The 72,089-nt window shown below is 39.3% G+C and overlaps 1 protein-coding gene across 2 annotated transcripts; it reads left to right on the forward strand.

Annotated features, from left to right (window-relative positions):
• Positions 1-19,936: 19,936 nt before the first annotated feature.
• LOC311514432 (uncharacterized protein) lies at positions 19,937-54,621 on the forward strand. 2 transcript variants are annotated; one of them, XM_084616983.1, is made up of 5 exons: positions 19,937-19,983; positions 24,130-24,240; positions 53,490-53,543; positions 53,825-53,901; positions 54,483-54,621. In XM_084616983.1, the coding sequence occupies exons 2-5, from the start codon at positions 24,154-24,156 to the stop codon at positions 54,571-54,573; spliced, it is 309 nt and encodes a 102-aa protein (XP_084473109.1). In that variant the 5' UTR covers positions 19,937-19,983; positions 24,130-24,153; the 3' UTR covers positions 54,574-54,621. The 2 variants fall into 2 exon arrangements, with proteins under 2 accessions (XP_084473109.1, XP_084473110.1); XM_084616984.1 differs by lacking the exons at positions 19,937-19,983; positions 24,130-24,240 and adding an exon at positions 37,062-37,191.
• The last annotated feature ends 17,468 nt before the right edge of the window (positions 54,622-72,089 follow it).

The raw sequence follows: 72,089 nt of genomic DNA on the forward strand, positions 1-72,089 counted from the left end.
AGCCTAAATATTCTTTTTAACTTCCTTAATGGGATTATCTTTATTGTCCCTTTTTGTAAATTAGATAAAGTAGTATTTCCACGTATCTACTTGGTACATTAATTTGCAACTGCAAACAGTACCTAATCAATCACTAAAAGTTCCACAACATTACTTTACTTTAAATGGGCCATCTACATTGCCCTAAGGGAATTCTAAGAACTAACTTATCCCCTCCAACTTTGCTATTGATGCCATATGCTTTGCAATGTGACAATTAAAATTTCATGTGTCTATACAGTGTAAAATGTACACATAATTTTCTTTTTAGTGGAATTGTTCTTTTCTCAGATATCACAAATAATCTTCTTAAGAGGTGGAGTTTGGAGCACAATACTTAGCAAACACATACGGTATGTAACATTTTAATGTAGTCTATAAAATTTGGCAAATTAGGAGTGAATGAAATGACCAAAAACAGATCCACTCTCCCAGTGCACCACCCCAAATATTTGCCTACACTTATACTAAACACAATTTGACTATATTTGAGGTTCTGAAATTTGTATTTAAGAGCAAGCTTTCACCATCCCTTCTAGAGTGTGGTGCGTAGATCCAATCATTTTCCAATGCTGGACCACTCTTCTATGATTATTAATTCTTGTGAAGGAAGCCAAGATATCTGCACTCCTTAGTTGTTTTTAGAGAGCAGCCATGAGATCCTTTCTCCCGCACTCTCTGAGAGAGAAGACTAAGGAGGTAGCAGGCCATTGGTTTTTCCTACCACAAAAAGTAGAGAAGAATCAGCAAAGATTGATGACCAGATCTCCCAGTGAGAATTAGAAGGGCCTGTTGGTTCCCGAAAATGTGATTCCCGAAAGTTATTTCATTTGTGGTACGAATAATGAAATTGTTTCTTACTAAAGGTTGCTTAAATTTCAATAGTATTACTTTCTGCCTACCTTTGTTCTTCAGAAGATTATTTTGAAGGATATACTTTCCAAAAAAATTGAACCCCTTTGAAAATAACCTCTAACTATGTTATCATATGTCAAGATAGTTCATAACATCCTAAAAAATTATATCTGAATCTTGATCATTGCATTTACAAAGGGACCAGATGGCTCTATAGATTGGACATTGGGTATGAAAGAGAGAGCTTTGCACTATTTAATCATGTTTAGAACTGGATGAATAAAATATATTTTTGGTTTGGGGTCAGTTCTGAATTAAAATAAATAATTGTTCAGTTTCAACTGAATATGATTGATTTTTTTGTGGGGGAAGGGGAATTTTCAAAAATGTGTATTTTGGGTCTGTTCTAGAGCAAGGATTTCAACCCAGACCTTCCATATCTCAGGTGAGTGCCCTAACCATTAGGATAAAGGTTACAGGGATGGAGAGAAGCAGTGGTCCCATATCACTACCACTTCCTCCTCCCTCTCCTCTAGCCATTTTTTGAATGGCCAAAACTATTCATGTCAAATTCATGAGGAGCTTTGGGTCATGCAAAATTGCATTTTTCATCAAATACACTCTTAAAAAATTCACCCAGTTCAATTCACGTGTTCAAATGTCAGGTTAGTGGTGACTGAAAGGAATTAATACTGTGTAACCTTACAGTACAGCCCTATTCATCGTTAAAGGACTTGTACAAGTGTTTACTATTAGTCTTCACCCATCTGAGTTAGAAAAGCATACAGGAAACTGAGTCTTGGGATATAAGTGATTATCAGAATTGGGATTAGCACTCAGTGTTCCTCACTCAATCTTCTGTTCAGATGTTTAGACCACACCTCTTATTATTAGACAGATGGTTCAGTGACCTACGTAAAATTAGGTAATGGATTCAATCCAATCCCTAATGGTCAGGTGCCCACATAACATAAAAAGGATCAATTGGCAGTTTCAGCAGAGAGATCAAGGAATGAATAGTTTTGAATTAGATTCTCATGTATAAGAGATCTGCCAGGCAAAGGTTTATGGACATAGTTTTTATTTAGACTGTAAGCTCTTTAGAGAAGGTGCCATCTTTTTGTTCTGTGTTAATTAGTACAAAAGGTTTTTGCTCCATGTCTGGGTCTCCTAGATGGTAGCACAATATCAATAATAACTGGTGGCATAATGTCCTTTTATGTCTGTTGACCAAGATATACCATGTCTTTGGATAACACAATTGACACATATATAGAGTTCAAGTCAATGGTGGTGTGTCGCCAGGGTTCAGTCAACTCCCTTTCTACCCTACAGTGAGTTCCCTTTTAAGGTGAGTAGTTTTAATAGACTGGCACTCTGCAAAAGAGTTCCATTCTTTGGAATAAGTAGCTCTTGAGGTTTCTTTAATATGTGCAGCAAAAGCAATAAATGTATGTCACGCTATAGGGAGTGGCTCATGACTGAGAGTGCCCAGTTCAGGGTAGTCTGTTAGAAGCTGATGGTGTGTTCTATAATTAGATTTCACCAAGCCAGTAACAAGTGTGAACTTCTGGATCACTATGCCACTCTTACCATAGCGTCACAGACAGTCCCCTTAGACTCTCCAGTCTATCTTGCCACCTAGAGAAACTGGATTTTGTGATATAGGGTCAAGTAAATCCAAAATCACCCCACGTCAGGTTGTTCCCAATCCCAAGAGACCAGTCACTTACTCCAGATCAATTGGTACTCTAGATCTTATACCAGTGACAATGCTGGTGCCCAATTCTATAGTAAACTAACTAATGATTCATTAGCTAAGAAAGGAAGTGAGAGTAAATGAGAGGTTAAAGTAGCTAAAATATATGTACAGGTGAGTCACAATCTATCATTCTGAATTGTGGCAGAAATGTAGTTATCTGTCAGTTTCCCAAAAGTCTCTCAGGACAGCCCAGAATAACTCTGGGGATCTCCCTCTTCTCATTCAGTTATTCCGCCCTGTTAGAATCCAAACAGTTCAGAAATGAAGGCTCTTTGCTGAATCCTTACTTATAGCTTCTTCTCACAGAAAACAAGCTGACAGGTCCACATCCTTTGACGATGGAGAGTGAGGAATGCATTTTGAGTCTTTGACCTCTGATCATCACACAAAATGACCACTTGCTTTGAAATTAGTACTTTTCTGTTAAAGTTCATTTGCTTTTCACAAGGCTTCTTTCTTGTTTGATGGATTATTTAGTTAAAGGGTTATACAAAATAAAAATGTTTGCTATTACAGTATAACAGGACAATGATAGGTGAAAACAATGCATGTAATATCCTATTAGTTTTCATAAAATATACTCATACATTTAATAATTAGTTTGATTTATACTTATACACAAGTGAATAGACCTGGGGCTTCAGCATGAGCTGACACCTGGTCTGCCAACATCACGATGGGATTTCATTCCTTGAATAGGGTGGTTTCGGGAATTAACCAATCCTTGATTTGCTTGCAGTACATTATGTTTAGGCTCTAAAATGTTTTAATTAAAACATATATGTAAAATATTTAAAAGTTTGTTTTCCATCTCTGGGAAATGAGCTGCAATGTAAGTCAGGTCTTTAGTTGTTTTTCTTCATTTGCACTCTAGAGTCATTCAGAGATATTTGTGGATATCTAAGTGTAACGATCACTGTGAAAATACAAATTTGAGTAAGAGTCTTTGTTACTAAAGCAAATATCTAGCATAGCTGGGTAATTTTTCAGCAAACTAATGTTGCAACTACATTCTATTTGTTCCCTTGTTCCTCAGGGCCATGTGAGTCTGAGCATGAACATCAATGGACCTGAAAAAAACCCAGGAACGTCTGTTTGAATTGTGACATACTTGTTGATAGAGCCACACTGCACAATAGCCTGTATAATTTGCCTTAAAATTATTTTAATCAGTGAGTTTTACTATGGAAGAGATTTTACTAGGAGTTAGAAATTAAATAATTTGTGTTTAGGATTATTTCCACTGTGTTTCTCTACCTTGAAAATATCTAACAACATTTTCTCATATTACAGTAGTATCCTATTTTATGTCCAAATACCATGTGTATTCTGCATGCACACGCAGCTACTTTCTTTATACCCTTCTCTTCCTTGGCATCTCCATGGTTTCCTCCATTTGTCCCCTAGATATTAACCTTCATTCCCCACCCCAGTGTGCTGCCATTTTCTTCTCATTCAAATCTTCCCTCTAAGCAACCTTCTAGCATGGGATCTATCACTGTCCATCCTCCACTCTAAACAGTGATCATAGAATATCAGGATTGGAAGGGACCTCAGGAGGTCATCTAGTTCAACCCCCTGCTCAAAGCAGGGCCAATCCCCAACTAAATCATCCCAGCCAGGGCTTTGTCAAGCCTGACTTTAAGACTCTCTCTTAATAAAATTCTAAATGCATAAGCAGTGATGGGCCTTATTCTTGCCTCACATGTACCTCACTCCTACATATGTTTAGCACCACTGACTTCACTGGAGTTAATTCCAATTTACCTCAGTGAAATGGAGATAAGTATTTGACCTCAAAGGCTTGATTTACCAATAATTTCTGATTGCTTTGTGCTGTTGAGGGGGGAAGGGGAGGAAAGCAGCCAGAGCATGCTGGGGAATCTAACCCAAATATGACTGTTCTACTTCATTGGTTGTAAGAGGAGCCTTGTCTACTCTATGCTCGGAACAGTACTAAGCCGGTTTTCATTTTTCAATAACTTAATAATAAATAAAATAATGGATTTTTCAATATGGCTTTGATCCTGCACAACTGAAATCAATGAGCCATAATTTTGCAGATGGCCAAGGATCAGACCCTAAATGAGGCAATGAATAGGTCTATTTATTATTTTAATGTAATTTAATTAAAATGGAGCCAAAGTATTTGCAGAATTACTTTTCTTTTCGTGACTAGTTTTATTTATGTTTTAAAACTCTTCCTGAACAAAACCGCTTTCTCCCACACTTGGTAGAGTGACCATGAAACACAATGGCTATACCTAATTTGCCATCGCTGTTTTTGAGGGTTGTTAGTACTAGGGCTAGAGAGTCTTAATCCAGTCTTCTCAGCAACAGTTACTCTCCATTATGAAAAGAGTGTAGTGTGGGTAGTTTAAGTGTAACAGAGGCTGGGAAACATGCCAAAGTACTTAGCTATTTTCATTATTACAATAGATGCTTCAAATCAGTGAAGGAAGCAAACATTCCAAGACTTGTAAAATCTCCTTTTTATTTGAAAAGTCCTTTCTTGTAGATAAACATATATAAATTGTTAGAAAAAGGCAAATAATGTGACACTACGGAAAGATAATGAGCCTGATTCTCCACTGCCTTGAATATCAATCTCCAGCTTCAGTTGCCATATCCTATTCCATCCTTAAGGGCTCATTTACACTCCAAATCAGGGAAAAAACTCTGTCAACCTGTATGCATCCGATGAAGTGAGCTACAGCTCACAAAAGCTTATGTTCTAATAAATTTGTTAGTCTCTAAGGTGTCACAAGTACTCCTTTTCTTTTCGTTGAACTGGAGTTCACTCTGTTGTTTGCAGCACAAAATGGATGGAGGAAACTAATGACAAATGTAATTCCTCCTCTCCGCCCACCATCCTTTTTCATCAAAATTTTGTTTCAAACTTTTGTTTCCAGTTTACTGAGCAAAGTTAATATTTTGGATGTCCAAGCAGTTTGCTGTTATGTGATATTTTGTAATGTTTCTCTGTGCTGCCATGTTTTATATTAGAAGAATTCCTCTCCTGAAAATGAATGATACAGCACAGAATTACTCAGATTATCTGAGTGGAGGTTGGTGAACACAGACTCTCTCTCTCTCTCTCTCTCTATTTCTCTCTGCAGTGTCAGGTACAGAACTAAAGGCTGTTTTCACATCCAAATGATTTCCATTATTAATTTAAGGAACTTCAAGCTCATATTTTTAGCAACTGTTCAAAGCAGCCTGTCTGACTTCATTCATTGCAAATAAGTATGCATCTTGGGATGGTAAAACATGTTCAAATGTTGATATCTGCTGTAAAGGTCAGATCTTTGAACAGCAATTTTGTCTGCAACATGCAAACAAGCTCAGATTGACATCTCAAGCAGTCTAAACTCTTTTGCTTAATTTGTGGTTTAACAAATCTCCCAGGTCTCGCCTGATTCTTATTTTTGTTTAGCGTAGGAGGGAGAAGGAAAACTTCACAGAATTTACATTGATTAGAAGGAAATGCACTTTGCTTCTCTGATTCTGTTTAATGGTAGAGTCATTAAGGAATGAAATATTTACCAGCTTCCGTCTTTCAAAATTAGTTGAAGGGGTTTATTGAAGCCCATCTTTAAAATCGGGAGGGTGGCGGCAGGTGGAAGGGGGCAGGAAAGACTGACTGAGAGCTGGGTAAGATTAGGACATGCTCTTATTTCCATGGGATTGGATTCCTTGGGATTGATGTTGAGCTGTTTGAACCCCTTTTGGGCATGATGCATGCCCTTCACTTTCACTGACTATAGTGAGAGTTGAGGCTTGTCAGCAGTTTGCAAGAGCTGCAAAGCATCATTTAACATCAGCTCCCCTTTAACAGAGAAGCTGGATGCCACTCAGTACAAGGAGAGAGAGCTGGAGTTTGGTAGGCCTGTAGGAAGCCACAATGGGGTGGGGGAGGGCTGCAATGGCTTGCTACCTGGCCATCCAATCATATTTTTGGAGACTACATGAAGAGGAAGAATGAGGTGTATCAGCAAACTGAAGAGAGATGGAAGTTTGCAGATAAATGTTTAAATTTCCAGTTTTATATGAAACTAACTTTCCAAACATTTGAGGTGTAGTTTTAATTACTTTTACAGGTGGCTGTTCATGTTAGTACTAGTATTTATTATTTGAGAACCATTAATAGCTAGTGCTGGTCAAGAAACTTTTGACAAAACAGTATTTTATCAGAAAATGATAATTCGTTAAATCCAAAATGTTGTATGGTAACATACATGGGTGGTGGGTGAACCTCTGGCTTGGGGAGGCCCCTAAGGCCCTGCCCCCTTTCATGCCCACCGGAGCCCAGTCTGCACTGTGGCCACTGGCCCCTGCCCCAGGATAGTGCCCCCAGTCATCCCCACTGGAGCGCCGGGCAGCGAGGCCCCAGTCACCGAGGCCCCAGAGAGCTGGGCAACGCGTCCGCCAGCCTCCCCGGGCCATGTTGCTGGGCCCAACCCCCGGCCATCATTCCCCAGCCTCCCTGTGCCACGCCGCAGGGCCTGATCCCCTTGACGGCTTGGCTCTCCCACCCCTGAAGGTGCCCCCAGGCCGAGCTGCCAGACCCAATTTCCAAAGGTGGCATATGCCAGGGATTGGCAACATTTGGCCCACAGCCAGCCAGGGTAATCCCCCGGTGGGCCAGGCCAGTTTGTTTACCTGCCGTGTATGCAGGTTTAGCCGATTGCAGGTCCCACTGGCCGCAGTTTGCCACTCCAGGCCAATGGGGGCTGCGGGAAGCGGCGACCAAGCCATGTGCCAAAGGTTGCAAATCCCTGGCATATGCATTCAGAAGGGCAAATTGCATGATTAGTACTTTAGAACTTAACTAAATATAGCTCTTCCCTCACCAAAATATGAAGGGCTTTAGCTGACCTTCTCAAAGCACAAAGGGGAAAAGTCAGACAGTCACAGAAAACCTACTATATGATTTGGACTGGACCATGTGCTCTTCTCCAGCAAACCCAGAAGACATTTACAAATTACACCTCTAAAGATTATCATGTCCCTAGACTGAGAAATTAATTAATTGCATTCACTCGCAGCAAAAGGAATGTGTAGATGTAAACTTTCTTAGACAAAACTTTACTGACTTGTTCTGTCCAAATCTGAAAACACACAATTTTCATGTGTTTCAGTTTTATTGTAAAACATTTTTTAGAGCTCTGTTTTCTATAGCTAGAAATGTGCCCCAAACTGAACACCACATCCAAATCCCCTAAATTTTTGTGCACTGTTAATGTGGTCTGAATTTTGCAATTTAGGCATATTGCTAAATTTGACTACTCTATATTTGTCACATGTTTCAAGATTTTTATGCTTTCCTGGAATTTTAAAATGCTAATACTGGTAATTTGAATGGACTAATTCCTGTCAGCCAACTCACCCAGTCAGATTACTTCCCTACCCCTACACACACGCACATTCTAAGTGGCAGGCAAAATATACAATATTGCATATGTATGTATTATGTCTCTATGTACACATGAAATATGGAAAGACAGAGTACATACACACACAGTCGGATAATAAAGTGTTGTATGTTGCACCTGTCATTGCTGTAAAACATTACTGTGGTTTATTTAAAAAAAGCGCGCACACACAGTTGCCTGTTGTAATTAGAACTTGACTTTTGAAATATTGTATGGAAGCTAATTTTAAATTCTAATTTTTAAATCTGTGTGTGAGAAAATGCCACATCCACATTACAGGGTAGATAGATACCAAAGGTCAAATTTACAGTTCATATACTATCACAGTGAGTTTAATTAAAAGATAATAAAAACTATAGTTTATTGATGGTTTTAGCACACATTAATGGCTTTGATCTTAGGCTAGCCTGAGGCATATCACCTGCTTCTATGTTTAATAGAATATGAATATACATAATCAGTTTAATATTGTATGTGGCACATATCAGTAGAATTACCACAATACTGAAAATTTCAATGAACAGATATTTTTGTACGCTCATAGAATCATAGAATATCAGGGTTGGAAGGGACCCCAGAAGGTCATCTAGTCCAACCCCCTGCTCAAAGCAGGACCAATCCCCATCTAAATCATCCCAGCCAGGGCTTTGTCAAGCCTGACCTTAAAAACTTCTAAGGAAGGAGATTCTACCACCTCCCTAGGTAACGCATTCCAGTGTTTCACCACCCTCTTAGTGAAAAAGTTTTTCCTAATATCCAACCTAAACCTCCCCCACTGCAACTTGAGACGATTACTCCTCGTTCTGTAATCTGCTACCATTGAGAACAGTCTAGAGCCATCCTCTTTGGAACCCCCTTTCAGGTAGTTGAAAGCAGCTATCAAATCCCCCCTCATTCTTCTCTTCTGCAGGCTAAACAATCCCAGCTCCCTCAGCCTCTCCTCATAACTCATGTGTTCCAGACCCCTAATCATTTTTGTTGCCCTTCGCTGGACTCTCCCCAATTTATCCACATCCTTCTTGAAGTGTGGGGCCCAAAACTGGACACAGTACTCCAGATGAGGCCTCACCAATGTCGAATAGAGGGGAACGATCACGTCCCTCGATCTGCTCGCTATGCCCCTACTTATACATCCCAAAATGCCATTGGCCTTCTTGGCAACAAGGGCACACTGCTGACTCGTATCCAGCTTCTCATCCACTGTCACCCCTAGGTCCTTTTCTGCAGAACTGCTGCCTAGCCATTCGGTCCCTAGTCTGTAGATGTGCATTGGGTTCTTCCGTCCTAAGTGCAGGACCCTGCACTTATCCTTATTGAACCTCATCAGATTTCTTTTGGCCCAATCCTCCAATTTGTCTAGGTCCTTCTGTATCCTATCCCTCCCCTCCAGCGTATCTACCACTCCTCCCAGTTTAGTATCATCCGCAAATTTGCTGAGAGTGCAATCCACACCATCCTCCAGATCATTTATGAAGATATTGAACAAAACCGGCCCCAGGACTGACCCTTGGGGCACTCCACTTGATACCGGCTGCCAACTAGATATGGAGCCATTGATCACTACCCGTTGAGCCCGACAATCTAGCCAGCTTTCTACCCACCTTGTAGTGCATTCATCCAGCCCATACTTCCTTAACTTGCTGACAAGAATACTGTGGGAGACCGTGTCAAAAGCTTTGCTAAAGTCAAGAAACAATACATCCACTGCTTTCCCTTCATCCACAGAACCAGTAATCTCATCATAAAAGGCGATTAGATTAGTCAGGCATGACCTTCCCTTGGTGAATCCATGCTGGCTGTTCCTGATCACTTTCCTCTCATGCAAGTGCTTCAGGATTGATTCTTTGAGGACCTGCTCCATGATTTTTCCGTGGACTGAAGTGAGGCTGACTGGCCTGTAGTTCCCAGGATCCTCCTTCTTCCCTTTTTTAAAGATTGGCACTACATTAGCCTTTTTCCAGTCATCCGGGACTTCCCCGGTTCGCCACGAGTTTTCAAAGATAATGGCCAATGGCTCTGCAATCACAGCCGCCAATTCCTTCAGCACTCTCGGATGCAACTCGTCCGGCCCCATGGACTTGTGCACATCCAGCTTTTCTAAATAGTCCCTAACCACCTCTATCTCCACAGAGGGCTGGCCATCTCTTCCCCATTTTGTGATGCCCAGCGCAGCAGTCTGGGAGCTGACCTTGTTAGTGAAAACAGAGGCAAAAAAAGCATTGAGTACATTAGCTTTTTCTACATCCTCTGTCACTAGGTTGCCTCCCTCATTCAGTAAGGGGCCCACAAAAGAGCCCCGCTGATCAAGTTTAGCACTTATGACAATGGTGTAAAAAAGAGACAGTTTTCCTATGATACCTATAGTACTTTAGTGCATGTAGTGGTTTTGAATGGATATCTGTGATTGATGTTTTATCAACAATCTGTGTTGTGCAAAACAAGAATAGAAAATACAAGATATTTGCAATGTAGATACTGTTATTCAGAGAACCTTTACTTTTCATTTCCTGGCTCTTGAGCATTTCAGTTCATAACCTTAATATTGCATTTAGAAGTGGGGGAATACAATAAAAATGTATATATTTATAAATGTTCTTAGGAGTGAAATCGTATTTGTTTGTCTGGGTCAGTGGTTTGAGCATTGGCCTGCTAAACCCAGGGTTGTGAGTTCAATCCTTGAGGGGGCCATTTAGGGATCTGGGGCAAAAATTGGGGATTGGTCCTGCTTTGAGCAGGGGGTTGGACTAGATGATCTCCTGAGGTCCCTTCCAAGACTGATATTCTATTGCTACCCCTTTTACTTATTCACAAATATTTTAGCAAGTCATGTTTTTATTCACACAAATGTTTGCAGAAAGCAAAAACACCACAAATACTAGCACAAATAAATTGTGGTGCAAATTTGAACCAGAAATATTCCTGCTCATGTTTTAAAAGCACTTTGTGTATAGGGAGGGGTAGGCGTGATATTTTTGCTTAGAAACATGGAATTGCTTCTTTAGGTCAGTGTGACAGTTCGCAGGACACTTAAGACTCTGAGTCAACCCAGGGGGAGAATTTTTGTAGTTGTTGGGTGTCAGCTCCCTAATACCACCAGCCTTTCCACCACTCAAGCACTCTGTTCGGAGCTAGGCAAACCCTAACTTCACCTTGTGGGTTAACGACAGGTGCACTCCCAACCCCGAGCACCCTTGATTCCTTCCCCTGTGACATTGGGTCCTATTTCCTATAGTTGCCTATACCAGATGTTCCAGAAGAAGGTGCAAGATATTTACAGACAATTACAAAATATCCTGCTTCCAAGCAATTTTCCCCCATCCCCCAACTCCTTTTAGTTAGTGATTGGCTTGTGTTGTAAACCATGAGGATATCTCTCTCTTCCCTCTTGCTGTGTTCAGTGTAAATGATAATTATATTCTCTCTAGATAAAAATGTCAGATTGTTTTTAATCTTGCCAAACTTTGGACCTTAATAATACCCTTTGTGACAAAGAGTTCCACAAGTTAGTTGTGTGGTGTTTCATTTCATCAGTGTTGAATATGTTGCCTTTCAGTGTGTGTGGCCCCTTCTTCACCAATTATGAAAAGGAAAATAGGAGTTCCCACTTATTTTTGTATATCATTCACTATTTTGTAGTGTCATGTTAACTCTTATGTTTCCTCTCTGAACTAAACAATCCTTAGGTGAAACATAGAAATGTAGGGTTGGAAGGGATCTCAAGAAGTCATCTAGTCCAGTGGTTCTCAAAGCCAGTCTGCCGCTTGTTCAGGGAAAGCCCCTGGCACGCCGGACCGGTTTGTTTACCTGCCGCGTCCGCAGGTTTGGTCGATTGCGGCTCCCACTGGCCATGGTTCGCTGCTCCAGACCAATGGGGGCTGCAGGAAGGGCAGCCAGCACATCCCTCGGCCCACACCACTTCCGGCGGCCCCCATTTGCCTGGAGCGGCGAACTGTGGCCTGTGGGAGCTGCGATCGGCTGAACCTCTGGATGCAGCAGGTAAACAAACCGGTCCGGTGTGCCAGGGGCTTTACCTGAACAAGCAGCGGACCGGCTTTGAGAACCACTGATCTAGTCCATCCCTCCTCAACCCACCTCACCCCACCCCACCCCACCCCACTGCTTTGGCAGGATTAAATATATCTGTACCATCATTGACAGATGTTTGTCAGAACCATTCTTAAAACTCCTCTAAGGATGGGGATTCGACAACATCCCTAGGTAACTTGTCCCAGTACTTACTTATCCCTACAGTTTGTTTTGTCCTGATATCTAACCTGAATCTCCCTTCCTGCAAACTTAGCTGTTTACTTTTTGTCCTACCCTTAGTGGACATGGAGAACAATTGATCACCATCCTCTTCATATTAACCATTTACATATACAAAGACCATTATCATGGACTACTCCTGCCTTCTCTTCTCTAGAATGAACAAGCTCACATCTTTTAATATTTCCTTATAGGTCGTTACCCGAGGTGCCTAAAGAAGCCCACACTAAAAATGCCAAGATCAGAGCAGGCTTCAAAAAGGAGAACAAATTCTCCCCAAACTAGTGGTTAACACTGTAGTTTTAACTACTGTAGTGGTTAACACTAGTCACAAACTATGCTCCTGATCCCTCACACTGATTATGAAGAAGCTTAAAAATATAGTCACAGAGCCCCTTTATTGCTTTCCAGTCTCTGGCTCCCAATCAGCAAATAGGTCCAGTAAAGTGAGCAGTTACTTAAAATTCTATTCACTATACAGAATGTTCTTCTGATCCCCAAAGGGCCAGTCACATTACCAGATCTATACTAGCTTGGATCTTGCACAAAATACCACATTGCCATCAATCTTTTAGTATCTAAAACTAAAGGTTTATAATAAAAGGGGAAAAAATTAGAAGAGAGTTGTTAAATGGTCAAAGCAATCAGATACATACATATGATAGAGTCTGTATATCAGGTTTTTAGCAGCACTGGTGAGTTTTCTGGCGGCCAGCACATCCCTGCAGCCACGCCGCTTCCTGCAGCTCCTGTTGGCCGGGAATGGCGAACCACGGCCACTGGGAGCTGCAGGCAGCCATGCCTGCAGACAGTCAATGTAAAAAAGTTATCTCACGGCCTGCCAGCGGATTACCCTGATGGGCTGTGTGTGGTCTGCGGGCCGCAGGTTGCCCACCACTGGTTTCTTTCAAAGGATTCATTGTAACAGCTGATTGTCCTTGATGGGCCATCAAGCAAGCTGCAGGGTGCTGATACCAATTGGTGTGGGGTATCACAGCACAAGTTTGATATACAAATATACAACACATTTATAACTTCACAATACAAAGATGATACATACATATACATGATTATTATATTTAGCAAATCGTAACTTTTCCACTGATACCTTAGATGACATATCTCATATCAGATTGATTGCAATTTTGTAATATTGGTATCAATAATATAAGTCACCACCTTCTTCTATACACTATCACATAGGTCATATTTTGTAAACCTCTTATCTTTTTTTTTCCTGTCCTATGGATTCTCTTAAAGTTTGACACCCAAAACTGGATACAATACTCAAGTGAGGCCTTATCAAAGCCAAGTGAAGCAGAACAATTTACGTCCTGTATCTTACATACAACACTCCTGTCAATACATCCCAGAATTATATTTGCCTTTTTCTCAACAGCATCACACTGTTTACTCATATTTAATTTGTGATCCACTTTAACCCCAGATCATTTTCTGCAGTATTGCTGCGTCACCAGTTACTTTCCATTTTGTATGTGAGCACTTGATTTTTTCTTTCCCAAGTGTAGAATTTTGCTTTTGTCTTCACTGAATTTCATCTTGTTGATTTCAGATTAATTCTCCAAATTTATCAGGATCATTCTGAATTATAATCCTACCCTCCACATTGCTGGAAATCTGGGCCGTACAGAAGTTAGTGGTAATTTTCTGTTAGACTTTGATGGGGTCAGGATTTCACCACGTATCTTTTTTTCTCTGTCCTCCTATGGAAGCATTTCTGTGTCTTCAATCATTTGCATCTGTCTCTGGATCCCTTCAATTGCTGCTAAATGTTATCTGAGATAAGTGTACCACAAATTAACTCTGTTCCATGTAAGGGCATACCATTGACTTATATGATGGCATGATAACATTTTCACTAATATTTTCTGTCTTATTCTTCTGATTTCTTTTTGGATGAGCAGTTCACATGGTGCATATATTTCAAATGAGCTGTTCACAATGAAATTCATCTTTTCCCTCAGTGGTTACAGACAATTTAGAACCCAGCCATGTATATGTATAGTTCAAATTATTCCTTCCAGTGTGCATTCTAATGCCTTTCACTTGTCAACAGTGTATTTAGAGCTGCTTGAAAAAATATATATTTTAAATGTTTTCAACAAGAAAAAGGGACATGTCTTTAATGAAAAAAATTGATATTTTTTTAAACTTTTCTAACGGTCTTTCATGTGCCTTCATGGTGAAATGTAAAGCAAAATTATCCAGGGAGGTAATTTTTTTCCCGTGCTTTCACTGGGGCACTGCAGCTTCTATTCCACTTCCAGTGTGGGCTATTGTGGATGTAAATATATCTTGATCTCCTCCTTTGTAATTAACTTTTCTTTCTTCAATACTAATATTTACCTAGATTTCATTACTGTAACATCTATACCAAAGGTTCTCAAACTGTGGTCTGCAGACCACCAGTGGTCCATGAGCTCCATTCAGGTGATCAGCAGATAGTTCCCTGGGCAGCCACACACGAGAAAATGAAGGGCCACCCACCTAATTAGTGGAGCCGCGCAGGCATGGCTCCACTAATTAGGTGCCTGGACCCTGAAGAAGACTCTCATGTCAGGTGAGGTGGTGGCCTTGCAGGGAACAGAGGATAGGGAGGGAGCAGTGGGTGAGAAGAGGGGATGGGGGAATTTGGGAGGTGTAGGGCTGCGGCGGCCAGAGAAAGAGGTGACTTTCGCCAGCTCAAGGGTTGTGGCTGGCAGGGAGAGACCCCTCCCTCCTTCCCCGCCCCAGCTCGGGGGCTGCTCTGGCAGGGGAGAGAGGGCACATCCATCACATTAGAATGGTAAGACTACAGATATTAAAATATGAGTTGTGTGCTTTTATTTGTAGAACAAAAAAAATTAATTATTATGGGTTTTTTTTTTTATATTTAGTGTTTTTGGAAAGATTTGGAAAGATCATTAAGTGGTCCACTGAGACCCTCAGCAATTTTCAAGTAGTCTATGAAAAAAGAAAGTTTGAGAAGCACTGTTCTATACAAATCCACCACACACTGGCTTTTGGCTGCTAGTCCCAGCCAGGCTGTGGAAGGCTGGCACTTCCTCTTCTGCAGGGGCTGCTCCTGGGCCTAGGTCAGACCCGCCTCTGGGAACCTCCCCCAGCTGAAAGAAGCTCTGCGGCTGCTCCCTGTACAGTGACCCCTCCCACCACAGCTGGGAAGTGATGGGGGCAGGAAGTGGGGCAGGTGAGTGGAGTTTCCTGATGCTGGGGGAAGTTCCTGGAGGTGGTTCTGACCCAACTCTGGGAACAGCCCCTGCAGGAGAATAGGAAATCCTGTCCCTCCACAACCCTGCCAAGACTAGCAGCTGGAGCCTGGCATGTGGTAGGAGCCCCGGCTATGGCACCCCCAGCCTTCCCCTGCCCAGCACATTTCACGTGAGAGACCATATATCCTGGTCCATGACATATTTTTCATGGCTGTGAAGTTGGTAGGGCCCTACCTATAATCCTTCTGGATTGCACTTTCTTTAAAGGAATTCACTCTTAATATGCTTGTAGAAGGTGAATTACAAAACAATGTTTCCACTTCAGGAAGATATGTTAGTTCTGATTAGCTGGGGCAAAAAAGAGAATTATTATTATCATAGTGAATTAATTTTAACTCTTAAATTAAAAAACAAAACAAAAACCCTTTAAAAACACTCAGGAGACATTTGCTCCTCCGTAATGTGACCTTCTCTTACCATTACATATTTCTGGCTGTGTCCTGTTGGGCAAGTGCTGACCAGACATGGGATTGAAATCTGTGACAGGGAGCAATATTTTTCCTTTCTCTCCATTTCTTCCTTCCCCTCCAAAACTCCCCCATCTCCCCCATTTCAGTCCCATGTCTGGTCAGAACTACTTGCCCAACAGGACAATAGAGAATGGTATTAAAAGATCCAAATGTTTCTTGAGTATTTTTAAAGGGTTTCTTGTTTTGTATCCTATTCTCAGGATATTCTTGTTTTGCATTTCACCTTCAGGGCATATGCAATACAGTTACAAAAGTACAAGAAGAAACATTTTTCTCAGAAAGTTGAATTTTAAAAGTGCTCCTTTTCCTTGCTGAAAAATTTCAAAATACAATTTTATTTCAATCAGCTCTAAACATATTGTTGACAAATCATTAGAGACAATTGATGAATTACTAGAGAGAACTCCAGAGGAAAAGAAATAGATACATTAATGTGATATTTTTGTTCGGGTCTCACAGTTCTTTTCTTTCCTTGACAGATACTGTGGTGGGAATGGATTGAATATTTAAACATTGGCATAGTTAAGCCTTGCATTTTATTTTAAGATTAACAGGTAAATGTAATTAATCTTTCAGGGTTTTTCAAAGGAGCCTAAAGGGAATGGTCCACCTGAATTTGAACTCCTGGCAAACAAATTCGTGAAGCTCTGGTAACAATGTTTTAGTTGAATGAATAAGTCTGAGTTTTTTAAATTGAGATGAGTGATTGCCTGAATACGATATGTGCTGGAAGCCAGTCTAAAACATTGGATTCTTATGTTGACGATAATCTGGGAGTTGTTGAACAAATGTTAACTTCACAAATATGTGTGAAACTAGCATTTTAGTAGCACAATGAATATATGCTGTGGGCATACAAAAAGATCCCTGTTGTCATTAGCACAACTTGAATGCATATTCCGGTGCTACCTTATTAATGCCACCAAAACCATAACGTTAAATGTTCTGTCAGTTCAACACTATGTGCCCCATTTCTCAGGAGATTATGGGTATGTCAACACTGCAATTAAACACCCATGGCCGGTCCATTGTCAGATGACTCAGGCTATTGGGCTGTAAAATTGCAGAGTATGTGTTTGTGGGGTTTCAGAGCCCAGGCTCCAGCCCAAATCTAAACCTCTACACTGCAATTTTAAACTCCAAACCCTGTGAGCCTGAGTCAGCTGATACAGGACTGCTATGGATGTTTAATTGCAGTGTAGACAAACCCTGTGTGTGAATTGGCTACAAATATTTGCTGCCACTGAAAAGTGAGCAAAAAAGGAACCTTTATAACAAAATCACAACAGTATTTGAAGAGAAAAAGACATAATTCCATTTCTTGCATTATGGAATATGTCAAATTCCGTATTCATTCACAAAATATAGAATATTCTGTTCTGCTAGCAAAATAAATACTCCAATCTATAAATACATTTCTCATAAAATCATGGAATTGGAGATACAAAGGACCTATTACATCATTTGACGCACCCCTCCCCCCCCCCCCATTGAAGGATTGTTCCCTGTAGTATATTCCCTAGTGTGCTCTTCAGGCTAGGTTTAAATGTTTATATATAACAGTATTTTAAGTTTTGCTCTATTTCAAACTTTTCCAGTATGACATCCATAATGTTGAGTATTTATAGATAGAAACTGTCTGTTACTAACCACTTGGATCTGACCCAATAGTTAGTCTGAAATCTGGATACAGATCAGTGGTGCTGGAACAATGTTTATTGTGGGTGTGCTGATTGGAACCCATATATTTTGTTTTTTTATTACTACTTCAAGTCAGAGGCTGCAGCCGCACTGATCCAGATCTGAACTTTGTATCTTGGACCCTTCCCTAGCTTTGCTATTTATAAAGACACAAACACATAGACCTGAAACTTTGCCATTTGTTTTTCTTTGTGAACATTCATGCTTGATCCAGTAACTAGAAGAATAACATTCACTTATGAAGTGAGCTATATGCTTGAAAATATGAGACAGCTATGTATTCTTAAAATAACTTTTGTCAGATAGTCCCCTCAAAACCCTACACTTGTTGCACTGAGCATACAATTTTAGTGCGAGTTGTTCAGCACCTTCCTGTCCTGGAAGGTGGAAGAGCTCTGTCTGCTACCAATAACGAAACTGTAGCTTCTTCAGTGCTGCTAGTTTTTCAGATGCCTCACTAAAAGGACAGTTCTGTATAACTTTACTTTAATCCTCCTTATCTGTGGCTGGATTTTGAGAGTTGAATGTGACCCATCGGAAAGTGCCAAGAAATGACTATTTAAAATTCTGACATGAATAATGATCTTATGATAGAGGTTGCTCCTGCATGCAGGCCATTAATTCCACTTCTTATATGAAGTTTCTTATTGCATCAGCTGCTCAGAGATTCAAGGTTGTATTATCCTTTTAGGCACATCATGAGTTATTTTTGAAAGCTTTGTGGGAGGGACAGAGAAAGATTTGTTAATTTGTGATTGGAGCTGATGCACAGCAATATATGTCATTTTGTAGAACGTCCACTAATTAGTTGCTTCAAAGGTGAATGAGTTCACTAATTAGGTTAGTTGTTTCAGTTCAGTAATAGAGTAAAAGAAATATAGCAACATATATGCTAAGTAAAGCACTTTGTTTAGGCATATGCTTCAAAAACAAGTCCATGTGTAACAGTGCATGGGAACTCTGCCAAACATTACTCCCTTATGCAGTAATTACCGTAAATAGGATTCTGCTTTCACATTATCAGTCAGTCAGCATTAAACGCTAACACAGCACCTCCCTCTTCCTTTCTTATGTCTTTCTCTGTTCAAGTATAACTCTTCTGGTAGGTTCTAATGACAGAAATAAGGGCTGAGTTCAGTCTATAATCGGGCCCTTTTCAAAATAAATAAAATTATGGCTCCCGTCCCTACCCAGAACCATATTCTTACTTTGACTCTGGAAAATTAAAATACATTTCCCTTTTCACCTTTCTAGCTGTTATTCCCATCCACAGGTATTCAGCAGTCCTTAGGAATGAGGATCCACAAATACTTTTTATTTGTGGGAATAGTGAAAAGAACAAATAAAAGAAACACAATAATTATAAAGAGATATGGATATATAACACCACCCAATTAATGTGTCATGGCACAGTTCCAGGTATTAATTGTCTGGCTTGTTGGGTTCCAGAACTCACACAACAACCTCCACCCCATAAAATCCACTCAGTGGTCCACTTGGACTCACTGGTATTCAGGAGGGTGTTGTGGGTGGCTTGTCACCTGTCTGCTCCAATTCAGAGAAATCTGTACCACGAGCTCTTGCTGCAATGTGCACCTACCTCGCCCAGTTCTGTGACATCAGCTCTGCCACTGCTAGTCTGGTTGGGCCTTGCTGTGAACTCAGCTCTACAGCACTACTGCTGGTCTGGTCAGGCCCTGCTCCAAAACCAGCTTGGCATTGCTCCTGACAGTTCAGCTTATGCCAATACTGCAGAATTACTATGCACAGGGTTCAGAATCTCTAGGTTGGAACCCAGAGAAAAACTGGACTGAGTTACATATAATAACACAAAATGAATCCTGGGATGGAGTCCCTGCTTCCTGCGCAAGAGCTCTTGATCTCAAGGACAGAGCCTTTAGCCTCATTTTGAACTTGAATCCTGTCATAAATATAAAGGGAAGGGTAAACCCCTTTGAAATCCCTCCTGGCCAGGGGAAAGCTCCTCTCACCTGTAAAGGGTTAAGAAGCTAAAGGTAACCTCGCTGGCACCTGACCAAAATGACCAATGAGGAGACAAGATACTTTCAAAAGCTGGGAGGAGGGAGAGAAACAAAGGGTCTGTGGGTCAGTCTATATTCTGTCTTGGCCGGGGATAGACCAGGAATGGAGTCTTAGAACTTTTAGTAAGTAATCTAGCTAGGTACGTATTAGATTATGATTTCTTTAAATGGCTGAGAAAAGAACTGTGCTGAATAGAATAACTATTTCTGTCTGTGTATCTTTTTTGTAACTTAAGGTTTTGGCTAGAGGGGTTCTCTGTTTTTTTAATCTAATTACCCTGTAAGGTATCTACCATCCTGATTTTACAGGAGGGATTTCTTTATTTCTATTTACTTCTATTTTTATTAAAAGTCTTCTTGTAAGAAAACTGAATGCTTTTTCATTGTTCTCAGATCCAGGGGTTTGGGTCTGTGGTCACCTATGCAAATTGGTGAGGCTTTTTATCCAACATTTCCCAGGAAAGGGGGGGTGCAAGTGTTGGGAGGATTGTTCATTGTTCTTAAGATCCAAGGGTCTGGGTCTGTAGTCACCTAGGCAAATTGGTGAGGCTTTTTACCAAACCTTGTCCAGGAAGTGGGGTGCAAGGTTTTGGGAAGTATTTTGGGGGGAAAGACGCGTCCAAACAGCTCTTCCCCAGTAACCAGTATTAGTTTGGTGGTGGTAGCGGCCAATCCAAGGACAAAGGGTGGAATATTTTGTACCTTGGGGAAGTTTTGACCTAAGCTGGTAAAGATAAGCTTAGGAGGTTTTTCATGCAGGTCCCCACATCTGTACCCTAGAATTCAGAGTGGGGGAGGAACCTTGACGAATCCTATTTCCAAATCAGAGTCCACAACCTGTACATTCAGGGTAACCCACTAATTCCAGAAAACAGCTCAAACCCTTTCTATGTTTTTTTTTTCATACCTACAGTTAAACAGTCTAGTATTCATACAATTAGAACATACATAAATTCCATCTAAAACAAAAAAAATTGTATGTGGAATTATGGGTAAGCAGCATATTCATGTCAATGAAGCTGCCCAGAACTTTTCCTCTTTTCTCCGTAGAGGGAGCAGAGTTCTATCTCTCTAAGCCCTATAACTCTTACACAAGGATGCATTTCCCTTCCCTATCTACATGCAAAGGAGGCTAATGGGGATTCTGGTCCAGGGAGGCAGAAATCCCGAAGTGTTTGGACACTGGGATGCCCTTAATCTTTCAAGGCTTATGAGAGATGGTGACTGGAAGGACTAGGGTCACCAGGTAGCTATTGGTTAATTTTGAATTACGGTTTTGTGACTGAACATTTTGAAGTTACAGTCAGAGATCTTTAAACCAAAATGTGGTCATGAGAGTTTTACTGATGGTGCTTGCATGAAAATAATGGATATCTTAGTAGAAATTTGAGAATGATTTGAGAACAGAAAAACAAGATTAAATTTTTTGGGTAACTTAATGCATTAAATAGTTTCAAGAGCTCTAGAGTTAGAGGTTTAGGCTTTGGCTCCATCTTTCACTGTAGCAATGATGTTACAAAGAACATGAATTTATTACTGGGGCTGTGGTAAAAACCTCTGACATTTTTATTTGCAAGCATAATTTAATATGGAAAGGGATGTGCTGTTGTTGTAATAACCTGTAGTCTAGAAGAAACCACCCAAAGCAGAAGGAATTCTGTTTCTGTGTAGTTAAATGCTCATTTTCATTTATGATACAGTAACAAACCTCATGTTATTAAACTACAATCTAAGATGGAGAAGTTGATCAGCTTTAACATGTCTTCTACCCTTAGAAAAATGTTAAATGATATAATTAGTTAGACAATCATTGCTCACTTTATTCATCCAGGTGATCTCATTGACTTCAGGGGGACTACTTTCTTGATTAAATGAGCAGCATTTGATAAACTGAATGGATTTCTAAAAGCTTCAGTTTGGTTTAACCATAGCTCTAGTAGTAAAAGGGGAACTATCTCTTATCAGAAGTGGGAAAAAAATATTATTTTCCCATGTATGGCTCAAGCTTAAGTTGGTGCTTTTCTTGGAATCTCTCAATAGCTTAAGTTAGTTTAGAATGCTACCACTTGTTCGCTTAGAGGCACTTTTTGTTGGGAGCAATTAACTCAGTTGCTCTGGGAACTGAACTGGGTAACACAAACAAGCTTTCAGGTGGAGTTGGTGTTCATGGCTTGATTTTTCAAGCCCTAAATGGATTGAGTCGGTTTTACTTGAGGTACCACCTTGCTGCTCCCTCCAGATTACTAGAACTGGTCAAAAAATGTTGCAATGGAGTGTTTTCAAACTGGAAAACAACCATTTTGTCCAAACTACAATTTTATTTTTTTTTTCAGGAACATGAAATAGATTAAATTTCATTCTGAAAAAGTCAAAATAGAAAGTTTTGACATTATCAAAATTCTTCATTTTGAATTTGTTTAATTTCAGCAGGGCTTTTTGTTTGAAATATAGATTATAGCTTATAATATAATGTAAAGTAAAAAGTAAAACTCTAAGCTAAACATTTCTATTTTATCAAAAGAGATCATTTAGCTTGACCCAAAATACTTCAAAAAAATGGTTTCACAGGAAATTCAAATTCTGAATGAAAACAAATGTCCTGTGATGTGGAAATTCCAGGAACCGTACAGTTCTTTATATTAATGTTGCTGTGATCAGCAGAGGTGGTGAACCTGTGCTCCCTAGATGTAGAGGGAGCTGTGGCAAGGCACTCCTAATAAGGATCTCTCCACTTTTGAATGTGCTGAATCAGTCATCTTGCCTCTGGGAACTCCTGTTTTTTCCGCAGCTCCTCACACATACTTTGCATTTTATAGCCCCCTTTAATTAAGGATCTCAAAGCAACCTACAAAGACTTTCACATATATTTTATGAATGGGTATGTTGTTAGTACTGCAGATTGTTGCTAGTGCTGTTGTTCTTGGAACACTGGTATTAGCTGCACTAGCAGAGATGCAGCTCGAAGACTCAGCAGACCTCAAGGTTGTTCATTAAGAGAGACCACGGACTTGGTTCGGTGGCAAAGGCTCTCAGCCAGGTTAATTGTTGACAAAGTATGGTATTAGTACCCCATAGGAGCTACAAGGATACTAACATATGTATGGCTGCAACAAGGTACCAGTTCAATCGACTTATCAGGATGCTGTCCCCTAGACCAGTTCAAACATGCCCCTCCTGTGGCTTCTCCTTTTATACATTGATAAAAATAAGTTATGTATTGCATTTCAGATGTTGTTAGTTACTACCCTTATCCCTTGTACTTACTAGTTCAAACAAAACATCCTCGTCCATTATCCTGTCAACCCATCCTTATCTTATAATGTGTCTGTGTGTCCCTGTACCATCTCTTAGGAATTTGTTTACATAGATTCTGGAAAAAGAAAAGGAGCACTTGTGGCACCTTAGAGACTAACAAATTTATTTGAGCATAAGCTTTCATGAGCTACAGCTCACTTCATCGGTGAAGTGAGCTGTATCTCATGAAAACTTATGCTCAAATAAATTTGCTAGTCTCTAAGGTGCCACAAGTACTCCTTTTCTTTTTGCGAATACAGACTAACATGGCTGCTACTCTGAAACCTGTCATAGATTCTGGAGAGGTTGGTGTGTTCTTGTACCATCCTCTCCAGTCAGGAATGTGCTTACTTGATTAACCAATATCTGGTGTGTTACTATTCTGCCAAGGCCAGGCCTACTTTTGTTCACAGACTTTGGTTCATAATGTTAATTATGCCTCGGGCTCCTGCAAGGCCTTCAGGGTAAATTGAGGTCCAGGGAGTTCAGGTGATATGCTCAAACTCACATCGTGATCTGGTGGCAGATCTTATATTTCCTAACTCCCAGTTGCATGTTCTAACTTCTAAACATCTGTCTTCTTTTGTGACAGAAGACCATATGTACTCCAACATCTTGATGCACAGGGACTGAGCTAAAATTATTTCTTTTTGGATTTACCCACGAAGTTCCCATAAAATTATTAGGAGTTAAGACCTATCCTCATGTGCTGTAATGAATGTTTACTTTATCGTTTCCACCATTTTTTCCTAAGATAAGAGTGTCTACAATAGGTTGAATTTTATGGCGAAGCCATCAATCCACCATTGCCCCAAGGATGTAAGGGAAGGAGATCATAATGCATTTCTTTACATTTTAAATTATTTACGTAATGCCCCTGAATGAAGAAGAATATTTTTATATATACATATATTATGTATACAACAAAAATAAACTGATGTCATTCATAAACTTCCACATTTTGCATCTTTATAGGTAGGAGACCTGCTGTTCATCAAGATGGTGAAGAAAAAAATAATGGAGCAGCAACAAGACGGAGGAGAACTCCAGAGTGATACTCTGATCAAAATTAGCAGTGAGGCAAAGGTAGTAAAAGAAGGGAAAAGGCATCTTTTGTAAATGTGATGGCTTTTATTCAGGGCCTGTATGATATATTAGTCATTTGTGTGTGTGTTTGTGTTTCTCTCTCTCTTTCGCTCTTTACCTTTGTCAGCATTTTTAGCTTCCAATTACTGAAGCCTTTTAGAATAATCTCATTACACAATGGAAAGTAATATAATAATTAATTAAATTTTGGTTAAATGAAGTGTTGGTACTTTATTTAAATTAATCCAACAGGATGTGACACAGTCTCCTCTAAGATCTTGTTTAATATCAGCTCCATCTGCAAAAATACATTTATTTTTAATGGAGTTGCTTATATCGTTTTATTTCTTCTGACGTAGTGAAAACAATACTAAATACGAACATACTTGACAAGAAAGGTTTCAGATTCATATTAAGTAGGGAAACAGGTTTCAGTGCCTTTTTGTTTCAGTCTGCTGAGGAAGTTGATAATATGTAGCAAAAATGCAGTAAGGAACTTAAATCATAACATCTATATGAAATTAAAATGAATAATAATAATGAAAAATAATAATATTTTCATAAAAGGTTAAGGCCTTTGGAGAGTCCATCTTATCTGGGGGAAAGGGAGAAGTTGATATAAGTGGCCAGTTAGTTAGGAAATTAGTTGTGATATTTGTTCTAAGATGAGGGAGTCATCTTTTTGCAGTTAAAACAAAACAAAACAACCAATTTCTTATGAGTGGCAGACAACTCTAGCCACAGTGTCTTGTTCTGTGTGTACCATTGCTTCCTAGTACATGGAAGCTGTGGGAAAGCCCGCACCACTTCCCGCAGCTCCCATTGGCTGGGAACAGCAAATCGCGGCTACTGGGAGCTGTGGGCGGCCATGTCTGTGGCCAGTCAATGTAAACACTGTCTCACTGCCTGCCAGTGATTACCCTGACGGGCACGTGCAGCCCCACAGGCCGCAGGTTGCCCACCACTGCACTAGCTCCTCCTTTCTCCCAAGAGAAACTAGGAAGTGTTTCTTTAAAAAACAATTTTCTATGTCAAACTTCTCTATCTCTTCAAATTTGCACTTCCTTAACACAGAATAGGACACTAGGAAAGATCAAAGGTCATAAGAAGGGTTGGGGGTCAATGAAATCAAGTAATAAAAGTTTAATATTGTTCTACAGAGCGTAACTAGAGTTCATGTTGTATAGTGCTGAGCACCTTAAAACAGCATGTACTGAAAATATACTGGTGGGAACAGTGGGACATTAAGGACCTGATATAAATCATATTGAAATCAGTAGGAGTCTTTTGATTGGCTTGAGTTGTATTTGGATCAGGTCCTTAATAAATTGGGGTTATATTGTTCTCCTGTGGCAAAATATCTCAGTTCTCTCAGTGACAGATACCAAAAATGGATCATGAAAACAGTATTGGCATAATGTTACAAAGGTGCCAACCTAATCAGCGTACTGTCAGAAATATTGCAAATGGCATTATCTGCTTATCTCATTATCCAAAGGTTTTTATGCTTCACTCCTGAGTCTGGTATCAGAGTGTCTCGTTGCTGCTTGAACTAAGGAATCTACTCCTCCCCAAAAGAAATTTCCCTGTGAAAAGATTGTGCAGATTCAGTAGTGGACTTCCTCCTTTAAAGAAAGTTTACTGTTCAGGCCATTTCTTTTCCTAGTAAGCTTTATATAAATAAAGCCAATAAATTGCTCCAGACATTGTTTTCTGTGTGAAGATAATAGAGTGATAGTATTTATCCAAATTTTAATGCAGTACTAATTGAATAAAGTATTCTGTGAAATCATTACAATGTGTAGAATTTCTTTTAGTAGCAACTTTAAGAAAAGTAATTTAAAGGAAGAGCCTCTTGGACAAACACATGCAGATATTTAGCTAATAATTACAATTTACAAAATATACTTATCTATACTAATGCAACATTTTCAGATGCCTTAGGTTTTAAATATTGCTACATTTGCTTTCTATGCCAGTATTTGAAACTATTAGTTGCTTATTCTCAACAGGCCTACTGTCTTTCCCATTGTTGAAGCATTTAAACAACAATTATCTTCCTGAGTCACAAAGTGAGGTGGTGTATGATCTTGTGCACCAAGTTCCACTGTTACTTTAAAGAGATAAAACAATTTTAGAGAAGGAATACAGAATGATTTTCAGGGAGATAAAAGGATTTAATTTATGATTTGTAAGATGATATGGACAAAATAAGTAAAATTGGAATGCTTTAGCGACCCCCTGGGAGAAAATGATGAACTAAATTCATTCCTGGTATAATTTCAATGGAGTGACACCAGGGATGAGTTTGAACGAGAACATTACAAGTAACAAAACAGAAAGATTGTGGCTTATTACTGGTTACACCTATTACCCAGGTGGTTTAGAGTCCAACGGTATCCCAGACTCTTTGTGGATGATATTCCTGTGCTGAGAGTGATTATTTAAATGAGAGGGAAAAAAGGACACCATGTTAACTCCCACAATATTGTGAGATCAAAAACTCCTTACTCTTAGCATGCACAAAACATACACAGCAAAAGAGGTGTCATTAACAACCTGCCAGGAACTAGAGGACCACATCAAATTGGCATAGAACTGATCACAGCTACCTGTGGCTTTTATGTGGAAAAATGTTCCATGGAGATTTGGTCCCCACATGCAAAATTATTTGAGAACTAAATTGCTTTGCTAAATAGTACCTATTTGATTTAAATGAAGATACTCCTAGATTAGGAGTAATAGCAAAATCTTCTTTAAAAGAACTCTATTATTGTTAGGACTAGGGACCTTCTCCTTTTATGTGGGAGATATCCACAACACTCACAAAGAGGATTGCTTTGTCAAGTAACAATGTGCATGAATTAGGTCTGGTCTGCACTGGGGCAGTGATTGATCTAAGTTATGCAACTTCAGCTACGTGAATAACACAGCTGAAGTCAAAAAAAGAAAAGGAGTACTTGTGACACCTTAGAGACTAACCAATTTATTTGAGCATAAGCTTTCGTGAGCTACAGCTCACTGAAGTCAACCGACTTAGATCACTGCGGTGAGTTGACATCTGACGCTCCCCCGTCGACTCCGCCTGAGCCTCTCGCTCCGGTGGAGTACCAGAGTCAATGGGAGAGCACTCGGCAGTCAATTTATTGTTTCTAGATTAGTCGTGATAAATCTGTCCCCATTGGATTGATCGCTGCCTGTCGATCCTGCGGGCAATGTAGACCTTAGTCTTCTCCTAAGACCTTCAACACAATATCATTTTAACTCATGAAACTTACCTACCAAGTGTTGTCAATATCATCCATTTCCTTAAGTATCCTTAGTTTTCTTTTTTTTCCGTTTTCTACTATTTCTAGCTCTTTTCCAGTTTCCCCTCTCTCCCCCCTTCTTTGCTTCTGGTAATGTTTCCTAACCTTCAAGAATCCATTTATGTAACTCACCAAGCTGCAGTACTGAAAACTAGGCTCATTACTGGTGCATGTAAACATGTAGTATTAATGAAAATAATTGTTTTCATGCAAGCTTTTAAAAGCTTTTTTTAGAGTGATAAACTGTACACACAAAATCATATGTATACCCGGTAGTTCTTGTGCCTGTACTTGTTTTCTAAAATAATATTTTTGATTGTTTTCATGTCAGTATTTACATGCTGAGGTCACATTTGCCATAAGTTTCACTTATATATATGAAAAAAGAGGGTTGCTTGTGTTTGGCCCATGTACTGAGTAAATTTTGTATGTGCTTTGCATAGTGTGTTGATCCTGTAATCAAAGGGTTAACTATCTCATACTGGATGTGCGAAGCTGCCAGTGATTCAAGAACATGAATACCAACCTCAGGGAAGACTGTTAGGTAGCAAGGCAGAAACCCCAAATTGATTGTGAGTTCTATACTTGATTTTACTAACCAATAATCAAGGGTAAACACCTCAGGCAGTAAACGAGCCTAAACAGGGAGTCACAGACAGTCCCCCTGATCTATCTCACGACTCAGGTGAGCATACCATTGTGATTGATGGTCCCTTACATCAATATTCAGCTTACTCCTAGTCCCAAAGGACCAGTCACTTAGCCCAGGTCAATTGTACCATAGATCTTACACCAAAGCTTGTAGCCAGCCTTATAATGAACTGTATAAAGATTTATTTGTAGGAAAAAGACATGAGAGTTATTTACAAGTTTAAAGAAGGTAAATATATATACACAATAAATTACAATCTTAAATTGCAAAAAATAACAGAAGCTTCTATAATAAGTAAACTCTATATATCCTTTAGGGCTAACTCAATCTAAGCACTGATGATCTCGTTTTTGCTTAATAAACCTTGTGCCACCTCCCACCCCCAAGTCCAAACATCATAGCGATAGAGTTCCTTCTTGCTAGGGGTTTTTATTCCCCTCCTCCCTTGTGCTCTGTGCTGCAAACTCAGCTGACAGCAGTAATCCACTTGCATGATTCATCTTCACAGGGCAGGGAAGGACAGAACAATCAACATATTTTGTCCTTTTTAATGTCCCACAATAGTCCTTGTTGGGCAGGATGTAACACTTTCTGTTGGGGATCAGTACTTCACACTAGTTAATGTCTCTGTCCTGTCTGGTTATTTGCCAAGTCACAGTGGCTCACAGTACATCCACTCAAATATTATCTTACAATATGGGATGCAGGTGTTATACCTGACATGAATGGACACAGCAACTCACGAGTATTCAATAAAATATAAATACTAAACCTATTCTTATTATTCTGATACCTGTTTTAACAATACTAACATACAGGTGAGCCTGACTGATTCCAGCTGTGTACTTGTGTGTGTTCAGTTGAGACATGAGGACTTTGGCATGAGCTGTCACCTGGTTTGCCAGTGTAACAGTAGGCACAGGGAATAGGCTACAATCTATGTGAACTAGCTTACTATACCTCTATGAGGCTAGTGCTAAAGGAGATTCATTGTTGCATCCTGTATTCTGGTTCTACAGGTGTTTAACTAGTTTCACTTGGTCTGGAAGCAGAGCTATGTGAAAAGAGTGCTTGAGAGCTGCTGGTGGTTACACTGCTGTATTGAGCTCTAGGTTCATGTAATCTTCTGTGCTTAAACCAAGGTAAAGGTTAGCTTTAAAATAAACTCAGTGCAGGAATTTGGTGATTTTTCAGACTGTCCTCCTGCCTAATTGCATTATAACATTTGTCACTTCACATACAATAGTATAGCTAGGTGTTATGAACATTTAGTTCTGTTGTACTAGAAATCTTAATTTTAAGATTAGCTTCATTGTTGGTTTGCTTTCTCAGACTGTTCTCTGGTAAGCTGAGTGGACAAGATAATTCAGAATGGAATATTTGTTATCTCCCCCCACATACATGAATACAGCACACAAGTAAATAATTGCCACCCCAAATTTGGCCTACTCCTCTGTAAAGAACTGCTGTTCATAAACATTTAATTAATTAGACAGAGGTGTGACTGGATATACACTAATTGGATATTTTCTGTTTTCATAGGAAAAAAATAATTGCGTCCTCTAACATTTTCAAAAGCACTGAAGCAACTTAGGAGCCTACATCCCATTGATTTTCTATGGGACTTAAGTTCCTAGGTCACTTGTGTCCATTTGAAAATTTTGCCCTGTGTGATTAAACTAAATCAGTGGCAAACAGTGTACATAGCATCTCCAGCCAAACTGAATTACTGCCTCTCAACAGCAGAAGAGAAAGGCAATTGGTAGAGATTCGGAATGCTCATATGAACCTTTGTTATTCATTCCAAGCCTGGAACACATCTTGCAAAAGAAATTAGAGGAGAGGAATGTCCTAGACCAGAGGTTCTCAATTCTGGTCCACCGCTTGTTCAAGGAAAGCCCCTGGCGTGCCGGGCTGGTTTGTTTACCTGTTGCGTCTGCAGGTTCTGCTGATTGCGGCTCCCACTGGCTGCGGTTTGCCGCTACAGGCCAATGGGGGGCTGCTGGAAGGGTGGCCAGCATGTCCCTCTGCAGCCCGCATTGTCCTGGAGCAGTGAAACGTGGCCAGTGGGAGCCGTGATCGGCCAAACCTGCCGACACAGCAGGTAAGCAAACGGGCCGGCCCGCCAGGGGCTTTCACTGAACAAGCAGTGGACCAGATTTGAGAACCACTATCCTAGACAGACGCTGAGTGAAATTAGGAATTTCCATCCTGTAGGAAATTCTGACATTTCAACATTTATTTTCATCTCAAAAGTGGATGAAAAGTTGTAATTTTATATATTTTTTTGTGAAATAGAAAATCCAAGACGTTTCAATTTGGAAATGTCAAAACATTTCATTTTGTCGTTTTCAGTTGAAACAAAATATGTTGACATTCCTAAAATGTAAATATTTCATTTTATTTTGTTGAATTGATCTGAAAGTTGAGTCAATTCAGCATTAAATTGTTTATCTTGCCCTATAGGAGTTGTAGTTCTGGCCCCCATGGTTTCTAGGGAGCCCAACCCAAAAGAGGACATGATCTCCCACAGTGCAATATGTCCTCAGCTGACTGAGTTTTGTGATGCATGGAGAAGTTATATGACTCTGGGTGTATCATGGGAGATTTAGTCCAACCGGAGAACCTAGTTTGAATGTGAGAATGGGGACAACAGGCTCCAAGAATGAACTATATTTCTATGATAAACCCAGAATCTTATAACTCCCGCAAGTACCACACAGCTTGGTCAGCTGGATCCACATTGCATTGTGGGAGATGTAGAACAACAAGGAGTCAAGCTAATAGGAGACAATGGTGAACCGAACTATAGAACCCATAAGGCTATGTTAGGGAATTGCAGTTTAATGGGGTTTTAACTTATTTAAAATGTGATATATTATTTTTCACTTCAATACAATACAATATTCTGACTTGGGTTGGTGTAACATAAAACAATATATTTTATTTTGATTTTCGTGATCGAAAATCAAAACATTTTGGCAAAATTGAAATTTTCCAGCCAAAAAAAATTGATTTTTGTGGAAACTTCATTTTCCATTGGAATGATTTTCTGACAGAACATCCTCAACCAACTCTAGGCCTAGCATTTTTTTTATATATCCTTGCTCCCTCTGGGAAAGAAATCAAAGAATCAAATGAATGGTAAAGGCTGAATGCTGCTCCCTCTGATATCAGTAAAAACAGGAGTTTTGCTATTATCATGGGTGGGAACAGGACTGGTTGACAGACATTAAAGGGATTGCTTATTGGTCAAATATTCTTTTAGAAATGTCTGGACTTTTTAGACACTGAGATTCAAAGTAAGCATCGTCAATCATTGGCTCAAATGTGAAGTAAACGTGGAAATAAAAAAAATAGTTTAATTTAAAACTTTTACCTGTTTTGACAAATTTCACATAACACAGAAACTAAGCCATGTTGTCCAAGCCTGGGGATTCATCAAGTTGCAGTGTTAAATACTGACTCATCTTAACTTGTTTTATGAACTGGTTCTGGATTTTCTCTCCTAGGTCATCAGTTCATTGTGGATGTTATTATTTTACATAAGGATGGTTTTCAGTGCTATGGTTGCATGTTCCCCAGTCAGAATTCTACATGTGTCTATTGCTGCTGAGGGTCTGACCAATGGTGTATGCTTCTTTGCATTTTGCAATGCACAAGGCCATAGCATAAGATGCTTCTAAGGCTTTTTGAGGACAGTTGCTTCTTTCGACATGATCTTTTTTACAATATTAATTCTTCTTGTTTCCAAAGAGAAAAAAAGTCACACTTTTTATGAATTGTAGGGGTTTGGTTTTGAAATACTGGTGTAGTTTCCTTAGTCACATATTTTTGTTTACTAATGTTGAAAACAAACGATAAATTGTGGCTGTGGACTTTCCACAGTAATACCGAGACATGAAAATGCAAACAATGTAACTATCATCCAATTCTTTCCTTTTCTGTTTAACTTTATTAAAAGCATCATCTTCAGCTGAATGTTTGCACATGTAGGCTTAATACTTCATAAAAATATGCTCTATTGTACAGACAAGACACACCTGTCTTTCCCTCAGTCCACTGCCCCTATCTGCTAGTGCTGGTGCTTCCCCCAGAAGAAAGTCTCTTTATTGAGGGCTCTTTTTGGAACAGCAGCAGCAGCAACAACATAAGACACGTGGATAAGATGAAGGTGATTTTTAAGCTTACTTTAATAGTCTTTGTCAGAAAAAGGCTGTCATAAATATAAAGGGAAGGGTAAACCCCTTTGAAATCCCTCCTGGCCAGGGGAAAGCTCCTCGCACCTGTAAAGGGTTAAGAAGCTAAAGGTAACCTCGCTGGCACCTGACCAAAATGACCAATGAGGAGACAAGATACTTTCAAAAGCTGGGAGGAGGGAGAGAAACAAAGGGTCTGTGGGTCTGTCTATATTCTGTCTTGGCCGGGGATAGACCAGGAATGGAGTCTTAGAACTTTTAGTAAGTAATCTAGCTAGGTACATGTTAGATTATGATTTCTTTAAATGGCTGAGAAAAGAACTGTGCTGAATAGAATAACTATTTCTGTCTGTGTATCTTTTTTGTAACTTAAGGTTTTGCCTAGAGGGGTTCTCTATGTTTTTGAATCTAATTACCCTGTAAGATATCTACCATCCTGATTTTACAGGGGGGATTTCTTTATTTCTATTTACTTCTATTTTTATTAAAAGTCTTCTTGTAAGAAAACTGAATGTTTTTTCATTGTTCTCAGATCCAAGGGTCTGGGTCTGTGGTCACCTAGGCAAATTGGTGAGGCTTTTTACCAAACCTTTTCCAGGAAGTGGGGTGCAAGGTTTTGGGAAGTATTTTGGGGGGGGAAAGACGCGTCCAAACAGCTCTTCCCCAGTAACCAGTATTAATTTGGTGGTGGTAGCGGCCAATCCAAGGACAAAGGGTGGAATATTTTATACCTTGGGGAAGTTTTGACCTAAGATGGTAAAGATAAGCTTAGGAGGTTTTTCATGCAGGTCCCCACATCTGTACCCTAGAGTTCAGAGTGGGGGAGGAACCTTGACAAAGGCAAATCCGATTATGTTTCCCCAAACACTCATTGCTCCCTTATTAGCCCTTTGTGGCTCCCCAAGGGATACATGGTGCTCAGTTTGGGAAGCACAGGAATAAGTTATATATAGGTTTGGAAGGTTTAGCTTTTATCGATAAGTGTTGGTAAACATCAATTTAACCACACAAACTATATATATAATTCCCATTGATAATAATAAAAATTTACACGTAGGCAAAGTAAGAAAAATACAGCTTAAGAATTTAGAGTTTGATTTAAGAATGCTTATGTTGTATACTTTGAGATGTTATGTTAACAATTCATGCTTTAATCATTGTAAAACTATTTTTTAATCTCAACATCTATCATTAAATGCTTATTTTCTGACATACCCCCTAATTGCCAACAGCTGTGAAAATTTAAGTTGATACAAATTCAAAAAATGCTTTAAAATAAACATTGATATTTGACAAAATTATTACAAAAATAAAAATTGAATTCTGCCGAGCCTATTTATCCACTAAAACTGAGCTGCAGAAGAATTCTTCATTTTTGTAGGATTTAATGAACCAACTACTACTCCCACAAATCAGATTGTTAGGTGTCTAAAGCAGAACAAAACGTGGTAATAACTGTTTACAAAATCTGAAGATGAGGCAAAGCCTTCCTAAATATTGGGGCCATTAGGTATAAGGTGTTCAGCACACAGCTGTAAATGGCAAGGCAGTGTACCTTTCACCAATGCAGCATTCACTGGGCATGCAAAGCATGCACATCTTATGGGTGACTTAATTCAGCTGCCCTGTTGACATTAATGGTGCATAATTTGTGATATGTGCTGGGAACATAAAGTGTACTGAAATAAGAAAATAGACCCAGCAAGAATATATAAACTAAAGCAGCTCATTCTCCATCATGCTTTAACTACATCTGCACCATTTCACTCTCTTCGGGGGTAAAATTCAATTGTGGCATAAGTGATAGCAACTTTCATTGACTTCAGAGGGAGCTGACCTGAAGAAGAAGTCTGGTCCAATAAAGGATATTATGTCACCCACCTTGTCTCTCTAATATCTTGGCACCAACATGGCTACAACATTGCATATGGCAAATTAGTGAGTTGCTTTCTGCAACCACTTATCTGTTTTCTGATGAGCTTTAATCCAGTATGGAGTTTACATCACCTTTTATATGTTTCTATGGGCCAATTTACGCCCTGACTCACACGAAAGCAACTCCACTTAAATATTTCCTAGGTGCAACTGAGGGCAGAACTTGGGCTTATATGTCAGAACTCCTACAGAAAACTCAATAGGGTTGACTTGGCTAACTTGTTTTTGGTTCCAAATGAGATGAATGATACTTCAGTGTTTGGCTCCTTTCTCCCACACTTAAGGAGACTAAGTGTCTGTACAACTCACTATATTTAAGAATTGTGCTGTACAAAACTCTTGTCAACATTATGTGTGTCAAATTGCCCTTATTTGAAGTTTATATTACAAGCTGAAGGTGATTATTTTTTTTAAATAGGATTATTTTTATTAGGGTGTGAAAAGGCATGGATAAAACAGTGCAAAAGGCGATACCAGTTTTCTGAAGGAAAAAAAAGATGAGTATGCTCTCGATTTATTTTCTTGATATTCTTTTCATAATACAATCACTCACAGTTGAGATAATGGATTTTTCACTCATCAAATGAAGGGGTTCTGTGAGGCAGAATTGCACTGTCTCTCAGCATCTTGCAGAAGAATTCCTAACAAATTATCCTCTTTGTAAAGTTACACATTTTAAAACTCGGTATATTGTAGAGCTTAGTGGAGCTAACAGGGTTATCTGAATTATTAATAATAAATAAGATATGTAACACTTATATTGCCTTTTACAACTACATTAGCTAATGAACTGCATGTAAGAACCTGGAAAATGGCACTGAGATTGAGTGTTTGGGAATCAGAAGCCCTGTAATCTTAACATAACATGTAGGTAATAAGATGTGCTTTCTGCCTGATTTTCCAGCCAGCCCTGGGCATGTCTGTCCTCTCCTAGAAAAGTTTACTTAGAAGCTCACCTAAGCTTCTCCTTTCCAAGGAGCTACCAGGTGGGTGAAAATAGGGAATAAAATGATGTGTGGCAACCACTAAGGATTGTGAGGGAACAGAAGGGTACGGTGTTAAATTTAGATAACCATCAGACAACATTAGTGGAGCTGAAGAGAGCATCTTCCCAGGAATATCAGGGGAAAGAGAGGTACCAAGAGAACTGGGGGGAGGAGTATTCCATAGGTGTAACTGAGGAGGAGAGGGCAGTCACCAGGGCTGGCTGCAAAAGGGAAAGAAGAGATGAAATAGTAGGAGAGCTGGGATATCGTTCTTACTGAAGTCCAAGGGAGTTTAACCATTGACTTCAATGGTAACAGAGTTAGATCAATGTCAAGAAAATCCTACCTGCCATATTTAACATAACATATTATCTGGCTTGTATACTGAATGTGATAGGATTTCACTTAGCAACAGAGATGCTTGAAAATTTTCTATCAAGGTTTTTTCAACAAAAATGCAGTTTCTGCCAAACAAAAACTTTTTCTTTTGAAAAAAAAAAGATTTTGCCAAATATGTTAGGTTTTCAGTCACGAAAATCTAAACAAAATATTTTTTCACATTCGGTTGACATGTACCTAAACATATTGGTTTGCCAACCCAAATTTAAATGTTTCATTTCAGGTCAGTCCAACATTAACCTACCTCTCTGTGCCTGAGCTGCCATGCTGCCTCATGAGAGCTGTAGATTGGATGATTCTTACCCTTGTTCCCCTGAAGGGTCCAAGCTCCCTGTCTGGCTTATATCTCCTATTTTGCACCACGGTATTCCTTCTGGTTGAACTGTCACAATGCATCATGGGAGTCATGTGACCATGACATATTTTGGGAGATATAGTCCAGATAGGAAACCCATCCCATAGAGGAGAAAGAGAGCATAAATCTACAGAATGGAAGCATAAGAACTACATCTCCTATGAAACCATGACACCTCATGGGAGCACAGAGTAATGGTGAACCAAGCTGAAAGGGAATAGTTCAATTTGGAAATGTTAATTGAAACAAAATGTTTAAACATTTTTAATTGAACTGTTTCATAACTTTCCATACAAAGACAAAAATAAATATTTTGACTTTTTTAGCTTTATTTATGTTTAAAACAGATCTTTACTCTGTGAATTTCCTGCAGGTTGGAAATTCTGATTTTTTTTTTTTTTTTGTGGACTAGCTCCATACTAATGAAACACAACTTTAGGAAGTTTGACTTCCAGACAATGTTTTCTTAAATTAGACAGGTATTTAAGTGCATATGTATTTTTATTTCTCACTCTATAAATCATACAGAATTAAACTGAGTATCTGATGTATAGTGACTAATATAATTAGATGTTTCATCCATTGAAGTCTGTTGCTTTGATGATGAACTACCAGTAAGGTCATCACCTTTGCTATCCATTAACATTCTTGTTATATTAAATAATACAAGACAATTGGGATTGATGCAAAAGAGAGTGCCTTATTTCTGTTTACATAGTAATTAATAATTTAATAAAAAGCAATAATGTGGGAGGAGACTTCAGACTGTAAGCCCTTCAAAGTGGGAGGTGTGTCTTTTCAGTGTTTTCACAGCCACCAGCATACCGATGTTCAATTCTTGTTCTTCCAATAAAGTGATCCTGAATTAAATACTACTTGAAGGTAGGAAAATGTGGAAGGTGGGAAATGTTGTTTGTCTCTTGGAGCAGAGGAGAACCCCAGTGATTAAATAGCTTGTCATTCCTCTTCCCCTCTAGCATCCACAGCCACATGAGGCAGAGTGATGAACAAGCTATCAAAACATTGTCTAGTCTGTCTCTCTTCTTTGTGCATGAATACAGAAAATGGGAGAAAACCAAAAAAGTGTTTATCAGAATAATCTGGGATCTTTACAAAGGTATGGTTTTGATTTGGTTCTACAAATAGATGAAGGCTCATGGAGGGCTGATTTTTTTTTCCTGATTCATTTAGTCTACTTTAATGCTCACTTTTGGTTTGTGTGGCTATAGAAAAGTAGTGGGAGATAGATATATCAGCTCCAGGCTAAACAAATCCCTGGTACCAGGATAAGTGAAATGGCAGCTGCTCCAGGCCAATTAAGACACCTGGGGCTAGTTAAGAACTTTCCAGAAGGCAGGGAGAAAGCTAGGTTGCCTGGAACACATGAAGCCAATCAGGGACTGGGTGAAAGTAGTTAAAAGTTTGCCAGTTAGTCAGGTGGGGGTGGATGTCAGGAACTGTGGGAGGAAGTTGCGCTGTTGAAGAGACTGAGTAGTACACACCATATCAGGCACAAGGAAGGAGGCCCTGAGGTAAGGGTGGAGCCTGAGGAAGTGGGGGCTGCTGTGGGGAAGTAGCCCAGGGAATTGTACGTGCCATGTTTCTAAAATGTCAGCTATCATAACTGATACCATTAGGGTGCTTGGCTGGAGCTTGGAGTAGAGGGCAGGCCCGGCCTCCCCACTTTGCCCCCTCCCCGATTACTCACTGAGACTGGGAAACAACAGAGACTGTGCAAGGAGGACAGCTTCTCCTTACCTCCCTCACTGGCTTCTGATGAAAATGGCTCAGGAGACTGTGAGCCTTGTCTCTAGAGAGAGAAGGGTTACATGGAGGGTCACAGTGAGCCTCTGAGGCTAGCGAAATCCACCAGGAAACGCAGGACCCACGGAGACAAGGACCGAGCTTTGTCACACTTGTCATTGATTTTGCCTGTGCTTCTGCCCTGACCTCATGCTCCACCTAGAGCATCTGAAATATACTTTTGATAGTATTAGAGTCCAGACTCTTAGGGAGTTTTTGTATCTAAAAAGGTCGACTGACATTGTGGGGCACATAAATAACTCTTTAATGAAATACAGAGATTTGTAGATATCAACCAGATATAAATTTAAATGTGCACTTATATATAAAAACAGTGTTTTGTAAATTGTTATGACTTCCAGATGTGTAGCTAGATGACTGCTATTATCTGTTTACTAATTTCCTCAATGAGGTGTCACACAGAAACTCACTGTGGGAAATCTTAACTATATCTTTAAAGGATTCTATGAGTCTAAGACTCTTATTTTCTGCTCCATGGTGTGTGAATGAGAACTATAATAACAATAATATGAAGGTAATTACCATCTCTAAATTATTTCAGTTGAGCTTCCTCTGTAACTTGATATTTCAATTTCTCAAAAGGCACAGCGGAATCTGATGTCAGCTTCCAATTTCTTAAGACTTTTTTTCCAGAACCATCAGCTAAAGTTGTAAACCGTTCAGGCATGCAACAACTGTGTGTGCAAAATGTGCATGCAATTGCTATGATTAGGCACAAAAAGAAAGTAGCTATGTGAAAATGACCATAATTATCCATTTGGTCCTGTTTGCACAAACCCACAATTGTGTTAAATGCATGTACACACATAAGTGCTGGAACTCAAGGATATTGGGGGTGCTGCTGCATCCTCTGGCTTGAAGTAGTATACATATACATTGTATACATATCTCCGTAAACAATTGTCCATTTAACTTGTTAACAAACCTGGTCCTGTGACTACAAATTCTTACTAAAAATATTATTTGCAGATACAAAGCACAGGTAGCAAAATGCCTTTCCTTCAAATTCTTTTCTAGTGTAACTCCACTGATGGCAATGAAGTTACACCATCATAAAATCTGGTCCTTCATAGTTACAAATGTATTCACAGAATATTCACAAATTATGGGGCCAATCCCGAGATGCAATGAGGACGTGGTTCTCCCGTTAAAAAATATGTCTTATGCACCAGGTAGTTTCTGTGGCAGAACAAAGATCATTTGAAATAGATTTTCTTTTAGACTTTTTATTGTTGCCATTGCTAAGACATCTGGATGCCGTACATTAACCAAACAATCTGATTAAAAATCAACAGAACATAACAGAGACCAAACATAATGTGTCTTAACTTCCATATGGCTAGTCTGATTATTTTTCATGCTATACAATAATTATGTCATCTATACAAGCAGCCATTTATAGTCCACAGACCACAGAATGCAGGTAGAGTCCAGATGATCTTCTACCCCAGTTTACACTTAGGTGGATTTTTATTTGAACTAAAAGTTAATTTTTAAGATATAATTTTGACACTTAAAATTGATTGTTAAATTATTGTTGCATATCCTCAGAAACACAGGCAGGAAAGTTCAGGATAGGCAGTCATTTAGACACTCCCAGGTGGGAACCCTGATCTCAACAACCATACTTAATGTGTGTATAGTGCGGTCACTTAGATGCTTATGCTCATGCCAATCTGTTAGGATGGCATTGTGCCCACTGAAAAATTACTTGAGCCTTTGCCCTAGTGCATGGTTGCCAAGCAAGTTTTTTTTTTTTTTTAAGGAGCAGCTTGATTATGCTTCAAGTTCCATCTCTATGCATCATTCCTATATCCACGCAATCACTTAAGCAGTAGCATCACATGCATCCTTAAACTTAATCACACCTAGTGACTGTCCTGTGCCACAAAAAGAAAATCTCCATAGTTCAGGAAAGAAAGACATATGGGTCATTCACTACCAAAGTCCTCCTCCAGGTAATACATTTAATACATTTTGAATGATAAAACTAGTCATTCAATCTGCTGGTGACTCATTCCCCTATGTTCATTCAGCAGACTTGGTTCTTCTCTTTCTTTTTAATAAGCTATCTTTCAAGGTATGGGTAAAATACGTACTGTCTGATTAAGGGCTTGATCCAAAGCTTTCTGAAGTCAACTGTCTTTCATCAACTTTAGTGGGCTTTTAGATCAGGCCTTTTACAAAGTATGATTTAGTGGACTTTCTGTAAATGGTTTATCTCAAAGCTAAGTTGTTAAACACTGGAGAAAATATTTAGACACAAATCTTGAACTCATAATCTAAAAAATTAAGAATATAAATTAAGTAGATCTTTTTGGAAAATGGAATCCCCACTCTGTGAGAATTATTCTGAATTATAACAAAAGGTCAAAATTTAGATTTTTCCTGTGAAACATACATTTTGAAAGTAACTGATTTGTGTGTTTGTTTTTGATAAGGTAGAGACATTTTGTTCTAATAATGTTTAAACATAGTATATTAAATATAAAATATTATATATTTTAATATCATGTAAAAGTTGAAACAAAATTAAGGAAAATAATAGTCAAAATGAGATGGTTTTACATTATTGAAATGTAACATTCTGATGTTGTTGAAATGAGAAAATAAAAATGATTATTTTGATATTTCCTATGGAAAATGTTGTTGAAATCAACATTTGTCTCTGAAACATTTCAATTTTGACAAAACTGCATTTTCTGACAGCAAACTGTTCAGTTAAAAAAAATTCAAGCAGAATTAAATATACGTAGCTGCAGCCTAATTTAATTGTTATTAAAAGAAGTAACTGGGTTGTGGAAAGAGAAGGAGATGCTATGTGACAAAGGGTATGTCTACCCAGCAAAAGATGCAGACTACCCTATCCAAACTAAGTTGAATCTAACTCATGTGGAAAGAACGAGGAGGACTTGTGGCACCTTAGAGACTAACACATTTATTTGAGCATAAGCTTTCGTGGGCTACAGCTCACTTCATCCGATCCATTTAGTGGAAAATACAGTCGGAAGATAGGTAGATATATATCACAGAGAACATGAAAAAATGGGTGTTATCATACCCACTATAACCAGAGTGATCAGTTAAGGTGAGCTATTAGCAGCAGCAGAAAAACAAACAAAAAAAACCTTGGATGACCCATTTCCAACAGTTGACAAGAAGGTGTGAGTATCTGTGTGTATATACATCTTCCTACTGTATTTTCCACTGCATGCATCCAATGAAGTGGGTTTTAGCCCACAAAAGCTTATGCTCAAATAAATTTGTTAGTGTCTAAGGTCCCACAAGTACTCCTCATTCTTTTTGCTGATACAGACCAACACGGCTACCACTCTGAAATCTAACTAATGTGGGTAATAGCCATGAAAACAGCACAGATTAGGCTTCAACACAGATAGTAGAAGCATGGAATTGATCCTAGCCCCTTACATGTACACAGAATCATAGAATATCAGGGTGGGAAGGGACCGCAGGAGGTCATCTAGTCCAACACCCTGCTCAAAGCAGGACCAGTCCCCAACTAAATCATCCCAGCCAGGGCTTTGTCAAGCCTGACCTTAACCTCTAAGGAAGGAGATTCCACCACCTCCCTATGTAACCCATTCCAGTGCTTCACCACCCTCCTAGTGAAACAGTTTTTCCTAATATCCAACCTAAACCTCCCCCACTGCAACTTGAGACCATTACTCCTTGTTCTGTCATCTGGTACCACTGAGAAAAGTCTAGATACATCCTCTTTGTAACCTCATTTCAGGTAGTTTAAAGCAGCTATCAAATCCTCCCTCGTTCTCCTCTTCTGCAGACTAAACAATCCCAGTTCCCTCAGCCTCTCCTCATAAGTCATGTGCTCCAGCCCCTAATCATTTTTGTTGCCCTTCTCTGGAATCTTTCCAATTTTTTCACATTGTTCTTGTTGTGTGGGGTCCAAAACTGGACACAGTACTACAGATGAGGCCTCCCCAGTGCCGAATAGAGGGGAATGATCACGTTCCTCGATCTGCTGGCAATGCTCCTACTTATACAGTCCAAAGTGCCGTTCGCCTTTTTGGCAACAAGGACACACTGTTGACTCATATCCAGCTTCTCGTCCACTGTAACCCCTAGGTCCTTTTCTGCAGAACTGCTGCCTAGCCACTCAGTCCCCAATCTGTAGCAGTGCATTGGATTCTTTCTTCCTAAGTGCAGGACTCTGCACTTGTCCTTGTTGAACCTCATCAGATTTCTTTTGGCCCAATCCTCTAATTTGTCTAGGACCCTCTGTATCCTAACCCTACCATTCAGAGTATCTACCACTCCTCCCAGTTTAGTGTCCTCTGCAAACTTGCTGAGGGTGCAATCCACACCATCCTCCAGATCATTAATGAAGATATTGAACAAAACCGGCCCCAGGACCGACCCTTGGGGCACTCCACTTGATACCAGCTGCCAACTAGACATGGAGCCATTGATCATCGTTGAGCCCGATGATCTAGCCAGCTTTGTATCCACCTTATAGTCCTTTCATCCAGCCCATACTACTTTAACTTGCTGGCAAGAATACTGTGAGAGACTGTATCAAAAGCTTTGCTAAGTCAGGGAATAACATGTCCACTGCTTTCCCCTCATCCACAGAGCCAGTTATCTCATCACAGAAAGCAATTAGGTTAATCATGCATGACTTGTCCTTGGTGAATCCATGCTGACTGTTCCTGATCACTTTCCTCTCCTCGAAGTGCTTCAAAACTGATTCCTTGAGGACCTGCTCCATGATTTTTCCAGGGACTGAGGTGAGGCTGACTGGCCTGTAGTTCCCTGGATCCTCCTCCCTCCCTTTTTCAAAGATGGGCACTACATTAGCCTTTTTCCAGTCATCCAGGACCTCGCCCGATCATCATGAGTTTTGAAAGATAATGGCCGAAGGCTCTGCAATCACATCCACCAAACCACTTGACTCACTAGCCTGCTCTAAGGTCTTCATTGCATTGTCTTCACTACTGTCATTAGCTAGATTCAAGCTAGTTTAGGTAGGCTAGCCCATGCACAGATTCCTCTGTATAGACATACCCAAAGATGGACAGATTCTCTGTCTGCACCCCATTTAAGGTTCAAACCTGCATCCCTTAAAGTGAATGACAAAATTCCCATTAAAAAGAAAAGGAGTACTTGTGGCATCTTAGAGATGAACAAACTTATTTTAGTGGTATCCGATCAGACCCTTGGAGCAGCAGATGAGTGTTAAGGGAAAGAGTCAGAACATTGCTATCTAACGTTCTAGTATTGATGGTGATGAGTCAAGGAAAGTGTGATTATGCAAGATATGTATAAGAAGATATCGGCTTCTGGGAATGTTCTTCCAGTTGTGCGATACATTTATATTTGCATTATATAATATGTTTATTTCTACTAAAATGTAGTTGGGCTCATTAAGACAAAAAGGGTTTTTTTGTTCCTTGTAAATAGCAACACATTTTTACCTAGCTTCACCTCCAATTTTTAAGTAAAGTTATGTGAGTACAGATCATATCTTTAATCAGTACCTGTGGATGAACATAGTTCATTTTTGATACATAGAAAAATATTCTAACATACTTGGATAAACAATTTTAATAACAATGAACAAGTAATAAAAATGCAGTACAGAAATAACATAACTCAGAGTGATTATAACAACATTAAACCACTATGTAATAGAATTATTTAGTTCTTATTTATTTTTTAACATTGTGAAAAAAATAGATATACATTTGCCTGGTACTGTTTCACAAACCAAATAGTAAAATTAGAGTCAGAAATAATTACTTGTACTGCAAAGGAACACTAATTCAAAGAACTAAAGGTCAATTTTTATTTCCATCACTGTTTTTCTTTTACAAAATACATTATTAAATGGATTCAGCACTAACTAGCTTGTTGTTCTGAGCAGTCTTGAAACATGATATAAAAAATTATGTATTAATGCCTGCTACTGATGCGTATGTTTGAGGTTAGTGTGTCTGAGAGATTGAGACTAATAATTTGAGAACAGAATGACACTGTAATAGTAAAAGTGTAGTTGTTTGGTAGAGAAAATATTGGTAGAGGATACTATATCACAATATAGTAAATGTAAAGGTATAATTCTTTACTCCTGGATACCACAATTAAAGTGTTTTGACAAGTGGCCTGCTCCTGCAAGCTCTCAGTCATGTTAGCAGGCCTAAAAGCCAGCAAAACTATTTGCGTAAGTAAGGGTTTGCTGTATCAGTCCATTAGTAGTTTAGCATCTACACTTTCTGCAATTTAAATCTATTGCTACTTGTCCTATCCTCAGAGGTTAAGGAGAAGATGGTTTTTCCTCCTCCCTCCTTGTAAAAACCTTTTATGTACTTGAAAACTGTTGTCATGTCTAAGTCCTCTTTTCTCCAGACTAAACAAACCCAGTTCTCTCAATCTTCCCTCCTAGGTCGTGTTTTCTAGACCTTTCATCATTTTTGTTGTTCTTTGTACTTTATTTATTGTCTTATCACCATGAGTAGAACCAGTTGGGACACTTTTGTCCAAACTATTTTCCATCAAAAAATACTGTTTCAAGAAAAATAATAAAATCACAAAACCCTAAAATACCTCACAAAGTGCAACTGAAACTAGCATGCATGCAGGGTGTCATTATTTGATAAGGAAATGTTTGTTGAAGAAGGTGAGTAGCTGGCAGGAAACGTATTCTTGTGTTCAGTTAGTAATAGATAGTTAAACTTTCCTAGATCAAGTGAATACAATGGTGGCTAGTCCAGAACAGTTCTCAGTAGGTCAACATATATTTACTTGTCTGTCACTAGAATGTGATGTGGATAGCACAAAATGCAGTATCGATTTCTTGCCCGCTCACTTGTGACTTTGCACTTTCTGAACAGACACTGCTAATAAATTAAAGGTTTCAGAGTAACAGCCGTGTTAGTCTGTATTCGCAAAAAGAAAAGGAGGACTTGTGGCACCTTAGAGACTAACCAATTTATTTGAGCATGAGCTTTCGTGAGCTACAGCTCACTTCATCGGATGCATACCGTGGAAACTGCAGCAGACTTTATATACACACAGAGAACATGAAACAATACCTCCTCCCACCCCACTGTCCTGCTGGTAATAGCTTATCTAAAGTGATCATCAAGTTGGGCCTAAAGTGATCATCAAGTTGGGCCATTTCCAGCACAAATCCAGGTTTTCTCACCCTCCACCCCCCCACACACAAACTCACTCTCCTGCTGGTAATAGCTATGGGCTATTGATGATCACTTTAGATAAGCTATTACCAGCAGGACAGTGGGGTGGGAGGAGGTATTGTTTCATGTTCTCTGTGTGTATATAAAGTCTGCTGCAGTTTCCACGGTATGCATCCGATGAAGTGAGCTGTAGCTCACGAAAGCTCATGCTCAAATAAATTGGTTAGTCTCTAAGGTGCCACAAGTACTCCTTTAAATTAAAGGTGTTTACAAAGCACCACTCAGCAATTAGTTTAAAATATGTACTTAAATTAGGAACATGTACATGTTTCAAAGGGAATGCTTTCAATCCAGTGTTAGCATAGCTGTCTTAAATGTTCTGAATGGAAATTACCCTCATACACGGTTCAGATAATAAGCTAGTTAAGAGGTTTAAATATTCTGGCTAAGTACTAGAGTTCACTTAACCAATCAGTAACATCACCCATCTGGTGCCTGAATATAGTATGAATGCTATATTCAGTATAAACAGTACCCAAGTTTCAGTGATGGCCAACCCACTCCCCAATAGTCTACTTCCCCATGGCCTGATTCTGTCCTCCTTAAACAGGCAAAATAACCACTGAATTTCAAACAGGAAAAGTTTAAAAGCTTAGATACTGTGCTGATGCTGGAGGTGCTTTACTTATGTCAATAAATACATTGTTGTATGCAGTGCTGTTTTAGCTGTGTTGGTCCCCGGATATTAGAGCGATGAGGTGGGTGAGGTAATATCTTTTATTGGACCAACCTCTGTAGGTGAGAGCTCTGTGTAACTCAAAAGCTTGTCTCTTGCCACAACAGAAATTGGTCCACTAAAAGATATTACCTCACCCATATTTGGTGCATAAGCAAACAAACAGGCCTTGTGCCTGATACAAGCACAATCTATGGCTCACTTTCACATTCTCGTGGCTAAAGGGGACGTTAATGCTGCCTTAAGTGCCTATGCCAACATCTGTTGAAGTCAGTGGGAAAAGTATATAGATTTCAATAGTCTTTGGATCATTACTTATTGGGAAACTGAGGATTCTCCTCTTATGCCACTGATATAAAGGCTCTCCTTACCAATGTAAAAATATTCTAAATTAGTGCTCCAGTGGGCCCCACAATTGGGTATGGTTGGGAAATTGGTATAAAGTCAAACATAGCTTTTGTACATCAGAGTACTGAGTCCCAGTTTGTCACTCCACATTCTGTGGAGGTAACCACATAACACACATACACCTGTCCCACCCTCTATACATCAGAAGGTTGTACTGTGTTTTGTAATGCGGCACAGAAGGTATGGCACTGGAGAAAAGAAGATGTGGAGGTGGTTGAGTGTGTGACCATACTCCCAGTCTAGAAACCATGTCTCTGGTACTTAGTGAACGTTTTATTTTGCAACTAATTGTTCCTTTCCCCCTTTCAAGAACTACAGACAGGTATCTGAGGAAGCTGGCAATTAATGTGAGGGAATGTATGGCTGCCAGTTGCTTTCCTGCACACACAAGCATCTGCACGCTGCAAGATATGGCCTATAAGGGATATAAGTTTTGTTCCAGAATTTGTGGCCAACAGCTTTTCCATGTGAGCCAAAAGGAGTCTCTTTGTAGCTAATCCAGCGGGACTCATACTAAATTTCTCTTCTGCAATTTGCTCTTTACATACATTAAAATTTCCAAATATCTAACCCAATGTACAGGTTTTATACTTAGGAAAGCAAATATGGTCAGTCAATAGTCAAAATAAAATATTTCCTATATTAAATGCAAAAAATACTTTAAAGTAGCATTGTGGCTGCACGTTTGGATATTCAGATTTCAAGGAATATGAACATTAAAATAGAACATACCATTTTAATACTGTGTGTATACATATGCATCCACATGGCACCTACATTATGAATCAGTCTTCTAAGTGTATAAACACATTATAGCTCACTAATGTGCAGAGCATAACACATTTGTCCACAGGTTTAGATAAAAGGGTATCTCTAATAAAATGTGCATTTAAAGACTGTTTCAAAATGCATACCTGTAAGGGGGGGAGGGGAAATGTGTATTATTAGCATTTCCTGGCCTGCCATCTTTAATTGTGCAACTGTAATGCTGCATTAGGTTTGGAAGGGGTGTTCATGTTTAATTTCCCAATTGTTGGGGGGAGGGGACTGGTAATCGGAAAGAAAGGGAAGAAATAAGAGCTGTTGCCATATAGGCCTAGAGCTCCCAGAATCCCTCGCAAGTTATGTCCAGAGAGCTAAAAGTGTTCATGACTTTAAGCATATTAAACTTATGTAGAATATGATGTGGTATGACCCATTTTCATAACCTATTTCAACAGCTACCTAAGGTACCTTTAACTGCATATGTAATAGCAAATAAGTGTGATTGGTTCTGCAATTTGAGTAAGAAGTTATGAAATTGTAACTAAAACCACAAGAAAGTAATAAGTAGGTAGACACAAATGTAATTGGAGAAACTGTGTTAAATACCTGAAAGTTCGCATAGTTATGCTAAGAGAACAATGGAAAATTGCTTGCAGATTAGCTTTGTATTGTACATGGAAAAATATATTTGAAAAGTAAATCATATCACCTGTACCAGTTGTATTGACCACAAGGTAACATTAACACATGACTGGATAATGTGCCACCAACCACAAAATGTGATTGGTGAGTGAAATATTCTAAACAAGCAGGCTATAAAACTCTCTTCGAGAGATATAAAAATTGGAACCCAGTGAAGCTGCAACCTGTCTCCCTAGATTGTGTAAACTATATTAACACTTGCTGTAACAGTGCTAGTTAATCTTTTGAAGTATAAACTCTAATTCATATCTTGATTAAACTTAGTTATCTGATTTCTTCTTGATCAATAATCTAAAGTGAATCTTCTTACAGAGAAGTCTTAAATTCCATCACAAAAGACACCAGTTGACCAACTGGCACTTTATGAATATTGTTATTAACGATATACATGATGAAGTAACAGATTCCAGTTGGCCAAAGAGCAAGTATTGTCTTTTAGCACTACAGGCTGAAGGTTCTATTGCAGCTTTTAAGCCAGAGCCTAAAATAAGGGAGAATGACAAGCTTCATCTGGGGAGTAGTCTTTGGTCACATGAATTGTTTCACTGAAGCCAATGACAAAACGTGATCATCAGCTGAAGCCAATGAGGATCTTTTTAAGGAATCTTTTGCACTAATGTTTTGAGGAATTGTTTCACATAAAAATAAATCGCCCTTTTTAAAGTCAACAACAAACTCCTGTTAATTTCAATACAAGTTGAACCGGAGCTCAAGAAGTTGAACTGGATTTCTCTTTTTCCACTGAGTTACTGATTCTCCTTGTTGTTAATCAGCTTTCCACTAATGTAACCAGCATAAAACTGATGTAAAAATGTGTAGAATAAGGCCCTCTGGAGCTTGTTACCACTTCTTAAAAGATTTTTTCCACCTAAAGATTAATTCAAGAACATATCTCAAGATAACATTTCCTAGGACTACGATGGCAGAAAATGCTCTCTCTGTTATTTATGATTTGCCAGCAATGACTTTGAAGTCTTCTGCAGCTGTCATTTGTGCTGGTATCACTTAACATTCCCTCAATAAGTAGGTCTACCACTGTTGATGCAGCTATAAAATGTAACCTCAGAAACATTTTTAAAGTCCTTTTACAATTTATGATTGCACTGGCTTTGTGCAAATAAGGCAGATCCATCTTTAAGACAAAGTCCTCCTTTGAAATGTACCCTTTTGTAAGTTTAAAAAAAATAGATTTCTTATAAAGAAATATGTCTTTAAATTACTTCTGTTCTTTCTCTTGCACTATAATTACCAAAGGAGTTCCATGAAAAGAGCTAAAGGCTATAATTAATATTGTTCTCTTTTTCTTGGATGAAACATTTAAATGCACTATATTATTTCATTGATCTCCCTGCAGACAAAGTAATACCAATGCTTCTTTTTTTAATAGAAACAAGTGTCCTACCCAATTTCCCTTTCTTGTAACATTGAACACCATGTTCTTTTACAGTTCCCAAATGTTCAGAAATACTTGCAGCATTGTAATGAAATAGACAGGAAGAGGGCAGTCATGTTAGTGTTTAGTTCCTGCCGCTTATGTTTTTCCATCCTTAATGATTAATAATTAATGCCAAATTCTTCTTGCACTGGTTTAATGCAGCAAAACTGGTATGCTGAAGGTTTCAGAGATTTTCTCTATAAAGATCTTTAAGGATTCAGAGTCAAATTAACTAATCAGGCAGCTTGTAGAAGTATGTCTCCTTCTGTAAAGCACAGAAAGTAAAACAAAGAAATAATCCACTAAAAAGAGAAACATAGAGTTCTTATAAGGAAATTTAGGGCTCAGCTTCCCAAATGTTATTCATAAAAACATAAGAATCGTCATGCTGTGTCAGACCAAAGGTCCATCTAGCCCAGTATACTGTCTTCTGACAGTGTCAAATGCCAGGTGCTTCATAGGGAATGAACAGAACAGGTAATCATTAAGTGATCCATCCTGTTGCCATTCCCAGGCAAACAGAGGCTACGGACACCATCCCTGACTACTTACGTGAGAAGTCTGCTGCCATGCATCTATCCTCACCGAGACTACACATATGAGTAAGAGTTACAGATTTAGGCCCAAAGTTCTTCATCTGAAAGACTTTCTTTTTTCTATACATAGATTCCCTAGCCCAATTCAGGTGCTTTTTTCATAAGGGAGACCAAAAATGACCAGATTTCACCATCAGTGAATCCTCAGGGAATGTGAGAATCCTGAATGAGAATTGATCTGGTTCCCATAGCAACAATTGGCTCTCGTGTTGTTCCTTCATACTGTTGTGCTGTGATTGCAACTGAGAATATGGGCCTATATTTTTAGTATTTAAATATATGCTTTTAATATTGTCTCATGTACATCGGTTTTGTTTGTAAGCACGTTTTGCACATATGCTCTCCTTCAAGCTTAGGTCTGCAGTAGCTACTATAGATATATATTTATTTACCAATCCTACAAAATGGGAACAGAACCCCACTGACTACAATAAGACTTATCTATGCTTCAGGACTGTAGTACTGAGCATGACAGACTAACATCAGTGACCAAATCATTCCTCTTTCTTTATCCAAAATGCCTCAAACAAAGGACAACATTTTAAAACTTATGTTTTATAGAAATCAGAAATATAGTATTGGAAGGGATCTCTGTATATCATCTAGCCCAGTGGTTCTCAAAGCCAGTCCACCGCTTGTTCAGGGAAAGCCCCTGGTGCGCTGGGCCGGTTTGTTTACCTGCCGCATCCACAGGTTCAGCCGATCGTGGCTCCCCCTGGCTGCGGTTCGCTACTCCAGGCCAATGGGGCTGCAGGAAGTGGCACGAGCCAAGGGACGTGCTGGCCGTCCTTCCGCAGCCCCCATTGGCCTGGAGCAGCATACCGTGGCCAGTGGGAGCCGCGATCGGCTGAACCTGCAGACACAGCAGGTAAAGAAACCGGTCCAGCGCACCAGGGGCTTTCCTTGAACAAGCGGTGGAGTGGCTTTGAGAACCACTGATCTAGATCAGTCCCCTGCACTGAGGCAGGCATAAGTATTATCTAGGCCAGTGACTCTCAACTTTTCCAGGCTACTGTACCCCTTTCAGGAGTCTCATTTGTCTTGGGTACTCCCAAGTTTCAAAGCTTGGGTACTCCCAAGTTTCCCAAAAGCTACTTGCTTACAAAATCAGACATAAACACGCAAAAGTGTCTGTGACACATGGCCAGAAAGGGTTAAGCAGCTTGCTTGCTACTTGACCCAGATTCAACCTTTAGAGACATTATAGAAAAGTATGTAAATTATAATTAGGGCCATTCCACGTTAGATAGGCTAGAAGTTCAAAATGTAAACTTGTATTATTAAAGAATTAGAAGATAGTGACTATAGTAGTCTATGTTTACTTATATCTGGTTAGAGGTGAACAATGTAACCCAATAGTTCCAGTCTAGGTGGTGGATCTAAGTATTGGAATAACCACCAGTTTTGGGGATTGTCTGCCCCATTCTTTGCAGTTTGCCCTAAACGAGCAACCTCAGCGGGGGACCCCTGGGATCCCAGTCACAGTATCTCAGCACACTATTCCTGAAAAATAGCTTACTTTCTCATTTTTACCATATAATTATAAAATAAATCAATTGGAAAATAAATGTACTTGCATTTCAGTGTATAGTAGTGGTGGACAACCTATGACCCACAGGCTGTATGCGGCCCATCAGGGTAATCTGTTTGCAGGCTGTGAGCGGCCGCCACTTCCCGCAGCTCCCATTGACCTGGAACAGCGAACTGCAGCCACTGGGAGCTGCGGGGAGCCATGCCTGCAGGCAGTCAACATCAGCAAAATGTCTTGCGCCCCACAATCAGATTATCCTGATAGGCCGCATGTGTCCCAAGGGCACATATATGTATGTGTATAGTATATAGAACAGTGTAAACCAGTCATTGTATAAAATTTTAGTTTGTACAGACTTTGCTAATGCTTTTTATGTAGCCTGTTGTAAAACTAGGCAAATATCTCGATGAGTTGATGTACCTCGTAAAAGACCTCTTTGTATCCCCCTCCTTCCCCTGAGGTACCTATACCCCTGGTTGAGAGACACTGATCTAGACCATCCCTGGCAGGTATTTGTCTAACTTGTTCTTAAAAACCTCCAATAACAGAGATTCCACGACCTTCCCAGGTAATTTGTTCCAGTGCTTCTCTACCCTTACAGTTAGGAAGTTTTTCCAACTGTCTAACCTAAATCTCCATTGCTAGAATTTAAGCCCATTACTACTTGTCCTATCCTCAGTGTTGAAGGAGAACAAATTATCACCTTTTTTACAACAACTTCTTAGTACTTGAAGAATATTGTAACCCTTCTGCCCATCAGAGTTGGCAGCAACAAGGGCCGGGTTCAATATCTAGGGGTTCCATTCCAATAACACAATGCAAACCGGCTCGAGCCCCCACCCAGTGACCTGGGACAAATATATACCACCCCCACTGGGCGCCTCCAAGAGGCAATACTTCCCCTCTCGCAAGCACATAGTCTGAGTGTAGCAAAAGTCTTTTAATAACAGAGAGAAACAATGTGGCATTATGTTGGGGAAACACCACCAACAGGATTCATAACACAACCCATGAGCAAAAACAACCCCACCCCAGGCAAATTGGGGCATGCCCTTTTCCCTTTGGTTCTTGAGTCCAGCAACCCCAAATCACCCAAAGTCCCAAAAGTCCAATGCCCCAAAAGTCTCTGTCCCTGGTCAGGGCAGCCCCAGAGTTCGAAAGTTTATCTGCGGAGCTTTACCTCCCAACCTGGGTGGAAATGGGACGGGGGTAAGAGGCACCTTACGTGATCTGAAGCTGACCGCCCCATAGCTCCATAGCGGCGCTCCACTCCGCCAGCCGCCCCACAAACTCCTTCGCTCAGCTGCGCTCCGCTCCGCCAGCCGCCCCACAAACTCCTTCGCTCAGCTGCGCTCCGCTCCACCAGCCGCCTCACGAACTCCTTCGCTCAGCTGCGCTCCGCCAGCCGCCCCACGAACTCCTTCACTCAGCTCCACGGCCCACAAGCAGCTCCTGCCATCCACACACTGCTCCGCGTCGAACTGCTTCACCAGCCGTCCCGCAAACTGCTCCACAATATATCTTCAGGCTCCCCCACTACTTAACACAACACTCAGTGATTTCAGCTTTTAGGTGAATTCAACTTATAGTAGGGGAGCCCCAGTGCTGGTGCACTGTCAGCCCAAAGTGAGCTCAGCAGCCTATAACTAGACTTCTAATGAAATCAAAATTAGCTCTGATATTCCACAGTGGAGAGAGGAGGAAGTGCAATCAGCATGTAAGGCCCTCACCAAGGGGCCCATGCCACCAAGTATTAATACTTGTCCCCAGCCTCTCTCCATTCACACAGTTTTGGAACCCATGACCCTTGCCTAGCGAGTGCTACTTAGTTGATGGTGAATCCCTCCATCATAACAAAAGGCCACGTACAGTTCCGAGCACAGTTCCCATAATCAGGGTAATAACAATTTATTCTTCCTGCCCCAATAACAGAGACACTGGGGATCCCACAGCAGCCAAAGTGACCATTTGGGCAGCTATGGTCTCATTCTAGGCGTGGTGGGTGTGCCTATGCAAATGAGATCGGCCCCTGAAGTTCTTTTCCACAACTTGCCACACCTCACCACCAGATGTCAGGGTGGAGCTCATCCTGACACTGCTTACATCATTATCAGACCCCTCTCCCCCTCAGTCTTCTCTTCTGCAGGCTATACAAACCCATGTTTTTAAAAAGACCTTTCCTCGTAGGTCATGTTTTCAAGATATTTAATAATTTTAATTGCTCTCTTTTGGACTTTCTCCAGTGTCTCCACATCTTTCCTGACTTATGCTTCCCAGAACTGGACACAAAACTCCAGGTGAGACCTTAGCAGTGCTGGGTAGAGTGAAAGAATTACATCTTGTTTCTTGCTTACAACACTACTGCTAATACATCACAGAACGATAATCACTTTTTTTGCAACAGTATTACACTGGTGACTCATATTTAGTTTGTGGTTAATCATAACCCCCAGATACTTGTCTTCAATACTCCTTCTTAGGCAATTATTTCCCATTTTGTATTTGTGTAGCTGATTATTCCTTGTTACATGCAAATACTTTGCATTTGTCTTTTTGAATTTTGTCCTATTTATTTCAGATCACTTTTCCAGTTTGTCAAGATCATTTTGAATTCCAATCCTCTCTTCCAATGTGCTTGCAACACTTCATATCTAGGTATCATCTATAAATGTTAAGTGCACTTTCTATGCTATTTTCTAAATAATCTATGAAGATATTGAATAGAACTGGACACATCCCTGTGCGACCCCACTCAATATTTCCTTCCAGCTTGATTATGAGCCATTGATAACTACTCTCTGAGTATGGTTTTCCAGCCAGTTGTGCAACCCAGCTTACAGTAGGTACATCTAGGTTACAGTTCTCTAGTTAGTTTATGAGAAGGTCATATGAGACAGTGTCAAAAGTGTTGAAAATGAATTACTGTCCTGGAAGATAGAAATCTAGTGTTACAAATGAATCATTATGCTCAGAAATAATAGGACTTAGACTTTGATTTCATTATTTAAGGATAAGGTTTTTTGTTTGAAAGCTTAGAGGCAAGTATTTCTATTTATTTCATCTTTATTTTACACAAGACTCAGAACCCACGTCTAAATAGTCCAGCACATGTTGATTATGGGTATAAAGGGTTTAAGTGATGCTGTTCAGTCTAGTTCACAAAATCAATTTTGCTAGATTGAATTGAATTGAATTACTCATGACTTCAGATATTTTTTCTCTGCCACTGCTCGTAGAATACACAGAAGCAAATGCGAAGAATACTACTTTGAAAAAGAAAGAAGAAAAATGTGCCCTATGGGTCTAACCCTCATCTTAAATAGATAAACATGCTTTGCTGAACATCTTGTTAAATCATCTGCTACACTGGCATACACGTGGAGAATCTAAGATCAGGACCAAGTCCTAAGTGTATTTTCCAATTTTCTAATATTTAGGGTGAAAATGATATTTACAGTATCTCAGATACAAAAGTAAAATACTACATAATGTAGATACATGAAACAATGCTTTAGAAAAGCTTGTGTGTGATACTTTGCCAGTGTGCTATGTGCTTCAGTGTCTCTCCCACTCTCTTTCATTATTACCTTGCGAATGGAAATATCACACACTCATCTTGCACAACCTTAATAAGTTTTTGTGTGCCAATAAATTCATTTGAGGATTAGTTGTGCATGAGTTGCATTTCATTTCTCCCCTCCCCATCCTTAAAGAAATAAAGAATATGCTACTGTGTTTTTCTAATGTTTTATCAATGTCCTTGTAAAGTTACTTAAAATAAAATAAATAAATAATCACCATGCAGTGTCTGATATTTTAAAGGAGCAAGCCCTTTGCATGAACAAACTCAATCTCTTTGTGAGTAATTTACTATAAATGTTTTCTTAGACAATCATAACAGACTTCATTAAAATTCAATTTCTTTTCCACTTAGCTGTTGTACCTTTTTAGATTAATATTCTCAAAGTGTTGTCTGAATACTCCTCATTGATATGCTTGGGCACTCTGACCTTGGGATGTTAATCTGAACACAAACATTTATCTCCACCTTGTCACCATTTTAGCTTGTGTCTTATGATCAAATCCCTTAGATAGTTGGATATCCATCACTTTGCTGCCATTGGCCTGGCTTGATTTATTGATGACATCTAGAAGCCATAGTTACTATGAACAGTTTAATGCTTCATAAAATAGAGCAAGACATTTCATAGTACTCTTATGCTTTGGTAACTACAACTATTCAATATTTTTCAGTGCAATTTATCATACTCTGGGATAATCCTTATACTCATAGTGTTTAGAGCAAAGTCATAAACAAACATGCCACATGATGGCTATAAATCGTACTAATTATGAAAACACAAACAAACAAACCCCCAAATGTATAGGTATATTGCATTTAATTTTATGTTTTGTTTGCCAGAACTACAAGCAAAACATATTTGTAATGTTTTTTCCCATGTTTTGGTGGTCACTGACTCTTATAAAAAAACTGCCAGTTTTGGAGCACTAATCTACTAAATTGGGAAGATTAGGATTCCCTAAACTCTTGTGATAAAGTGCAATAGTTAATCCTGAGCAGTAAGAATAGTCTAAATGTTTTGGGTCACTTCAACATTAAACTGTGTTATCCTGATCCAATGCTGTGTCTCAGGGGAGTTCTAGTTGGGTCCCTCATTTCCTCATTGTCCCTGGCCAGACTACATCCCTCATGATACATCTTCAGAACAGATGCAGATTGATATCAAACTGACTGAAAATTAGATGTTTTAATTCAATTTGATTAAAAGTTTCAATTTGGTTGAACCACACTAGGAGGTGAACTTTTCATTTTGATTTTCCTGATAGAAAGATTTGTTTGCAAAATTGGCATGTTCTTGTGGACATTTTTGGTTTTATGGAACTCACACTTTCCACTGAAAAAACATTTCACCCAAAAATGCCTAACCACCCCCACATCTTAACCTACCTAAGCATGCCACGTATAGTCCTGGTCCTATATACTTCAATTTCATCTGCCCTTGAATAAGTTGTGCGACCAGCTAGTTAAAGAAAATGCACTATAATGCATACACACAAAGTCTGTGTAGAGAACAATAGTTTTGACAATCCCTCCCTTTTGAGCTTTTATTATAGTATGTACAACTTCTTGCCAATTTTTGGCAACATGAGAATTTGATCAAGTAATTCTGTGGGGTTATATGTGGAATAGCTTGCTGTTTAACCAGGATAGAAGAGGGAAAGAAGGGAGAATTTCCCCTTACTTGCATATGCGCATGACCATATCTTTTCCTGTCAGCATCAGTTATTATGCATGCACTGTAGTTAGGCATAGGGAAAGTGAGAAGATTTTCTTTATGCTAATGTTATTTCTGCTATGGTTTCCAGGTATGTTTTGATCTCATTATTACCACCATAATATCTCTTGTGATGAAAAGTAAAGATTCAAAAAGGAGGTTTTAGAGTTTCTAATATTAGTTAAAGATCCATTTAAAGAGAGTGAGGGAAGATCATACATGTTAATTTTCTTGGTTTTTGGCTAGTTTACTTTTCAGTACAGGGAGGCTGAGATATGCAAATGCCTGCTCTACATTGTGTTCTAGCCTTCACAAAGGTCAAATATTTCCGAGGATTATCATTATTGAAGTATCTTTCAATAAGGTAACAAAAAAAGAAGATGAAGGGGAGGAAAAAGACTCTTGAAGAATACTGTTTTGAAACTACCAATGAAAAATAGAAGGAAATCCATAATCCCAACACATAAATTGGAATACTTTGTCCCACCATTTATTTTGTTGTTACTCATAATTTTCTATGGACAAGTATTCTACCCCTAGCACTTTCATGTGGTATAAGTGAGGAGCAAAAGGAATAAGTTTTTCTGTTATCCTTTCATATCTTTAATCAGAATGTATGTATCACATTATTACATAACAGAAAAAAATACTGCACATTATAAAGCACATTATCCCCCTATTCCCACAAAGATAAACTCTTCAACCAATTATACTTTCCTTGCGGCCAGGCATCAGCCACTGCATTAAATATGACTTTCAGCCAAATGTGACAGATACTCTGTGCCTGTAGATTAACTGCTATTTTGCCTGCTTCTTTGCTTTTGTGTATTTAGGTCAGAAAAAAAATTGGATTGGGGTGGCACCAAGCTGTACATTTATGGTAAAATATTACAAGTGTGGATGTATTTTATTATTACTGAAAATTGTTATACCATTTTTGCGGAAACTGTAGCTGTGATGTGTTTCATCTAAATTCCTGTTTTAGTGAAACATACTGAAATGGAATGAAGGAGCATAGGAATATTGTAAAATTACTGTACAGTTGTCAAGGTTCCTCCCCCACTCTGAAATCTAGGGTACAGATGTGGGGACCTGCATGAAAAACCTCCTAAGCTTATCTTTACCAGCTTAGGTCAAAACTTCCCCAAGGTACAAAATATTACACCCGTTGTCCTTGGACTGGCCGCTACCACCACCAAACTAATACTGGTTACTGGGGAAGAGCTGTTTGGACGCGTCCTTCCCCCCAAAATACTTCCCAAAACCTTGCACCCCACTTCCTGGACAAGGTTTGGTAAAAAGCCTCACCAATTTGCCTAGGTGACTACAGACCCAGACCCTTGGATCTTAAGAACAATGAACAATCCTCCCAACACTTGCACCCCCCCTTTCCTGGGAAATGTTGGATAAAAAGCCTCACCAATTTGCATAGGTGACCACAGACCCAAACCCTTGGATCTGAGAACAATGAGAAAGCATTCAGTTTCTTACAAGAAGACTTTTAATAAAAATAGAAGTAAATAGAAATGAAGAAATCCCCCCTGTAAAATCAGCACAATTTTTTTCTCAGCCATTAAAAGAAATCATAATCTAACACATACCTAGCTAGATTACTTACTAAAAGTTCTAAGACTCCATTCCTGGTCTATCCCTGGCAGAAACCAGCATATAGACAGACACGGACCCTTTGTTTCTCTCCCTCCTCCCAGCTTTTGAAAGTATCTTGTCTCCTCATTGGTCATTTTGGTCAGGTGCCAGCGAGGTTACCTTTAGCTTCTTAACCCTTTACAGGTGAGAGGAGCTTTCCCCTGGCCAGGAGGGATTTCAAAGGGGTTTACCCTTCCCTTTATATTTATGACACGCCCCCCTAATCTCAGCTAGGGTGAAACACTGGCTGGGATTTCTTCCTGGAGCTCTTGGAAAAACAGAGTTAATAAGACACATGCATCTCTATTTACTTTTAGGAAGAAAAAAAAAACCTCTGGGTTGGAAGACTGAATTTCCCTGCAGGAGTTAAGTACCCTGCCTCCAGGCAAAGAAAACCTGCAATTCACAAAGATAATCCCCTTTTGTCTCTGCTTGGCCACAAAGCAGAGAAAAAACAAGCTGCTTTCAGTTTCAGCTGCTTTCTGGACTTCCTTTCCAAAGGAAAAAAAAAATCCTTTTTAAAATCTGTATTTCTAGTTCAGAAAATCTCAACTGGATCTCAAAATGATTTCAGGTTAATCCCACCACTATGCCACCATGTCATTTGTTTGATGGTGGTAAGGAGTGGCAACCAAGTGATTTACCCCATGAGCTTCCCAAAGGTTTTTCATAGTTCCTGCCAGGAAATTAGTCCCTGCATCTGTGAGGATGTCGGAGAGCCAACCTACCCTGGCAAAAATGTCTGCTAGTGCCTGGCATACACTTTTAGCCCTGGTGTTGCTTAGAGCTACTGCTTCCGGCCATCGGGTGGCAAAATCCATGAAAGTCAGTATGTACTGCTTTCCTCTGGGTGTCTTTTTCGGAAAAGGACCCAGAATATCCACAGCTACTCGCTGAAATGGAACTTCAATGATGGGGAGTGGCTGGAGAGGGGCTTTGACCTGGTCTTGGGGTTTTCCCACTCTTTGGCACACCTCACAAGACTGGACATAGGTAGAAACATCCTTGCCCATTCCCTCCCAGTGGAATGACCCCCCCAAACGGTCTTTGGTCCTGTTCACCCCAGCATGGCCACTAGGATGATCATGGGCTAAGCTCCAGAGCTTGGCCCGGTATTTAGTTGGAACTACCAACTGTCTCTGAGGATGCCAGTCTTCCTGGTATCCCCCAGAAAGAGTTTCCTTGTATAAAAGTCCTCTTTCTACAACAAACCTGGATCGATTAGAAGAGCTGAGAGGCGGTGGGTTGCTCCGTGCCGCCGTCCAAGCTCTCTGGAGGCTTTCATCTGCTTCCTGTTCGGTCTGGAACTGTTCCCTTGATGCTGGAGACATCAGTTCCTCATTGGATTGTGGACCTAGGCTTGGTCCCTCTGGAAGCGATATAGAGGATGGAGCTGTTTCTGTTGACTGTCAACCGCTCTCCGCTGGTGCACTATGTTGGGATTCAGGCTCCGGCTGAGCCTCTTGTGTTGGGTTATCGGCTGCTGCCAGTTCAGGGTCGGTGAGGCACTCTGGTGTTGAGGTTGCAAGTACTGGATTCAGTGCTGACACGGGGTCTGGTGTTGGTTGTTCGGCTAGTTCCAGTTCTGGGACTGGTTCCATCTGGGTCTCTGGGACTGGATCCACTACTGCTGTTGCAGACATTGGCCTGGGGTCCGGGTCCATCACCTCTGACCAGGTCCTGATAGAAGTTTCCGGAACAGAGCTAGGCCTCACGGCTTGTTTAGCCTGGCTGCGGGTGACCGTTCCCACCCTCTTGGCCTGCTTCACGTGATTGGCCAAGTCTTCCCCCAGCAGCATGGGGATGGGATAATCATCATAGACTGCAAAAGTCCACATTCCTGACCAGCCCTTCCACCGCTGCCACCATGTCAAGGTTCCTCCCCCACTCTGAACTCTAGGGTACAGATGTGGGGACCTGCATGAAAAACCTCCTAAGCTTATCTTTACCAGCTTAGGTCAAAACTTCCCCAAGGTACAAAATATTACACCCGTTGCCCTTGGACTGGCCGCTACCACCACCAAACTAATACTGGTTACTGGGGAAGAGCTGTTTGGACGCGTCCTTCCCCCCAAAATACTTCCCAAAACCTTGTACCCCACTTCCTGGACAAGGTTTGGTAAAAAGCCTCACCAATTTGCCTAGGTGACTACAGACCCAGACCCTTGGATCTTAAGAACAATGAACAATCCTCCCAACACTTGCACCCCCCCTTTTCTGGGAAATGTTGGATAAAAAGCCTCACCAATTTGCATAGGTGACCACAGACCCAAACCCTTGGATCTGAGAACAATGAGAAAGCATTCAGTTTCTTACAAGAAGACTTTTAATAAAAATAGAAGTAAATAGAAATGAAGAAATCCCCCCTGTAAAATCAGGATGGTAGATATCTTACAGGGTAATTAGATTCAAAAACATAGAGAACCCCTCTAGGCAAAACCTTAAGTTACAAAAAAGATACACAGACAGAAATAGTTATTCTATTCAGCACAATTATTTTCTCAGCCATTTAAAGAAATCATAATCTAACACATACCTAGCTAGATTACTTACTAAAAGTTCTAAGACTCCATTCCTGGTCTATCCCTGGCAGAAACCAGCATATAGACAGACACACAGGCCCTTTGTTTCTCTCCCTCCTCCCAGCTTTTGAAAGTATCTTGTCTCCTCATTGGTCATTTTGGTCAGGTGCCAGCGAGGTTACCTTTAGCTTCTTAACCCTTTACAGGTGAGAGGAGCTTTCCCCTGGCCAGGAGGGATTTCAAAGGGGTTTACCCTTCCCTTTATATTTATGACAACAGTTTTTTCCTCACTTTTGCAACTCCCTGTACTTTGGTTGACTGTGGGTGTCTGATTTGAATAATCTCTAGTTATTTCTTAGCTGTATTGTGGATATGCAAATCTTTCTGCTGTGACTGGTTACTATGAACTTTCTCCTCAGAAGATGCTGCTGGTCAGATTTTTGTAGTTGTTTGCCATATCAACTTCCCAGTTTCTTCAGCTGAGGTCATCAGAGCATTCAGGTTTGGACCACCTAATGACCTTGATGTATGGTCTATGGTGATATCCCTTCCTGCCTTTTTTGTCTTCATCCATTTTAGGGACAACAACTTTGTCCAGGGACAAGGTTAGTGAGCTGTTTGGATGCATGAAACAGAATTAGGGTTGCACTTGAGGTAGTTTTTCTCATCAACCACATTGGTATTCTCGAAGCTAATGCCGCAAGTTTGGGGAGGCACTTGCAGAACAATGTCAGTGAATGCCGTTTATGGAATTGCATTAACCAGGCCGTTAGGGCTTTCACATATTGTGTTGAAGGGCCTGAAACAGCAGGCCATCACCTATGACTGTATTGCAATCTTTCATCAGATGGTGGGCAGGGGTGAAAGTAAGCCGGGCTGCTGATGGGGAACCGCACAAAAGGGGCAGTGATGTTAAAGTGCTGTTGTTGCCCCTTTTGCCCCGCCTTTCCACTGATGGAGGCTGGGCAAAAAGAGCAGCTGCCCCGAGGCCAGCCCTTTAAATTGATGTTGGAGCCCCAGGCAGCGTGGACCAGGCAGTGAGGATGGGCTGGCTGGGGGCTGCTGACCCCCAGTCCCTCCCCTTCTTCCTGAGGCCCCGCCCCTTCTGGGCCCCCGTATCGGTAAGTGTTGAATGTTTCTTTCATCACGATGGTGGGCATCTCCTGTACAAGGGAGATGTTTTCAATCTGATAATAAAGATTAGGATTAAAAATTGGTTGCAAATCAAACATCTCCTTATCACTAAGTTTGAGAGTGGAGTGAGAAATCTGGACTTGTATTGTGTTAGTCTCTAAGGTGCCACAAATACTCATTTTCTTTTTGCAAATACAGACTAACACGGCTGCTACTCTGAAATCAAAGATTAAGTAGTATCTCCATTAGCTGGTGGTAGTAAACACTATAAGTAATAACCTAGGAGCCCCAGTCATGGACCATGACTCAACTGTGCTAGGCAATGTGCAAACACTGAACAAAAAGACAGTCTCTGACCAAAGAGTTTATAATCTAAGTATAAAACAGGAAACACAGATGGATACAGACAGATTAAATGAGTTCTTATTCTCTGCATAGGCCATATGTCTATGTGAAGAAGGTGACACTTAGCTGGTGTGTTACACAAGGTCGGTGGTGGTGTACAGCTCCTAAAGATCATGGCATCTCTTTTGCTTTGTCCAGGCAGTAGGACTTAGATTTCCCATCGTGAGGGTTAGAATTTTTTGTGGGGAGGATTTGATGACTGTTTTTTCCATAACTACAGAAGTTGAGCATAGTACCATTCCCTGAAAATTATGCATCTTCAGACTTCCTTTTGACATATTTCACATGAGGATGTATTTTGGGACAGTGGTCTAGATTAAATTACTATAAAGTGGGTGTACAACTGGTTGAAAAGCAGTACTCAGAGTAGTTATCTATGGTTCACTATCAAACTGGAAGGATCTATCTAGTGGGGCCTGCAGGGTTCTGTCCTATGTCATGTTTCATTCAATATTTTCATTAATGACTTGGATAATAGAGTGGAGAGTATCATTACAAAATTTATAGAGAAACCAAATTGGAAGGAGTTGCAAGCACTTTGAAGGACAGGATTAGAATTCAACAGCACCTTTGTAAATTAAAGAATTGGTCTGAAATAAACAAGATGAAATTAAACAAAGACAAGTACAAAGAACTACACTTAAGGAAAAAATAAAATGCACAACTACAAAATGGGGAATAACTGGCTTAGCAGAAATGTATTTGGAGGTTATAGTGGATCACAGATTGAATATGAATGAACAATGTGATGCAGTTGTGAAAAAGGCTAATATTCTGGGTTGCATTAACAGCAGTATTATATATAACACACAAGATATAATTGTCCTTCAGTACTTGGCACTGGTGAGGCTTTAGCTGGAGTATTGCATCTAGTTTTGACACCATAGTTTAAGAAAAATGTAGACAATGGGAGAGGGTCCAGAGGACAGCAACAAAACTGTGAAAATTAGAAAACCGGACATATAAGGAATGAAAACAAAACAAAAAGCTGTTTAGAAGAAATAAGGTTTTTCGATTACATAGAAATCTTCACAAGACAATTTCCATTTTAAACTTTTATTGTTGTTGTTTTTTCAAAGAAAGTTTCAAAATGAAAATGTTCAGTTTTCCTCCTCCATAAACAGACTGGCTTAGTGAGCTCTCTACTGCTGCATTAATGGGAAAAATGACTGTGGCGAGGAAAAAATATGAAGAGGTCTGGACACACATGAAACTATTGCAGACCTTTGCAGTTTACTATATATTAGTTTCCGATACTCATAGGTTATGTTCTCACTTATTGATCTGTTTAGTCACTTTAATAATTAATGCTCTGCATGACCTCTACGGGTTCAGGTTTTGTTTTGTAATTTTCCAGGTTTTTACTAAGAATGAATGTCAAATGTTGTTGTTTGTATCATATTTCAATCTTGTGCATATATTTATATGTTTTGTTTTATGTGTTTATATTTTATATGCAAACCATAAAAATAAAGTTTTAAATAGAAAAAGAAATCAAACTTTTAAAAAAAAATATTTTCTGGGAAAATTCCCCTTTCGGCTCACTTTCACCTTCCCCCTATCTTTTCCCCACTGGAAAAGGAGAAAGGAGTAAATGAGAGAGAGAAAGGGGAGGTAACATGCTCTCAGCTATTATTGCCTATCCTTTTTTCTAGAGGAAAAAAAGTGAAAGAATTTCTCCCCAACACAAAACAAAAATATCTGTTAAATATTCTGAATGAAATAAATATTTTTTTGTTTCTTTTGAAATGTTTACTTATTGAATGGAGTTGGTCAAAAAACAGTATTGTGTGCTCTTGAATGTCCAGCTCTATTAATATGATCCAAAATAATAATTAATAAGTCATACATGCGTTCAAATAAGCTGTTCTTTCCTTTATGAGCAACAGTGCAACTAATTGATATGATCTTGTCTAATGTCCGTACTCTTACTAAGGAACAAAACTTTGAATTTGTGTATAAACTAAAAATGGTATTTATAAACAAAATCTTAAATAATAATTTTTTTTAAGGCTGAAGATTTTGCTTAGCTTCTATAACCCCACAGACTTTGATATAAAGGCAAATCCTTAAGTGGCCAGATTTTGTTTTGCCATTAACTTGTGAGATGTTATGGGACCATTCCACTCAGAATATACCTCTTCTTGGCAGATACCATCCACTTCTTACTGGGACCATTCGTACTGTTAATGGTTCAGGAACCATTTTGAGTATGTAGGTGTTGAGTGATAGAACACACTTAAATGAATTTCTCTGTTCAGATAAGCATTGATGGAACTCACAGATTTTTATAGTTGGAATTCTACTGTGAGGTCAGTGAACCTGAAACATGGCTGACCTCTGTTGTATTAATTTAGATGGAATAAATGGGCTAAAGGTGTTAACATAACCCAGTCACTCCGAAGGGCTGAGCAGCTCTGGCTCATCTATGGCCCAGCAAACTGCTTGTCCAGATGACCCCAGCAGAAGCCTCCCTATTGGCCTCAGTGGGAGTTTTTAGTCCATTCTGCTCCCAACTTAATGTCAAGCATGCTGGGAAATGGTGCCAGAGGGCAGAGGTTACAAAAGGAACATGGGAGAAGAAGGAAGAGAGATGAGGGAGCGGCAGTGGGGAAGGGGGAGGTATTTCTGATGTCAATGCACCTACCGCTCCACGGTGGGCTTGTTTAGAGGGCAGCTGTTGAATGAGAAGGAACTACCACAGAGCTACTAGTCCCACCAACCAATGATTTTTTTTTCTCAGCTATTTGATAAATGTTTGCAAAGAGCTCCCGGTTAAGTGCAAAGCATTGTTATAACCATGGTTGTGGTGAGTACATACAAATCAGGACATCAATATATATTTCTGCTTCATATTTTTTCTTGTTTGAAATTGACCAGCTTATTAAAGTCCAGTTTTACAAAATTAATGTTTTGGAGTGTAAGTTTAACACATTTTTGTAATAACAAAGCACATTGCAAATAAAAAGGAAAATACTATGTACAACAACCTTGAATAATAGTGCTCTATAAATAAGCTCAATCTTATTTAAATTTAAGTTGTTAAGTGATTGTTTGGTATTTGGAAAGGCTATACCAAACACATTTTTCTCAGTAAAACAAAGAAGCAAATATAAACCCTCTGGTTGTTGAAAATGTCATCACATTGGAACCAGCATAATGAGTCTGTATGGGTTTGTTTATTTTTTCCATCCCCAAGGCAGTCCTGGAATATCACAGATAGCAATAGCATACATTAAAACTTTAGCCTAATGCCAGAGATATGTCTCAGTGCACTGAGGGAGCCTTCTGGTTTTGAGCAACGTTAGTTCAGTCTCTAGTACTGCTAATTCTTATTGCATTTCTGGTAGCTAGTAAATTAAGAACTGATGACACAGACATAATACTTAAAGTGATTGGTCTGGCCCCGCCTTGGCAAAATAATAGCCTCCATAGTTTGAATATTTATGTGCTCTTTATGTTTGTGATCTGGAAATGTATTTATCCAGTGGCTGAGTTTGCTGTATTGTGATAGTTATTTTCTTTTTCTAGGCAGGAGCTAACTAACTAGCTAACGTGTCTTCAGGTGAGACCCACTTTGATTGTTGTTTGCAGTCTTGTATTAGCTATGTTGGTCCCAGGATATCTGAGAGACAATGCACCCACTTTGTTCCACGTTGATTGTGTCGTTTTGCTGCTCATTACACATTTTGTGAAAGGTTTCAGAGTAGCAGCCGTGTTAGACTATATTCACAAAAAGAAAAGGAGTACTTGTGGCACCTTAGAGACTAATAAATTTATTAGAGCATAAGCTTTCATGAGCTACAGCTCACTTCATCGGATGTATCCAATGAAGTGAGCTATAGCTCACGAAAGCTTATGCTCAAATAAATGTTTAGTCTCTAAGGTGCCACAAGTACTCCTTTACATTCTGTGAGGTTGGCTCAATTCTTTTAATTCCTCTTTTCATTGTTTTTATATGGGAATATGACTGTGAGAGGTATTTATACAAAACCTTCAGATGCAAAAAAAACAATTGTATAGTACTTGTTAACTCAGTTTTATGTCAATGGGTCAGGGCAAAATCTATCATTTATATCATGACATAGAAAATACCTCTGGGCTTTGATCATTTAGACGACAATTTGGTTGTGCCATTTGGGAATGATTGCATGACAGAACTGGGCAGGTAATTGGTGACTTCTGTTTTTCATTTGGGTGTGGCTTCAGCAGTCTCTTACTCATTGTCATACTCCACCTCCCTCCTTCCATTGTAAAACAACTGGCTAAAGGTTGTTTGGAGGGTTTGGAATGTCTTATCTGCAGGCATTTTTAATTGCTTTATGAATTTCTGTACCTCGCTATGGAAGCAGGAGATTTTCATATGAGTTGCTTGAGGTTGAATGGCTTTCCAAAAAGCACAATGGCTGACACTGAATCTGCTGGATCCTCTTCGCTCTGAGCCCACATCTCCTATTTGACATTGGCTGTACAGTTGGTGAGCTGAAACTTTGGTTTTTGTGCTAAATTCTGTTTGCTGAGTGGTAATCTCACCCTGCCAACCTAGCCCCCCTTCATTTTCTGTTTCCTCCTCATATTGCAGTCTGTCTGGCATGTAGGTTTTAAACTCTCTGGGTTAGGAACTCTCTTCTTTGTTGGTGGTCTGTATAGTACCGAACAAACCCCTGCTTTATTGAGGCTCATAAGTGCTGTCCTATTACAAATAATAATAATTAATAAATAACCAAAAGATGGCAAACAGCCATCAATAGTTGTATTCATAGTGTTGCATAAACATATACAAATAATCCTTTTACAAATGAATTTGTTTAACTGCAACAGAACCATTATTTTACGAACTAATTGGGGATTGATAAATTCATAAAATTGAAAAGGTCATAACACTGAACATCTTAAAATTACAATAGAAACAATGCATAAGTGTCAGTATGGTGCACTGCATTGCTTTCTTCTTGTCCTTTGCACCACTGCAAGGATATGTTGAGTTCATTGAAGGCACTATTTGGTCATGCCAAAATGCTCTGGTTACAGCTGAATGCCATATTTGGGATCATGAAGGAATTTCCCCCCAGGTCAAATTGGCAGAGACCCTGGGTTTTCCCCCCGCCCCACCTTCCTCTACAGCATGGGGTATGGATAACTTGAAAGTGGTGGATTCTCTGTAACTTGAAGTGTTTAAATAATTATTTGAGGACTTCAGTAACTCATCCGGAGGTTATTACAAGAGTGGGTGGGTGAGGTTCTGTGGCCTGCAATGTGCAGGGGTCTGACTGAATATCAAGATGGTCCCTTATGGCCTTAAAGTCTATGAGTCTGTGAGGCATTTGAATATCCAGGGATGCGACTTGTTCTTTATATGCAACATAACTTTCTTTGTTATTTCTCCCCACCCCCGAACCCCCTGGGGTCAGGAAAAATGGCTTGCAAAACTAATTGTTGGTAAGATTCATATTCATACAATTGAGGTTCTACTATAGTAAAATTATTATTTTTATTTTTTTTTGTACAATTGATTAACCAACTGAAAATAGTGGAAGGGATGACTAGATTGAATATTACTTTTTTTCAGGGTACTAAGTGGCAACTGTTTAGACAGAATCTGATTGTGGCAGGGATCAGGAATAATAGAACATGAGTAATTTGAATTTTCTTAAGTATTTTTCTGTGAATTTCACTTATTTGAAAAAAAGATTGACTACCTTCTCTCCTTGCCTTTATCTTCCATGACTTTTTGCTGACTGCAGAGGAATGTTGAGATGCAGTAATCTTGAGTTCCATTTTAGGTTCTGGAGAGCAGTGGAAAAAAAACCAAGAAGTTTTCATTTCACTTGAACATTTTCAGATTTTTTTTTTAGATTTTCGATTTTTGAAAAAATGAAACTGTTTAGAAATGAAAATGTTACTTTTCAAAAAATGTTTCTCTTTGAAAAATTCCATTTTGAATGTGTATATTCCCCTCACTTCAGTGGGGAAAAAATGGATTTTATGGTTTTTTTTTTGTTTGTTTGTTTTTCAGTGGGAGAATGTGGAGAGAGAGAAACTCACTTTGTTTCACATCTTTTATTTTTTTCACACTTTTCCAATGAAAACAAATAAGTAGGCAAGCAAGAGTGGTTTTTTTTTCTCTATTTCTTCTAATATTTATTTTACTTTTTCTCCAGCAGGAAAAGAGAAGGAAATTATTTTTAAAATAACCACCTCGCACACACCCCCACTCTGGAAATTACCTTATTATAGTGAAATGGAAAATTTAAATTTTTCATTTTACACAAAAATGGATTTTTTTTTAATTTTGAAAAAAAAAAGAAATTATTTGTTCTCATGAATCATTTCTTTCAATGGAACTTCTTTCTTTTGAATGGATGAAAAAGTTGAACTAAGTCTAACAAGACTTATGCAATATTTGTGTTTGATAAAGGATGAAGGAAAATATCCAGCTTGATTCTGAGAACCAAACATGAGTAAACCGCATTTAGAAGAAGCACATTTTTATTTATCTCGACACTGAGTAAATCTGACATAAATTTTGTGAGTCACTGTGAACATGGAAATTCAGTGCCAATTTCAGAGAGTAATTTTATGGAGTAGAACCATACTTTAATTACTATAAAGATACTTAGAGATCTTAGGATAAAAATGACTACCAAGTATAATGACATTATTATTAATAAACTAGATAAATAATAGTTAATTACTATTAAATTTACCATTATTTATCTAGTTAATTACTATATTAAATTTACTATTGTTTCACACTTGCATATGTGTCATAGATCTGTGTTATACTCATTAAATTATGAAACTTTTCCCATACTCTTCTGTTTTGTCTATTTTTGCTGCTGAATATTTATCCAACTCTCCATTCCCCACCCCCTCAGATTCTTTTTCTCTTCTCCTACCATCCATCTTCTGTGTTTTTGCCCTTGCCATTTTTTTCAAAGTCCCTCCCCTTTCCCTTTAATTTGACTTCTATTTTCTTCCCCTGGATGACTGACTGCTTGTAACAGGTACAGTTACTTCATTAACATTAAATGGCACTATTCTGAAACTCAGTCAATTTTCATACAATTGCATCGGATCCAACTGTTTTCTTTCTCCTTTGATCAAGATTTTACTAGGTAACATTTGGCGATGAAAACGTGTTGGTGTTGAAGATCTGCAACCCCTGATAAATGTCTAATTTTAAGAAAATATTGCCCTGTATGTTGAGATGGAAATGTTAAATATATATAATATAAATCTCAGTTTCTGTAACAGAAACACATGATTTGGATTTCATGCTTTGACAGGTGAGAAAAAAATACCAGGAAGATATTGCTAACTAATTAGATCTAAAAAGAAAACACCAGAAACTTCTAGACAAATGTATTGGACAAAAGGGAGAGGAAGACCCACAAAACCTATAATTTATAGGAAATCTAGAACCTCACATTTTGACCTCAACCATTTTCTGACTCTTGATTATCATTGCCCAGGGGAATTTTCCATCTCTGTAATGATTTTGATGGTTGGATCTCTGCCACTCTGGTCTTGTTGTTAGAACAAACACAAAAGAAGATTCTAGTCTGGATGTGTGTGCTGCTATTGCTGATCAATTTGAAATATCCACCTCCGCATTTCATTTACTCATTTGAACTGTGTTTATCCTCAGTCCAGGAACAGAGCTTTTTCATTATGTTGTCCCATCAATGGAGGGAGCATAGTCTAGTGGTTACAGGCTGCTACTACACCTGTAGCAGGAGATTTGAGCTCAGAACTTCTGGATTCCCTTCCTAACTTTGCCACTGATTCACTTGAGTAACCCTGGTAAGTCACTCTGGCCCTAATATGTAAAATGGGCAAAATAATAACTACTTCAGAGGGGCATGAAGGAATTTTAAATTGCTCTTGGTAAAGCTTTTCTAGTAGTCCTTGCTCCATGAGTAAATCAGTTGAAAGGTGATTCCATTACTATTTAAATGCTGAGCACAATTAACTCTTCCTTTTCCCATACAAATTGTTGATAGAGGCTTCATATTGAAAACATTGTTGCCAGCGTTTTTTGTTTTGTTTCTGTTTTTAGTGATTTTTTTTTTTTAAGATCACCCTTTCAGCCTGTTGGCAGCTCATTCACTGAAGCAGCATGTTCAGATAACACATTTTTCTTTGCACTTTTTTATTTTTGTCTTTTCTGTTATTGTTCTCTTTGACCTAATTTCCCCACTATTTTTTTTTTTTTTGCTGATTTTAATTTACTTGACTGAATAATTAAAGGTGGTGGGATTATTTTGTTCTGTTTTGTTTTAAGATCTACCTAGCTTCACACCAAGCAAGCCTTTTGAAATTTTTACAAGCTGGTTTCCAAATAAGCACATTTTTTGCTGATCTTTGTGTAAAGTGTCCTAGGGAAAGAAAGCAGACTTTCAAAGATAAAAGTGAATTGAGAAATCTAATGAAAGGTGTTTTTAATATCTCAGCTTTTGCCATGAGGTTTTCTATATAATCATGCAAAAATGACTTTCTGCATGTAGCTACTGTGCTGTACTTTATATTTTCCCTCTTGGTTAATGTGTTTTCTCCTACTTCAAAGAACCATAAAATAATTGTACTTGTGCTATATGTGGGAAATGGAGGGGAGGCAGGATTAATTAAAATTGGTGTTTAATTGTATTTTCTTAATTGCTGCAAATATGGGTCAGCACTGCCACTGACTTCATAGAGCTTTTAATAGCACTGTAAATCCTAGCATGGTTTAAAAGTTACTTCCAAGTATGAAATTGTTTGGAAAATTAAATGATAGTCTCTTGTCTGGTCCATGTCACATGAGGGGCATTCCCAAAGGGTATGCCTACAGAACAATTAAACTCCCGTGCTGGCCCAGGTCAGCGGATTCAGGCTAGTTGGACTCAGGCTCTGGGGCTGTAAAATTCCTGTGTACACATTCAGATTCGGACATGTGCCTGAGCTCTAGGACCCTGGAAAGGGGGAGGATCCCAGATCCCAGGCTTCAGCCAGAGCCCAAATGTCTACAGAATTTTTTTTTATCCCCAAAGCACAGGTCACACAAGGTCTGTGGTTTATTTATGTCCCACTTAAGCCCTCAAAACAGAGATTAAGTGGGACTTCAGTGACGCACACAGTTTTTGATGGGGGAGGGGTCTGCACATCAATGTATTTTATGCTTTCATCCTGAGTTTGTTTCCCTCTGTATAGCCCCTTTATGCCACTACTGCAGTGTTAAATTGCAGGTGGATCAGGGCCCTTGGGAATTCCCTCAGCGCAGAAGGGTTCCCCACACAGCACAGGGGTAGCACAGATAAATGGTTCTCAACCAGGGGTATGCATGCCCCTTGGGGTACGCAAATTTCTTCCATCAACTCATCTAGATATTTGCCCTCTTTTACAACAGGCTACATAAAAAGAACTAGAGAAGTCTGCGCAAACTAAAATTTCATATGGACAATGACTTGTTTATACTGCTTTATATACTATACACTGAAATGTAAGTACAATATTTTATTTCAATTGATATATTTTATAATTATATGGTAAAAATAAGAAAGTAAGCAATTTTTCAATAATTGTGTGCTGTGACACTTCTGTATTTTTGTATGATTTTGTAAGCAAGTAGTTTTTTTAAGTGAGTTGAAACTTGAGGGTACACAAGATAATTCAGACTCCTGAAAGGGGTACAGTAGTCTGGAAAGGTTGAGAGCAACTGGCGTAGGTGACCACACAAACCCCAGTTTAGAGGCCAATTGGAGGCATGGAGTTATATCATGATATGAGTTTATTGTGAGTTTATTGTGACCAGTACTTAAGGGCATCAAGGTTGTTCATAAATCTAGATTGACCGTCC

Source organism: Lepidochelys olivacea (genome assembly GCF_965140295.1).
Source record: "Lepidochelys olivacea isolate rLepOli2 genome assembly, chromosome: 1".
NCBI classification, from domain to species: domain Eukaryota; kingdom Metazoa; phylum Chordata; order Testudines; family Cheloniidae; genus Lepidochelys; species Lepidochelys olivacea.

What these genes read in the sequence shown, in the direction of transcription:
- LOC311514432 (XM_084616983.1), top strand. Translation starts at nt 24,154, where the DNA reads ATGGTGAAGAAAAAAATAATGGAGCAGCAACAAGACGGAGGAGAACTC. An exon ending in AAATTAGCAGTGAGGCAAAG is followed by an intron (nt 24,241 to 53,489) that starts GTAGTAAAAGAA and finishes GACTTTCTCCAG; the next exon opens with TGTCTCCACATCTTTCCTGA. An exon ending in TTGCAACACTTCATATCTAG is followed by an intron (nt 53,902 to 54,482) that starts GTATCATCTATA and finishes CACTGCTCGTAG; the next exon opens with AATACACAGAAGCAAATGCG.